The sequence below is a fragment of the Ruditapes philippinarum genome, unplaced genomic scaffold (genome assembly GCF_026571515.1).
Source record: "Ruditapes philippinarum isolate M1 unplaced genomic scaffold, ASM2657151v2 ctg69_1_1_1_1, whole genome shotgun sequence".
Lineage (NCBI taxonomy): Eukaryota > Metazoa > Mollusca > Bivalvia > Venerida > Veneridae > Ruditapes > Ruditapes philippinarum.
The window spans coordinates 8,930-69,877 of NW_026862474.1; the positions used below are offsets into that span (position 1 = coordinate 8,930).

Sequence of the window (60,948 nt, forward strand, 5' to 3'; positions counted from 1 at the left end):
TCAGACTCAAATTTGTATAAATATAAAAAAGATAACTTTTATAGAAGCGCGTACATAGACACATTACCTATATATTTTCCTAGGAATTTTTTTATGTTTTTAACAAGGAACCATCGACTTTCAATTGAAACGGGACGTTGGCAAAACATACCCGTAAACGATCGTAAATGCACTCTTTGTAGAGATATAGGAGATGAATTTCATTACATTTTTAAATGTCCAATATTTGAAAACGAAAGAAGAAAATATATAGATAACTTTTACCGACAAAGACCAAGTATGTTTAAATTCATAGAATTATTAAACTGTAGAAATATGAAGAAATAAGAAAATTTAAGTATCTTTTGTAATAAAATTATGCCAAATTTTGTTTTTTCTTTATTATAATCTATGTTACATATATTGTCTATGTTATGTACACTGTAGATTACGGTTTTGGTAGATGAAACATGTCAACATACTAATATACCATGTATATGTATTAGATCTTAATGATTTCTGTTTAAAAGTATATTCTATGATTTATATTCACGTAGTTCAGATAGGAGGTTTATGAAAGGCTCAGTGAAACTTATATGTCACATTGTGAAACATTAAAATACTACATTTCTAGAAATTTTAGAATATTTACTATTCTTCTGAAATAACATTACTGACAAAAATGCTCTTTATGCTGCACATATATTGCATTATTTTCCTTTTCTTCTGTTTCATGAAAGAGTTAAATATTGTTAAATATACAAATCATTATATTTTGAGTAAAGCATATAAATATTTTTTTTTTTTTTTTTTGACATTTGAATTATTTAAGAGAAAATTTGTTTCTTTGTTATACGTACTTAATATAAGTCTCTCTTTCATAAAAATGATGAAATTATGCAACATGTAATCACCTTTGTTGAAATTTGAAAAGTAGAATATCTTAAGATATTTGAAATACTATGTCTTTTCGGCTATATGTACTTATATATAATTTCACATTATTAGAATAAGTATTAAATTATGATCCTTAAGTACGTTGCGCACCTTTTTTTCTCATACATGCAAATCTAAGATTCACATTTTTTGTTGTATTATAAACAATTGATACTGAAATGAATGTTAAATTGTTAGAACCTGTATATATCCTGGATATCTTTCGTGCTTTTTTTCGATACGCGTTCGTTTCGCTTTGTTCAGGTTATTATGAAAGGTGTAAACATTCTATTTGATCCACTAATCATACTAAATATGTTAACTTAATACATATTTCTTCTCACCAAATTGTAACTACATGTATATATTACTATTATCCTAAGAATGTAATATAGCCGTTTTCCATTATGTATTTGTATATGTTTATGTATGTATACTACTGATGTTTTCCGCTATTGTGGGACTTGTGCATTTTGTAAATAAATTGAATTTAAAAAAAACAACAACAAGTGTTTGTTCTGTCTGCTCATTCATCACACAACCTTTGATTGTCTCAATGTTTGGCCCACTTAATAATAATTATTACTCAGAGTGTTCATCATTTATGTATCAACACCTGAGTCAAAAAATCACCAAGTATGAAATATGTTTCAATGCTTGAAGTCATACTTAAAAGCCATAACACCTCTGAATATCCAGGGGGGTCAGAAAAGCAGGCATTGGGCCACTATACATAAAGAGGTCATTTCACCAAACAAGCTAATCCCCAGCGAGCGTTTCAGAGAAAAGAAAATAATAGACAAGGTAAATGCAATGAAAAATTTCTTCGTGTAGAAAAGAATACCAAAAGCAGGAAGTGATTCCATCAAGCCCATGTCTCAATAAACGCTTGTTGTATCGAAACCAAATACTGGAGCACGGTAATCACTGGACTGGAGACAAGTACGCTGTGGTTTTAATGTTGTTTTAATATAGTTATTGAAAGTTTATGAACTATAGAATATTGAATTTATTTAACAAATGCACAAATCATATTGCTTGTACGTATAGTATTTGATGCGCATGCGCAATTTATCAAAATAATATTTACGAATCGACGAGAGAAAAGCATATATTTGCAATCCGAGTAAATGTGTAACTAATCGGGTTGTTTAAACAGTTAGAGTATTGATTATGGTCGGGCACTATAATGGCCTGAAAAATTGACAACATAGGTTAAACTAAACAGTTTGGGAATCGAGACATGGCCACAATTCTGTTGGATGTTAGAAGGGCCCTTTTTAAAAAATAAGGAACCTTTATATTATCTACAATATCATCCTTATGATTTTTTCCCTTTGGTAAGAAACAAATAGTACCATTCAGCTAAAAATCCCCATAAGCAAAATGATTGTTTCTACTAAACATTTATGAAATATGTATAAAAATGTTACAATTCTCAACCCATTTTTAACACTTGTTTGATCACTTTCATATACTTAGAGAGCCTAATTTAAAAAAAATCCCTGTAATTTATCAAAATGAGCGCCTATTTTCAAAATTTCCTTAATTTTTTTCAGAAGTATATTGGTTGATCTTGTAAAATATTTAATACCTTTACCGAGTAGTTTTGATTGTATTACACTTTGAAAACATCATGTGCCATATTTGTTGTTAGATTTAGCATTATTTAGCTGATGAATACCGATATTAATTAAATAAATAAGATTCAACATCTTGTTCTTCCCAAAAGGGATATGAGTCAGAGAGATACATAAACTAAAACTGCCACTGCCATGGCGTGAATACCCCCGCATACCACTTTTTCAGAATCAACAGTGGCCATTTAGAGCTCAAGGACAACCTCCCTGCCAAATCTGAGGTTACTAAGCCAGGGCATTGCTAAGTTATGTATTCTACATGCTTCAAATGTGAAAATGATAAAATCAATACACTGCGGACAGGCATTCTTACGCATTTGAGCAGACAAGCTTATTATATTAAAATCCCTGTGACCTTGATTTTTGACAAAGTCACCTTAAAATCAAAAGAGGTCATCTACTAGTCATAAATAACCTCAATACTAAATATGAAGACTGTTGACCAAAGCATTCTTAAGCAATTGAGCGGACAAGCTTTTTAGTCAAACTTTTGACCTGGTGACCTCAAAATCATTACGGATCATCTACTAACCATGATCAATCTAAATACCAAATATCAAGACTGTGGGTCAAAGGAATCTTAAGTTATTGGGCGGACAAGCTTTTAGAAGTCAAGGCCCCTGTGACCTTGACCTTTGACCCAGTGACCTCAAGATCAATAAGAATCATCTACTAACAATGATCAATCTAAATACCAAATATCAAGACTGTGGGTTAATTATTGGGCGGACAAGCTTTTAAAAGTCAAGGTCCCTGTAACCTTGACCTTTGACCAAGTGACCTCAAAATCAATAGGGATCATCTACTAACCATGACCAATCTAAATACCAAATATAAAGACTGTGTGTCAAAGGAATTTTAAGTTATTGGGCGGACAAGCTTTTTGAATTCAAGGCCCCTGTGACCTTTGACCCAGTGACCTCAAAATCAAAAGGGATCATTTACTAACCATGACCAATCTAAATACCAAATATGAACACTGTGGGTCAAAGGAGTCCTAAGTTATTGGGCGGACAAGGTTTTAGAAGTCAAGGTCCCTGTGACCTTGACCTTTGACCCAGTAACCTCAAAATCAATAGGGATCATCTACTAACCATGACCAATCTAAATACCAAATATGAAGACTGCGGGTCAAAGGAATCTTAAGTTATTGGGTGGATAAGCTTTTAAAAGTCAAGATCGTTTTGTCGTCCCCTCTACTCAACCCCGACGAACGAGGAACAGGTCAAGGAAGATTCAGCTTTAAAACGCACCGCTGATGTGGGCTCTACGATCGGACCAGCAAGTGCGCATATGAGCTAGCTCAGGCGGCCAGTATAAATAAACTTATCTATACACACATCTTATAATTGAATAGCCGCCCGGTTAGGCTTAGCTCAATAGGCAGAGCGTTGAACTGTAATTCGGGTGACCCGGGTTCGATTCCCGGACGGTGTGAGTCCCTTTCTTTATGATTGGTCATTACATCCTTCAACGGTCATTCGCACTGTACCTCTGCTCTGGCATGTCCGGAAGTTACCAGTTCCTTACGAAAATGAAGGCAACAAGTACTGGTAAACAGCGGAACAACGGTAGCTGAACAATGATCTGGTTAATTCAATGTGGCTAACTGCCGTTATTGGTCAGAGGGGAAACATTGCCTATACAAAAAAAGCACAATATCTCATGGCATCATGGCGTAGCACAATTATTTTATAGTTGGATAACGTTATAAAAGATTGAATAATGAAAATAGAGACTTATTCGTGGTGTCACTGTCTTATCAGTGTTATTTACGCAGGTTTTTGGGCTTCCTAAAAAAATTCACAATTATTTGTTCAGCGAAAACATTGAAAATGTAGTCTGACACAATTTTAAATGAATTAAAACATGAAAACAGAGGTATTTAACTATTAAACATTGTTTAATAAGGTGTTGATCATGAATCAATGCATTACAACTTTAATTTTAAACTTCCGACACATGATTAAAACATTTTCAACAAATAGCTAAATTTTAAGTCAAGATTCGCATTACGGTGCTTATTTTCACAATTCAAAGAGCCACAAACCCATTCACAAAAGACTCGAAAATAAATATCTGTTGAATAAAGGAATAGAGAATCCTTTATGTACACAGTAATTTAAACCTTGTCAATATTGACATATACTCTAATTTGCCTTGTAAGTAATTTCAATAAAAGTTTGTTGACATATTTAAACAAAGTATTTCAAATTTTAAAATTCTTGAAAAAAGAAGATTCCTCGAACAACAAAAGTGTATCGAAAATGCAAACAATTCGATTCTATATCTACATTAATTTATAAAAAAAATCTAATATAAAAATTATTGGATTGATAAAGAAAATACAATATTGCTTTGGCGTAACAAATCTTCCTGTGTATAAAGTAAAACTGATATTAATGAGTACAATTACTACGGAAGACCGAAGGGCAAATTTGGCAATTTTAAACTTCATAAATCCCTAAATTTAACTTTACAAATTCAACTTCACGAATCTATTATTTCAACTTTACGAATTTAGCTTCATGAATTCACCATTTAACCTGGCGAATTCGTAAATTTAAAATCCTGAATTCAAATAATTAACATAAATTCATAAATAAATGATATGATCAACGTATTTATTAACGATTTCACCTCTAATTAAGAAGACATGTTATTGACTATTAAAATTTCATTTGCACACGAGATTTACAATTTCTAAAATTTATTGATCAATAAAAAATGGGTATTTTTCGTTATGCAATTCTGTTTGTAGCAACTGGTAAAGAGCATAATAAATATTTAACATGTTAACTCCAACCAGAGGTGCGCAGTGGGGAAAACGTACAATCAGATCCGAAAAAAACTTCCGTTTACAAAATGGAATGTATTTTGCACAGGGCATAATTAGTGAATTTACGTTATGAATTCACGATTACAACTTCTTGAATTCTTAAATTTACAATTACAAAATAATAAATACATATTTTTCTTTTCTATAGATGAAAAAGAAAACTATTCACTTCTGAGCCATGACCACTGCAAATTACTTTAAACAAGAAAATTCAAAAACTTCACTTTTTTTTCTTTCTTTTTTTGGACACACATTCATCTGGAATCAATATAAAGTTGACTTTGACTGAGATTTGAACATTGTTTTAGAATTAAAATCAATGTGCAGAGTACAGATCGGCTGGCTATCTGTCACTTTATGCTTCTTCCAAAACAATGAATAACATTTTTTTATATCAAACCCAATATTTTCTCTAAGTCAATCAATATTAAAATATTTAGCACATATTTTCGATCAAGCCAATAACTTGACGCAGTACTTAGTCAACTTAAGGCCGCCATCACCCCTAATGCATTACCTCCACTTTGACTTCCGGTAGCCATTTTGAACAGTTAGAAAAAAACGTGGTTTATACATTTTATTAAAATTTATATATAAATCTCTCTATAGTAACTAATCAAGCCTATGCTACTAACACAGCAACGTTTATTTAACCTACTCTTGGTCATTTTTTGTTTGAAGACCGTCGCAGTTTATGGAAAAATGTCTCGTAAACCGAAGGATGTCGAGCAAACCGCCCAGTTAACAGTTTCTCTATTGACGCCTCAGTTAGAGGAACTGAAGGACATGGTTAGAGCATGTGCCAAACAAGAAGACCTCCAAACTTTAAAAGCTAACTTACTTGTCACTCAGTATAAGGTAGACAGTGGGGAACAATATTCGAGGCGAGAAAACATACGTATTAACAATTTCTCCCCAACCGGGGATCTCATCAATGCTGTCGTCGACCTAATGAATGTCATGATTAATCTAGATCCAGAGTTTCAAAATTGTGCAACAGGTGTCGGGCACGTCGAGTCTGATGACGAATCTCTCCAGTCTCAATCTATTCTTGTGGACAATGTAAAGAATCCAACTTCAAAAGTTTTGATCCCTCAATTCAACAGGTCTGACATAAGTGACTGCCATTACACCACCCCAAGAAGTGCTAAGAAGAAACAAATCATCGTAAGATTTGTATCTCGCCAGTCAGTTAAATTGGTGTACAAGTACAAAAAGAATCTGAAGTTATCATCCGATCCTGTAATTAAAGGGGTATACATCACAGATGACATCACACCGTTTAGACTACGTTTGAAGTCCGTCGTTGCTAAAATACCCGGAGTTGAGAAGACGTATTTCCGTGATGGAAATATTCACTGTCGCTTTAAAGACAATAACTTTGTTTTAACATCTCCTGATGATATCTTTAATAAGCTAAAGGTAAATGTATCCGAAGATATGCTCCGAGAACTCGGCCTGGAGAACTATCTATAGGATGTCGTGGGGAATGGGTCAAATTTCGACCAGAATAGTGTAGAGGAAGCGAACTTTAATGTCGATTCACAGAACTGTACCTCAAGTGTTCTTCACGAATGTATTTTTGATAGTATTTCTCCTCACAATGTATTATTTGATCATGCTTATCATATTTCTAGTGAAAATTCAGTACTAAAACTAGTTTATGTAAATGTATGTGGTATTACTTCAAAGTTGCGTAATCCAGACTTTATTTCTTTTATTCATGAGTATGATATTGTTCACTTTGCTGAAACAAAATTAGATTGTTTTGATGACCCTATTGTTGATGGGTATGCTTTTATGGGAAAGACCCGAGATATTTATACAAATAGATCTGGTGGTGTTGGTATCTTTGTTAAAAATTCTCTTGTGAATAATTTACAAATCTTGGATTTAAGTAATGAAAATTGTTTTTGGTACAAACTAAAAGATTCTAATAATATATTTGCTGTAATATACATACCTCCCGAGGGTTCTAGATATAGCTCTTTAGAATTATTTGATAAATTAGAAAGTGATATTTTAGATTTAAATGTACAATTTGATAATCCCCCTTTTACTTTATTTGGGGACTTTAATGCTAAGACTAGCAAATTGTCTGATTATGTTATATTTGATAAATATGTTGCTGAACAGAACTTTGATAATAATATAGATCAGTGTATGTCTATAGGTAATTTAAGTGATTTTGGTATTCCATTGGAACGTTTTTCTGAAGATTGTAACAATGTCAATAATTATGGTCATCGTTTGTTAGAATTATGTAAGACTACAGGTCTTTTAATTGCCAATGGTAGATGTGGTAAGGACACCTGTATTGGTAAAAATACTTGTAATGATAAGAGTTTGTTAGACTATTTGCTATTATCACCATGTAATTTTCCAAATATTAAATTCTTTGAGGTCTCTGACTTTGATCCTATATTTTCAGATGTTCACAATTGTATAATTGTAGATTTTAGTGTTTGTCAAGTTTTGCTTGAAAACCAAATTATTATGGATGATGTTGTTGTTGATAACAATGATAATTGCTATATACGTCCTGTATGGGATAACTCTGTTAGACAACAATTTGTAGATAGTTTAGATCCTGTTAGTATATTAGAGCTTAACAATGAGCTTGTTGATATATATAGTGTTAAAAACTATAGTGATGCTTGTATTAATAATATAACTGAAAAAGTCTCACAAATATTATATAAAGCTGCTGATAAATGCAATTTATTATTGGAAGTTAGGAATAAGCAATCAAAGAGTGTTAATAATTAAAATCATGGTAAGAAGAAATGGTTTGATGATGAATGTTCAAGGGCAAGAAAAAATTATCTGTCAAACAAGAAGTATCATAGAAGGGTTCGAACCCAAAATAGTTTTGTTACTATGGTAGCAAGTAGTAAATCCTACAAAAAGACTCTTAATAAGAAGTTTAGAGATTATAAAAATGATATCAATAAAAAATTGTGTAATCTAAGGTCCTCTGATCCCAAGGCCTATTGGAGTCTATTGAATAAATATAGCAATGATGGCAAAGATGCTGTTTCTAAGATATCTAAGGAAACTTTCTATGAGCATTTTATGAAATTAAACGAGGCAAACATTGTTGAAGATGACAATTTGCATACCAGTATAGATTTTGACAATTTAAACTGTAATAATACTGCATTGAATGCACCCTTTACTGTGAGTGAAATTCAAAAGATTATTGTGAAACTAAAAAATAATAAAAGCCCTTCGTCTTTTGATAGTGTTCTTAATGAGTATTTAAAGTATGCTAAAGACGAATCTTTTCTACTTTTGCTGTGTCATTTGTTTAATGTTATTCTTGATGCTGGTATATTTCCAGATATTTGGAGTCAGGGTATTATCTTTCCTATATATAAAAATAAAGGGGATGTATGCGATCCCAATAACTATAGAGGTATTACTATACTTAGTTGCTTAGGAAAGCTATTTACTAATATTTTAAATGAGCGACTCAATGCTTACTTAGAAAGTCACGATCTACTTAATGAGGAACAAGCAGGCTTTCGTAAACAATATGGAACTATTGACCATGTATTTTCTTTGAAACTATTGATTGATTATTACTTGAATTCTAAGAAGAAACTGTATTGTGCTTTTGTTGACTATAAAAAAGCGTTTGCTCTATAAATAGAACACAGCTATGGCACAAACTATTGTCGCATAATATTGACGGTAAATGTTTAAAGATTATCTATAATATATATGATAAAGCAAAGTCATGTGTTAAAGTTAATAATGAATTGTCAGATTTTTTTAGTAGTAACACTGGTGTACGCCAAGGAGAAAATTTGTCTCCAATATTGTTTTCTTTATACTTAAATGACTTAACCCAGTTTTTGTCTCCCAGTATGCAAGGGTTGTCTACTATATCTAGTGCAACTGTTAATTGTCTTAGTGATGATACTGTTGATGTTTACATTAAATTATACCTGCTATTGTATGCTGATGATACCATTTTATTAGCTGAAAACAAATTAGATCTACAGAATGGTCTTAATGCCATGTATGATTACTGTTAATTATGGGATCTGAATGTGAATGAAGATAAGACGAAAGTTCACGTAAGCCTAGAAACTTGAATCTTAACTTTACGTACAATGGTAAACAGTTAGAAACTGTAGAAAGTTTCGCATACTTCAATGGCAAATTTGGTAAAGCCAAGAAAAAACTTGTTGACCAGGCTAGAAGAGCTATGTTTTCTGTTATTAAAAAAGCTAGAAAACTGTTTTTACCCATATCTGTTCAATTGCATTTGTTTAACACTATGGTTGTACCTATTTTATTATATGGTTGTGAGGTTTGGGGTATAGAGAATGTACAAATTATTGAGCAACTACAGTTACGCTTCTGTAAACTCATACTTAATTTAAAAAGGTCTACGCCCAATTGTATGATATATGGGGAAACAGGACTTTGTCCCCTAGTACTGCAGGTTAAAACAAGAATATTGTGTTATTGGAGTAAGCTGATAACCTCAAAAAATGATAAAATATGTAAAATATTGTAAAATACAGTTCTTTCTTTACATGTTAATAATGTCATGACTTCTCCTGGGATCTCATTTGTTAAAAATACTCTTGATGAGCTTGGCTTATCAAACTATTTTTGTGATCAATATGTTGGTAACTTGAATAGTTTTAAAACTATTGTGAAACATAGATTGATAGAACCGTAAATGAATCTTCTAAATGTTTAATTTATCGTGTGTATAAGAAAGATTTTTGTTTTGAGAAATACTTAGATATATTACCTTTCAATCTTTGTAGAATACTTTGTAAATTCAGAACTATGAACCACCTTTTACCTATAGAGAAAGGTAGACATTTACATATTGAAAGAAATCAAAGAATATGTCATTTATGTCCAAAACAATCTCTTGGGGATGAATTCCATTACTTATTTGAACGTCACTTTTTAACTCTCTTCGTAAAAAGTTTATTGATTCGAAATTCTCAAATTATCCTAATATTTATAAATTAGAATCTTTAATGAATAGCTTTGACCATTCAAATTTATTAAAACTTGCATTATTCTGCAAAATTATTATTTCAAAATTTAAATAACTCATTCTCCCGTAAGTCATGAATTTTTCAACTTTATGAATGTATTTACATAGAAACAATTTAAATAACTTCTGTATAAGACAAATCATGTCCAAAAAGTAGAGTCTAGTCATATGTTATATGTTAGTCAAATTGATTTCCTTATTATATAATTTTATGTTTACATGTTTTGTTAATTACTTTTGAATAACTGTTCATTATATTGTTGATATATCATAACCTTATGCATATTATATGCCTTGGTTTTGAATAAATCTTGAATCTTGAATCTTGACGAGTATGTAAATTTCTTTCTTTCTTTCTTTCTTTTTACATTATTTGTGTATCTTTCATATCCTTTATGGAAAGAAAAAAAGTCTTTGATTTCAATTATATAATTATTGTAGGTATTTATTTGCTAAATTATTCCAAATTTATAGCAAATATGATACCAGATATTTTCAAAGTTTAATAAAATAAAAACTACTATAAAAGTTTTTTTTTTTGATTTTAAAAGATCAACCAATATACTTTTAAAACAATTAAGGCAAATTTTGAAAACAGCCCCTCATTGTGATAAATTTTAGGGATATTTTGAATAAGGATTTTTACATTGGGAATTGCTGATTCATGATGACGATGATGATGTATCATTGATGATGATGATGATAATGATGATGATGATGTTGTTGTTGTTGATGATGATGATGGTGGTGGTGATGGTGGTGGTGATGATGATGATGATGATGATGATGATGATGACGACGACGACGACGATGATGATGATGATGATGATGTATCAATAACGTTAATGAAGATAGGTTAAAACGGCGATGATAATGTTAGTTTACTGTGTAAAATGTGTGACATATACGGTCAGGCATTTACTACCAAATTGCAGAAACGTATAGCACATAAAGACATCTGTGTTTAATTCGGCTTACTATGTCCCACAAGTATGACATATACGTTCCGTGACATATACGGACGGTCCGGCAGTGCTTCTATACGCTAACATACTTCTTTTCTGTTCAGGCACAATAAAAACGTTAAATCACCTTAAATCGGGTACATTTACACAAAAGACCAGCAAGGTGAAATTTTACATTTCTCAAGTGTTTCGTTATTAGTAAAACGCATATATACATTGAAAAGATTTAGTAGATTTTTTTTTCGCTTGAAGTCTTTTGAATATCTTTCAAAATATCCAGGGACATTGTCCATCAAAATTCAATGTATGATTCGGAGTAGACACACTAATCCGATATTCAAATACACTATAATTTTCCTTGTTTTAAAAGGTCAAACAGTTTCCAAAATTAAATATAGACTAGATTTTTAAGTATATCCCCAAATGCTTGTGACATATACGGTCCAGGCTTCAGAAATTTTTTCACTGATAAAATTACCCAAATCGTACACCTGCAAAACGTATAGCACATAAAGACATCTGTGTTTAATTCGGCTTAACCAGTGGTTAGTCATCATCATTAAAACAGTAAAAATCATTAAAACTTGTTTAAAACAAGATTTTTGTTGCAAATATATGTTTATTTTTCTTAACTAGAACATTTCATATAAACTGCATAGGATTAAATTGAAACATTTCTGAAAAAGTGCTTTTAGAACCCTTTTTCAATCTAAATTTGTTGTTGTTGTAGTTCAGAAAATTCAGTTAAACAGTCATAACTTTCTTATTCTTTAATAAAACATACAAGTGTCAGTACTCATTTTCTTAGTTAGACCATTACTCATCTAATGGAAGTAATTTCAATTCAAAATTTGAAAAAAAGTTGTTTTTGATTTTTTTCTTATGTGTGTCTAAGGGAAAAATAAATCTATCAATACTTTAAGGCCTCTTATATACTTTTTGTTTAATTCCAAAAACAAGAAAGCACAAAACATGCAAAATTATTTTTTCGGAGCTTTTTGATTCTAATAAATTTATTATTCATCAAAAAATCAGCCATTTTGTTTCCAGAATCACTAACCAACCCTGTTGCATTGTGGTACTTAACCAGTGGATAAATACGCTATCCACTGGTTAGGTAGCCAGTGTACTATCCAACTATTGAACAATGAAATTTTATCCACTGGATAGCTGGCCACTGGTTAAGGATTTAGCCAGTGGATAAGCTATCCATTGGTTAATTTTAACCAATGTTTTGAACAACCCGGTCCAGATTGGTTAGTTAACCGAAGTTGGTTAAATTTAACCCATGGTTAGCGTTTAACCCAGGGTAAATTAACCAATTCTTATACAATTGGGTGCAGAAGAAGTATTTCTATAAAAAGAATATTCTAATAATGTTTTTTGAAGGTCCTGAAAGGATCAGGGTATTATAGAATGCACACTACCAATATACTTTGGAGAAGCTTTCGGCTTGACCTTTGTATTCTTAGGCCTTGCTCTCGCGTTTAATAACAGATCGTACAAAAACAAGCCTTGGAATAATATTACTGAAAATATATGTTCGATAAAATACAAAGTTAAATGTTTTCGTAAATTTCATGTGTCATGTTGATTCATATAAAATTGTAAGGGAGACAAACGTGCATGTCATTACTTAAGAGCTATAGAGTTTTTACCCTTTTCCAAACAGTTGCTTTGTTCATTTAATTTTTTATAACTAAAAGACTTCTTCTACAAGTAAGATATAAAAATAGCATTTGCAGAAATATTTTCCCCTGCGTATGGTAAGTATTTCTCGAAGTTTAGATAGATGTAGATGCTTTACATACAAAATGCATATTATTTCGACGAAATGCTGAAGTTACAATCTCTTAAATAGAGTAAAATGTAAAATATAGAAATTTGGTTCCCGTTCTGAACAGTGAAAGATATAGTTACAAAGTAGCACTTAGAAGGGATTGCAAAAAGATATTCATGACGTCAAATTTAAACCATATAATCTAGCGGGATTTTTTACATTCTTCTTTTCACTCGTGCCACGCATTCTTGATAATATTTAAATCGTTCCACTCTTTATGGAGATACATTCGTATTCGCTCAAAACAAATAAATGTCCAAAATATATTTTGTAGTGTGCAATAAACCTATTTTGGCATTCGTTGTTGTTTTATATTAGGAAATTTATTATTTCTGGTCCAGCTCAAAAGTTTTATCAAATTCTTGCTAAATTCCAATGTTCCTGAACAAAATTTCATAAATATTTCTATAAAATATCTACTCCTGGATGATGTATGTAATAATGGCAATTGCAATAAAATTGCCAATTCGTTTAGCTTTTCCTAGGAAATAATGACTTCTGAATAATATATAGACTTGATGATATCTGGAAAATTATATGTTATTTTGATAAATAAAATGCTTATACAATAAAATACAATTGCGCAATTACTTGTTTCCATATCAAGAATGTTTCATTTAGTACTTGACTCAAGATGCAAATTCTGATTATTATACAATGAATTGGACAGTTATTGACTCTTTTTAGTGATATATGTATCGCAGACGAAAATTATAAGATTTAGATCTGAGTAGAATAAATTCTTGTTTGATAAGTAAAAATTATTTGTTCCACTGAATTCATAAATATATACTTGCAATTGAATAAAAAAGATATTTCTTTGTTTTCAAAGATCTGTCCAAGATATTGGAAAATATGGCATCATTATAAAAGAGATGACGTCATAGAAAATGTTGTTAAGCACATAATTGGAAAAGAATAAATCCCTTTGTCTACTTGATAATATTTTATTGGAATCGAGTACTCAAGTTCACATATATTTATCATTTTCATTAATGCGTCATGAAAACAATTCCCCATGAAAAGGGTAAACAGTTTACATATTCCTACAGAAAAAATGCCAACAACATTTAGGTGGTCATTTTGCCTTGTTAAGATATGAAGGAAGTACTGGTAATATAAATGTGGAACAGGGGTTGAACATTTTGAATATAATAGAAGTCGCGTTTAAATTAAAAAAAAAAAAACAAGCAATTGTAATGCAACAGTTAGTTGTAAACCATGCCCACACTCTTCCCGAACTCAACCAAATTTTTTTTTGAAAAGGGCGGGAATAGCGAGACATTTACACAGCATGAAACTCCAACAATAGATGATGATTTATGCAATAAGTTCGTGCATAAGCATGAGCAAAAACTTAAGGGCGCATTTAATAAGTCCGGTGGGGCTTCTGCAGATGCTGGCGCATTAAGCGCTAAGAAACCGCATTTTCCTTAGAAGTCATTTAACAGTGAAACTACCGTGATTGCAATAAGTTATTTCCGTCGCGTGCAACAATGACACGTGCTTGCGTGATTTTATCCGTTCATGCATCTTTTTTTTTTTTTAATGTATATCTGCATACGCAGTTCTTATCCTAGAATAGATTACAATTCCTGCGTCAGTAGAATAATTTGCTGTTATACCTTGAATAGATCTTTTTACAGATTGTTATTATTTTCATCAATTTTCCACATATTAAAGTAAAAGGTATAACATATTATTATGTTTCTCAGATGTACACATTGTAGTCATGTTCGAAAAGCATGAAAGACACGAGATTTATGAGCTAAGATTTGGAACAAGGTACATAACTATTATTTGAATAGGTCTTTTAAATAGATAATGGTCGAAAGATAATCAAGGATTAAAACCAGTGACACAATATAGAAAATACCTGATTAACTTTGTCATTTCATGAAATGTTATATCAACAGAGTCAAGGAAAGCGATATAAAACGGTTCTGTGGCAAATGTTGCGATATTATCTGTAAAGACTCAAATGTAAGTCGAAATGAAATGCAAACAAAACAACCTTGTGAACACCAAAAGTTCATATTTCAAATATACCTTTTGGTGCTCACTCGGTGAAATATATTCCGATCTTACACTGAACTAAACAAATATCCTCTATATAAAACGGTTCTGTGGCAAATGTTTCGATATTATCTGTAAAGACTCAAATGTAAGTCGAAATGAAATGCAAACAAAACAAAATTGATTAGTTTTCATTAATATTGCTATATATAAAAAATGTCGAACACCTCTACATAGAAAACACTCTTGAAAATATTTATTTTCATACCACACGATGAAAATAAATCCTGTATTTATAGAAAAAAAACCCTGAATTTCCTCTATATATTCAGAAATTTCATAGTCGTTCAGTACAGGTATCTTGTGATAAGGTTCACCATTTACAATTACTGTTGTCTAAATATTTTGTTTCGAGATAATAGACGGCTTCTTCTGTTTCGTCTTGGAACATTATTTTCGGTAGAATATCGTCTTTCTTAAATACACTTTTCGGAAAAGACGTATCTGTCGCTAAATTAGAAACTGATCGAGAATTATCAAAAATTGGTAGAGACATATTAAGATGATTGACAGTACGGATTGAACTTTGAAAGTATTCGCGATCTGGAATAGTAGCGCATTTTCTAACTGGAGAAACATATACTAAACTGCGTCGGACATTGTGTGGCGTAGGTTGTCCACGGGCAAATGAGCGAGTGCGACATAAAGGTGAAAGTCCGTGAACAAACCTATTTCCCGACGGTAATGAAAACGAATCTGAGTGTGAATGTGTCTTCCTTATTGGTGAGTCTTTCTCTTTAGGATCCGGGGTTGAAGTTCTGAATTGACTTTTAGCTAGGTAGTCGATATCATGTTGAAATTCTGCAATACACGAATTAGAATCGTCACTTCGGAAATCACTAAATTCACGTTTTGAAGAAGATAGTTCCGTGCCAAAAGGAGATTCTATTTCATCCATTTCACTTGTACATGAAGACTGTTCGGAATACGATCTGAATCGGGAATCGGATCTGTTCAGGTGTCTGAAAAATGATGACGTGTTTTGAAGAGATGATGATGATAATGATGACGTTGATGTGGAAGAATCGTATCGTATTTTCACCGGTCCGTGGTCGCTCTCTTCACTACAACAACTGAGATTTGAAGAATTAAACGATAGAATACTTTCACTGTCACACATCATACGAACTATTTCCGGATTACTCAAAGACATAGACACGTCTCGTGAGTGAGTTGTCGCGCATGACGAATTATTTGTCGAATTTAACGGATGTGACGTCGAAAAAGAATGATTTGCATTGGGGTAGTAATTAAAATAATGATTAAGAAAACTACCCTTTAGTCCAAGATCTTCTTCCAACTCGTTCGGTCTAAATTTGTTCAACAGATACAATTGAAAGTTCGTAGACAAATCTGATGATTCAAGTCTTACATCTGAATGTTGTAATTCGTTCAATGTCTTGCTTATCAAGTTGCTCTTTGGATAATTTAGATGGCTGGTTCTTGATGTTATTCTCTTGCAGGAAATATCGTCATACCTGGTATCATTGTCTATCTGACTTTCTATAATTGTTTCTAAGTTTGATTTGTTTTCAAATCTGAACCCTTCTCCACCAAAGTCAACTTCGGATACATGCCCATTGCACAATTCATTGACCCTTTCTTTACCTTCAATTATGACTGCATCTTTATTAAACTCCAAGGCAATTTCTTCCTCTCTTGAGTTCTCGTCCCGTCTTGTCTTTATTGACAATCTTTCAAAGTCCGCCATAACGTTTCCTGTGCGGTCATCTTTGTCTTAAACAATATATGAGACCAAATGGATATGTTTACATAATTTAAAACATAAACTATTAACTATCTTAATATTCAAAGTAAATAATCCTCTGGTAACCATGATTCGTTACCCTTAACAATATAGTTTAACTAATTCGAACTTTTATTGTGACGAAAATATACTGAACTATACAATTTAGAACTGAACAAATAGAGATTTACCACGGTCTGCTAGAGTAACGGACACGTCATGAGACGTTAGGGTATAGTAAAATTGTATCAAATCAAAATCAAGACGGAATTGGGGCACCCGACGATAAAATTTGTTGTACGTCAAATGCTACATATTTAGCCATAAGGTGTCATACAAATACAATTACTTTATAGTAATTACTAGCACTGATATTAGAGTCTTGATAATTCGTAAATGCAACTCAGTTACCTTCCATGCTCGAAATTTAATCCATTCTTTATTTCTTCTATAAAAAATTGGTCGAATTATTATGATTATTATGGTTACGCTATGTAAAATGTCCAATGACGTCATGACGTCGAGCAGACGGATTCCCGCCATTATCATTAAATAATAAAATTTAATAATATCTTTATTTAAAGAATGTAACATGTAGATAAAGCACCATACAAAATTACATGCTCACGCTCAAAACATAATATGCCTACATGTGCATTGCATCACTGTTTAATCGAACTTCAAATCTTTAAAACTAAAAATCTGAACTTGATACAACTTAAAATATGAATTTGAGGTTGTCATTAGAAGTTTAAGAAAAAAGTACTTTAATATTTTATCGTAATTGTCCTAGTTTTCTAAGAAGCACGCAACTTACGTTCCATTCCTTTAATTTAATTACATTTTCTTTGGATCTATTTACAGGGAAAAACGACATGTCCTTCATGTATATGGCATTTTCTTTCTGAAATAAGTTTTGAATGCATAACAAAATAATTAGAGTTTCTTCATAACAATGCGTCTCAGCAACTGATAGCCGAGTGTTTTAACACAAGACATGCTGTTCTTTTAATCAAAGAGTTCTAAATTGGAAAACTGAGACAAGATATCTGCCTCAAAACTTTTAACTGTGACGTTTGACGTGTGGATTCTACGCATCGTCCCAAATGAAATAAACGGTTGACCAAAGTAATCATGATTATTCAGGTTGTTTTTTTTTAACCGGAAATGAAAATCTTGTACATGGACTCTGCATGTCGTTCAATTAAAACTACGTTACCTTGTACGAGTACATGGACTCGGCATGTCGTCCCAATGACAACTATATAACCTTGTACATGGGTTCGGCATGTCGTCCCAATGACAACTATGTAACCTTGTTCACGAACTCGGCATTTTGTCCCAATAACAACTACGTTCCCTTGTGCATGGACTCGGCATGTTGTCCCAATGACAACTACGTAACATTGTACATGGACTCTGCATGTCGTCCCAATGACATCTTCGTTACATTGCACATGGACTCGGCATGTCGTCCCAATGACAACTATATAACCTTGTACATGGCCCTTTCATGTCATCCCAATGACAACTCTATAACCTTGTACATGGACTCTACATGATGTCCTAATGACAACTACGTTACCTTGTACATGGACTCTGCATGTCGTCCCAATTGGGACATGTAGTCCCAATGACAGCTATATAACCTTGTACATGGACTCTGCATGTCGTCCCAATGATAACTACGTAACCTTGTACATGGACTCGGCATGTTGTCCAATAACAACTACGTTACCTTGTGCATGGACTCGGCATGTTGTCCCAATGACAACTTCGTTACATTGTACATGGACTCTGCATTTCGTTCCAATGAAAACTACGTAACCTTGCACATGGACTCTACATGTCGTTCAAATGATAACTATAACCTTGTACATGGACTTTGCATGTCGTCCCAATGACAACTCTATAACCTTGTACATGGCCCTTTCATGTCGTTCCAATGACAACTCTGTAACCTTGAACATGGACTCTGCATATTGTCCCAATGATAACTATGTAACCTTGTACATGGACTCTGCATGTCGTGCCAATGACAACTTCGTAACCTTGAACATGGACTTTGCATGTCGTCCCAATGATAACTTCGTAACCTTGTACATGTACTTTGCATGTCGTCCCAATGACAACTATGTAACCTTGTACATGGAATCGGCATATGTCGTCCCAATGAAAACTTCGAAACCTTGTACATGGACTCAGCATGTCGTCTCAATGACAACTACGTTACCTTGTACATGGACTTGGCATGTCGTCCCATAACAACTATATAACCTTGTACATGGACTCTGCATGTCTTCCCAATGACAACTATATAACGTTGTACATAGACTCGGCATGTTGTCCCTTTGACAACTATATAACCTTGTACATGGACTCTACATGTCGTCCCTATTACAACTATCTATCCTTATACATGGACACTGAATGTCGTGCCAATGATAACTATGTAACTTTGTACATGGACTCTGCATGTCGTCCCAATAACAACTATGCAACCTTGTACATTGACTCTGCATGTCGACCCAATGACAACTACGTTAACTCGTACATGGACACTGCATGTCGTCCCAAAGACAACTATGAAACCTTGTACATGGACTCGGCATGTTGTCCCTATGACAACTATATAACCTTGTACATGGACTCTAAATGTTGTCCTTATTACAACTATGTATCCTTGTACATGGACACTGCATGTCGTGCCAATGATAACTATGTAACCTTGTATATGGACTCTGCATGTCGTCCCAATAACAACTATGCAACTTTGTACATGGACTCTGCATGTCGTCCCAATGACAACTTTATAACCTTGTACATGGACCCCGCATGTCGTGCCAATGATAACTATGTAACCTTGTATATGGACTCTGCATGTCGTCCCAATAACAACTATGCAACTTTGTACATGGACTCTGCATGTCGTCCCAATGACAACTTTATAACCTTGTACATTGACCCCGCATGTCGTCCCAATGACAACAACTTAAACTTGTACAAGGACTCTAAATGTCGTCCCAAAGACAACTACGTAACCTTGTACAAGGACTCTAAATGTCGTCCCAAAGACAACTACGTAACCTTGTACATGGACTCGGCATGTCGTCCCAATGACAACTATGTGACCTTGTACATGGACTCTTCATGTCGTCCCAATGATAACTATGTAACCTTTTACAAAGACACTGCATGCCGTCCCCATGACAACTACGTTACCTTGTTCATGGACTCGGCAAATCGTCCCTATGACAACTATATAACCTTGTACATGGATTCCACATGTCGTCCCTATTACAACTATGTATCCTTGTACATGGACACTGCATGTCGTGCCAATGATAACTATGTAACCTTGTACATGGACTCTGTATGTCGTCCCATTGACAACTATGTAACCTTGTGCATGGACTTTACATGTTGTCACAATCACAACTATTTAACCTTGTACATTGCCTCTGCATGTCGTCCCAATGACAAATGGACTCTGCATGTCGTCCCAATGACAACTATATAAACCTTGTACATGGACTTTACATGTTGTCACAATGGCAACTATGTAACCTTGTATATGGACTCTACATGTCGTCCCAATGACAACTACGTAGCCTTGTACATGCACTCTTTATGTCATCCCAATGACAACCTAGTTACCATGTACATGCTGATGCACTCTGCATGTCGTCCCAATGACAAATGTATAAACCTTGTACATGGACTTTACATGTTGTCACAATGACAACTATGTTACCTTGTACATGGACTCTGCATGTCGTCCCAGTGACAACTACGTAACCTTGTACATAAACCCTGCATGTCGTCCCAATGACAACTATATAACCCTTGTACATGGACTCTGCATGTCGTCCCAATGACAACTATGTAACCTTGTACATGGACTCTGCATGACGTCCCAATGACAACCTTGTAACCTTGTACATGGACTTTACATGTCGTCACAATGACAACTATGTAACCTTTTACAAGGACTCTGCCTGTCGTCCAATTTACAATTACGTTACCTTGTACATGGACTCTGCATGTCGTCCCATTGACAACTATGTAACCTTGTACATGGATATACATGTCGTCCCAATGACAACTATGTTACTTTGTACATGGACTCTGCATGTCGTCCCATTGACAACTACGTTACCTTGTACGTGGACTCTACATGCTGTCCCAATGACAACTACATAACCTTGTACATGGACTCGGCATGTCGTCCCAATGACAACTATGTAACCTTGTACATAGACTTAACATGTCGTCACAATGACAACTATATAACCTTGTACGCTGAATCTACATGCTGTCCCAATGACAACTACGTAACCTTGTACATGGTCTCGGCATGTCGTCTCAATAACAACAACGTTACCTTGTACATGGACTCTGCATGTCGTCCCAATGACAAATATGTAACCTTGTACATGGACTTTACATGTCGTCACAATGACAACTATGTAACATTGTATATGGACTCTACATGTTGTCCCAATGACAACTGTATACCCTTGTACATGGACTTTACATGTGGTCCCAATGACAACTATATAACCTTGTACACGAACTCGGCATGTTGTCCCAATAACAACTACGTTACCTTGTGCATGGACTCGGCATGTTGTCCCAATGACAACTACGTAACATTGTACATGGACTCTGCATGTCGTCCCAATGACAACTTCGTTACATTGTACATGGACTCGGCATGTCGTCCCAATGACAACTATATAACCTTGTACATGGACTTTACATGTTGTTACAATGACAACTATATAACCTTGTACATGGCCCTTTCATGTCATCCAAATGACAACTCTATAACCTTGTACATAGACTTTACATGTTGTCCTAATGACAACTACGTTACCTTGTACATGGACTCTGCATGTCGTCCCAATTGGGACATGTAGTCTCAATGACAGCTATATAAACTTGTACATGGACTCTGCATGTCGTCCCAATGATAACTACGTAACCTTGTACATGGACTCGGCATGTTGTCCAATAACAACTACGTTACCTTGTGCATGGACTCGGCATGTTGTCCCAATGACAACTTCGTTACATTGTACATGGACTCTGCATTTCGGCCCAATGACAACTACATAACCTTGTACATGGACTCGGCATGTTGTCCCAATAACAACTATGTAACCTTGTGCATGGACTTTACATGTTGTCACAATCACAACTATGTAACCTTGTACATTGACTCTGCATGTCGTCCCAGTGACAACTAAGTTACCTTGTATATGGACTCTGCATGTCGTCCCAATGACAACTATATAAACCTTGTACATGGACTTTACATGTTGTTACAATGGCAACTATGTAACCTTGTATATTGACTCGACATGTCGTCCCAATGACAACTACGTAGCCTTGTCCATACACTCTGCATGTCATCCCAATCACAACCTAGTTAGCATGTACATGCTGATGCACTCTGCATGTCGTCCCAATGACAACTGTATAAACCTTGTTCATGGATGTAACCTTGTACATGGACTCTGCATGTCGTCCCAGTGACAACTACTTTACCTTGTACATGGACCCAGCATGTTGTCCCAATGACAACTATGTAACCTTGTACATGGACTCTGCATGTTGTCCAATAAAAACTACATGTATATAACCTTGTTCATGGACTCTGCATGTCGTCCAAATGACAACTACGTAGCCTTGTACATGCGCTCTTCATGTCATCCCAATCACAACCTAGTTAGCATGTACATGCTGATGCACTCTGCATGTCGTCCCAATGACAACTGTATAAACCTTGTACATGGCTGTAACCTTGTACATGGACTCTGCATGTCGTCCCAGTGACAACTACGTAACCTTGTACATGGACCCTGCATGTCGTTCCTATGACAACTAAGTATCCTTGTACATGGACTCTGAATGTCGTCCCAATGACAACTACGTTACCTTGTTCATGGACTCGGCAAATCGTCTCTTTGACAACTATATAACCTTGTACATGGATTCCACATGTCGTCCCTATTACAACTATGTATCCTTGTACGTGGACACTGCATGTCATGCAAATGATAACTATGTAACCTTGTACATGGACTTTACATGTTGTCACAATCACAACTATTTAATTTTGTACATTGACTTTGCATGTCGTCCCAATGACAAATGGACTCTGCATGTCGTCCCAAAGACAACTATATAAACCTTGTACATGGACTTTACATGTTGTCACAATGGCAACTATGTAACCTTGTATATGGACTCTACATGTCGTCCCAATGACAACTACGTAGCCTTGTACATGCACTCTGCATGTCATCCCAATGACAACCTAGTTACCATGTACATGCTGATGCACTCTGCATGTCGTCCCAATGACAACTGTATAAACCTTGTACATGGACTTTACATGTTGTCACAATGACAACTATGTTACCTTGTACATGGACTCTGCATGTCGTCCCAGTGACAACTACGTAACCTTGTACATAAACCCTGCATGTCGTCCCAATGACAACTATATAAACCTTGTACATGGACTCTGCATGTCGTCCAAATGACAACTATGTAACCTTGTACATGGACTCTGCATGTCGTCCCAATGACAACTATGTAACCTTGTACATGGACTTTACATGTCGTCACAATGACAACTATGTAACCTTTACAAAGACTCTGCATGTCGTCCCATTGACAATTACGTTACCTTGTACATGGACTCTGCATGTCCCATTGACAACTATGTAACCTTGTACATGGATTAACATGTCGTCCAATGACAACTATGTTACCTTGTACATGGACTCTGCATGTCGTCCATTGACAACTACGTTACCTTGTACGTGGACTCTACATGCTGTCCCAATGACAACTACATAACCTTGTACATGGACTCGGCATGTCGTCCCGATGACAACTATGTAACCTTGTACATGGACTTAACATGTCGTCACAATGACAACTATATAACCTTGTAAGCTGACTCTACATGCTGTCCCAATGACAACTACGTAACCTTGTACATGGTCTCGGCATGTCGTCTCAATAACAACTACGTTACCTTGTACATGGACTCTGCATGTCGTCCCAATGACAACTATGTAACCTTGTACATGGACTTTACATGTCGTCACAATGACAACTATGTAACCTTGTATATGGACTCTACATGTTGTCCCAATGACAACTATATAACCTTTTACATGGACTTTACATGTCGTCCCAATGACAACTATATAACCTTGTACACGAACTCGGCATGTTGTCCCAATAACAACTACGTAACATTGTACATGGACTCTGCATGTCGTCCCAATGACAACTTCGTTACATTGTATATGGACTCGGCATGTCGTCCCAATGACAACTATATAACCTTGTACATGGACTTTACATGTTGTTACAATGACAACTATATAACCTTGTACATGGCCCTTTCATGTCATCCAAATGACAACTCTATAACCTTGTACATGGACTTTACATGTTGTCCTAATGACAACTACGTTACCTTGTACATGGACTCTGCATGTTGTCCCAATTGGGACATGTAGTCTCAATGACAGCTATATAAACTTGTACATGGACTCTGCATGTCGTCCCAATGATAACTACGTGACCTTGTACATGGACTCGGCATGTTGTCCAATAACAACTACTTACCTTGTGCATGGACTCGGCATGTTGTCCCAATGACAACTTCGTTACATTGTACATGGACTCTGCATTTCGTCCCAATGACAACTACATAACCTTGTACATGGACTCGGCATGTTGTCCCAATAACAACTATGTAACCTTGTGCATGGACTTTACATGTTGTCACAATCACAACTACGTAACCTTGTACATGGACTCGGCATGTTGTCCAATAACAACTACGTTACCTTGTGCATGGACTCGGCATGTTGTCCCAATGACAACTATGTTACCTTGTGCATGGACTTTACATGTTGTCACAATCACAACTATGTAACCTTGTATATGGACTCGACATGTCGTCCCAATGACAACTACGTAGCCTTGTACATGCAATCTGCATGTCATCCCAATCACAACCTAGTTAGCATGTACATGCTGATGCACTCTGCATGTCGTCCCAATGACAACTGTATAAACCTTGTACATGGATGTAACCTTGTACATGGACTCTGCATGCCGTCCCAGTGACAACTACGTAACCTTGTACATGGACCCTGCATGTCATCCCAATGACAACTATATAAACCTTGTACATGGACTTTACATGTTGTCCAATAACAACTACATGTATATAACCTTGTTCATGGACTCTGCATGTCGTCCAAATGACAACAATGTAATCTTGTACATGGACTCGGCATGTTGTCCCAATGACAACTACGTTACCTTGTACGTGGACTCTTCATGCTGTCCCAATGACAACTAGGTAACCTTGTTCATGGACTCGGCATGACGTCTCAATGACAACTATGTAACCTTGTACATGGACTCTCCATGTCCTCCCAATGACAACTATGTAACCTTGTACATGGACTCTGCATGTCCTCCTTATGACAACTATGTAACCTTGTACATGGACTTTACATGTTGTCACAATGACAATTATGTGACATTGTATGTGAACTCAGCATATCATTCCAATGACATCAGTTGAACTATCATAAATTTTCTCTATACATTGCAATAGAAAAAGAGCCGACATGCCATTGCTTTTAGACAGACGAACGATGAAATGCATCAAAGGGTCATCGGGTATAAAAAGATAAATGGATTAAATGAAAAGAAAACACAGTGATGTTTTGGCCTTTGTTTATTTTGTTGCATGTTGAAAAAGTGTTTCACTTGCAAAGTTTCAATGCACAATATTTCTATGTTAACATAAATATAGATCTATCATGTTTACTTGTTTACAACTTAAGTTCAGTTAATATATATACTCTAACATGTGCTTTATACATGATAATATTAAGATCTTTCTTATTATTATTAAGTACAGATATATAATTAACTTTCACGTGCATTTAGTGAAAACTGTGTAATTTACATTTCAAAACCTCTGAAATAATTTTTGGAGCTAGATTTTACCTCACAATGACACTGCCAAGGTCATATGCTGACTTTTTCAACATTAACAGGTGGGCGAAGACATACCTCATGCTTGTTTTATACTCATCTTTTATCCAAACATAAGGTGTCCTCCCCCACTTTGAACACAATATATCATGATGTACCACTTTCATTGTTATCATAAACAGTACTGAATTTCATATATATAAAGTATATGAGCCGCGTCACGACAAAACCAACATAGTGCTTTTGCGACCAGCATGGATCCAGACCAGACTGCGCATACGCGCAGTCTGATCAGGATCCATGCTGTTCACTTACAAAGTCTATAACAAGTAGTGAAACTAATAGCGAACTGCATGGATCCTGATTAGACTGCGTGGATGCGCAGGCTGGTCTGGATCCATGCTGGTCGCAAAGCCACTCTGTTGGTTTTGTCATGACACGGCTCATATTTTTTCATTTGACTGCTTACCTGTACTGGTACTGAAAATACTTATAATTACATCAAAATGCAAGCATAGTATCAGTTTTCAACAAAAATCAGATCTGAAGGTTCATCAGTAAAATGAATTTATCATTCACCATTCACTCACAAAAAAATATTCTTTCACTCTCACATTCTAGTTCAGCAATCACACCACGATTTTATTTTTTTATTTTTTCAAATACTTTTTTTTACTGTATTTTTTTTTAGCACTTTTTTCACTTTTTTTACTTATTTCATTATTTTTTTCAGATTTTTTAGGACAATTTTTTTCTATGTAATAATAACAATAAATACAACATATTTGTGAATCAGTTTTTCAGATATATAGTTTTAATATCAAAACTGATCGTACTTACAAGTCAGGGTTGACAGGTTTAAAATTTACCAGATTTAATGCCATTTTAACAAGACTGTTGTTTGTTTTACACGTTTTGACAATATGGATTTCTTCAAATTTGTGAAAACAAATCTGTCTTCTTATAATGTCTCTAATTAACAAGAAAGAATAGTTTCTAAGTCTTGTACAAATATATATCAGTAACTGAGTAATGATTATTTATCAAAATCACATAAAGATTTCAATCAGCTCTTAACTGCATGGGATTCTTATGTAACTTTTTGTATTTTTCAAATTAGATGATTAATTTTGATGAACAAAAAAAATGTAAAAAACATGAATAATAATTCAATGGTTTGTAGTTAAATTGTTATATCTCCTATATAATTCCATACAAGTTACAACTGTTTAACACCAAACCCCTTGATTTGTTCAACTTTTGTAAAACATGTGATGAAAACATACTTGAAAGACTTGCTAAAGATTACCAACCAATGAGGAAAAAAAAAAAAAAAACCTAAGGGAACTTATTGGTTCTCGCACTATTATGTGCTTGGTAGATAGCTTATAGGGACTATACATGAATAAAACAGACCTCCTGCTTTTTGCATCACAGCTTTTTTACAAGCTCACACACAGTAAACAACCTGCATCAAGTCATAAAATAGTCACAAAAGTTTATCTCTCACTATTGCACTAGCTTAAAGGCATTCTATGCCTCAGAAATCCATATATTTTTTATTCTTTAGATATGTCAAACACGAGTTTAACAATGTTTTAATAATGCATGGGTGCAACTTGTAACGATGATAATGGATTTAGAGCAAGTTAAATGTTAAACAGATGAGGAAAGTAGCGTTAAATGTGCAATAAAGGTAACAAAATGTAAACATAGTTGTATTTTGACTTCCAAAATAATCATTTCTATAATCATACCCATCGCAAATAGATCTAAAAGAGCAAAAGACAATTAATGTTTATGACAAGTTAATATTATTTTGAAATTGTAATAAGGTACCAAAAATAAAAAGTTTTTGAGAAACAAAAATGATAGCGTTTCTGAGGCATAATGGGCTTTTAAATGAAAACATTTCAAATTCTTCGTAAAACAAGTTTAAAATCTTTAGCACATTTAAGTCAAGCAACTTTTCGAGGTAAGTAACAAAGAGCTATACTCTTCAATCAAATAACAGAAAAAATACTTAATTTCAAAGCGTTGAAGCAAAGTTCAAAATATTAGAAATATTTTTTTTTACATCAATGCAAAAAATGACATCTAATACTCGATATTCAACAAACATTGGGTTCAAGATTACAAAACTTGAGAACGTCAACCAGTCTAAGTCTCTAGCATCTGATTGGCTGAATTAGAAAACAAATTTGAAATCAACCAATGAGAAAGTTCAAATACCTAGCCTTGGACCCAAAGTTAGAAAACCTGTTTAAGTAATTTTCAGCATGATGAGATCACATAAAGTTGAGATTCCGTTCCAGTTTAACCCATATATTGTATATTGTTGAACTCGAAAGAAAGTCACATATTTAAATTTGAACTATCATTAAAGAACAGTTCAGATATTAATAAATAAAAATCTACCAGTAGCATCATAAATAATATCATAAACTGGTCTCCACTAAAGATGTATAATTTATACTTAAAATCGGAGAAAGAGCCACAATTCAACTAGCATGTGATAGTTTTTACTTTTGTAGAGTTGCTGCCCTTAGTACAGGACTTTTTTTTTTGCAACAGTAGTACTTTAGATTGATATGACAAAAGAGAAATTTTGAAAAAGCAATTACAGGGTTCTTTTCACATGTTACATTGAAGACTAAACTCATTATTTGTCGTGAAATGTGAATGTCAGGCAAGTATTGTGTGAAAAGTTGGTGATTTATAAGCAGCATTTATTAAAAGAATCACACCTTTAACCTGTAACCTGCTTTCCCACCAGAATAAAGCCATGCCATCCTGCACATTGTAGCAGTCTGACCAGGCTCTTTACTGTTGGTATCTCATTTCTTTTTCACTTTGGGCAATAATTTGGTTGTGTTATGGCAAGGCGCTTGTTTTATTTCATCATGGAAATCCTTCAAACTTTAAATGGACTGTTCCAAATTCAAAGCAAGTCCAAGCCATTACACAAATTCAGCGGGTTTACAGTTAAACTGCTAGTTAAGAAAATTACAAAACAAAAAGTACTATATGCTACAAAAAAAAAAAAATTCCTTGACATATGTTTATGACTAGATAACATGTTGTAATTCTAAAAAAGGGATATTCATAGAACAGCACAAAAAAGCCAAATTACAGCCCACATAAAAAACTTTATACTGGATTTTGCCAATCATAGATACTTTATATCAGGTTACAAAAACACCATCAGGATTTATTGGGGGAGGGGGAAACTGCATTTTAAGAAAAGTAGACTAAATAAATAATAAATTGCACAGCATTAACAAAAAAGTTTAAAGTATAAATATAGTTTCTGTAAAACTAAATATTTCTGGTTTTGAAGAAAAATGTATACAAGGCATCGTATAAGTTTGGCATACCACGTAACATTATAAAAAGAAAAATCTGAAATTAAATATTACTACTACCTCGTACATGTACATACAATATCAACAATGTACAACTCAGGATTATTATTTGTTTTTATCTTAATTCAGAAAAACTTAAAAAACTTTTGATTCTGCTACAATGGTTGCATATGTAACCAATAAGTTAAAAAGAAAAACCCACCAAAAAACGTGAAAAAGAAAAATCTGAATCTGAATCTAAAAATAGAACAACCCTTATGATCTCAATGTGAAAGGCTTTATGTATGACATTGAATAAACCAATCGCTGTCCTGTTTGACTAAGTTATCACAGTGAAGAAAAGTTCTGATTTTTTTGTTATATCTGTTAATCAAACTACTGGCGTCCATGGCACCCTTGGTTGTGAAAATCCTTTTGTTCCATCAGGTCCTTTTGGTGGGCGTGTTACGACGACACGTGGACCAACCATCTCCTCATTCATGCTCTTCAACCGGCTCAACAATCTTTCTGGTCGACGTTTTTCACTGTAACAATTATAGATAATTTTACACATAGAAATAATTCTACAAATCAGAAGTAAGATTTTCAACACTGTGATATTGTAATAACACTGTGATACAGAAATCATATTATCTTAACTGATATTTTTAAATGGGAACTTTTCAAATATTGATGGGCATCACTGTTTTTACAAAGCAAATGTAAATGGGTGAAATGAAAATAATCTTACAAAATTCAAACAAACTACTGGACACAAAATTTCCATGCATACAGTCTGGTTATTTTTTATTCATTCAACAAAGTCAAACTTACACATATAAAGGACACAGTCTGACATATGGTCTTAGATTTATAGCAAATGTGCTATTCTCTTCAATTTTATCTTATATTTAAAGTAACATTAAATAAATATGTAAAAATATTTTGCTATCGGCCTAAAAACCAGGCATTTTACAGTTTCATAAATCTTTTTAACAGCAGTGTTGTAAATCTCATCAAATATTGTTCATAAATTACAATTTTTAACGGATAACTCCACGGTAACACTGCATATGAATTTTGTATATGAATTTTAACATGCAAATGAAGACTGTTATCAACTTGTGTATGTGCTATGTCACAGTGTTAAAGCTGCTATACGGACACAGCAAATATGAGATTTTCTTGTGCAAACACACTTTAACCGTTTTAGCTTCACGATGCACTAAGTCTGGCGTTCAGAAAAAAGGAATCATCTCATTTAAAAGATTAAATTTGTATGAAAACATCCGTTACAATGAGGAAATATACCGTTAAATCAGGACTGCTACTTATAGTCATGTTTGTTGATTTAATATTGATGTACGGATGATCCGATGGCGGGGTTTCCCAGGCAAATAGAAATTGTACTTCCGATTTTGACACAATGAGGCTTACAAAACTCATTTTGTTTGGACACCAAAATAAGATCAGGAGTCGATGTGAAACCCAATTTATTAAAGAAATGTCGCTATTTCTGTTTTTATGAAATTTATTAAATGTAACTTTAACACTTCATGTACAAAACGCATAACATAAATCCTCCATCAATACATTAAGATTCAATTTTATAATGAGCCGAATACCATATTATTTTTCTAAATAAATCTTCTTACGTTATTTTCCTCAGACTACAGGCAGAGTATTTTCCATTACGTTGATTCTGAACAACGACAAATTCTACTTCATCCCCCGGTCCGACCTCAATACCTCCGTGCACCTCTGTCATATGGAAAAATAACTTCTTCCCTTCTTCCACCTCGTATGTGAGGAAACCATACTGCAAATAAATAACATACCATTGATTATGTCAACTATCAGGAGCTGTTGTTTATGTATTTGTCATTTTTATGTCAGTTCGACACAAATTTAGTCTTATCATGCTAGTTGGTACACATAAATCGTTTTATCACACACCCGTGCCGATTTTGCGACTCGGTAAATATGGTATTGCACGGCCGTGCATATATTTTGACGTGACGTCATGAGCGTTATACAAACATAGTGTAAAGACGCGCTAAATGTTAACGTTATACTATAGGCGCGTCAATGTGAAATTACTCTTATTTCACTTTAAACGGTCTTTATTTTTGGTATGTGATAAATAACAACAAATTCTTAAGTTCATTCCCCCCTGACTAATATTGCACTCGTTATGAAAATATTCCTCTTCACCCAGAGGCTCTGCATAAATAAAAATTTTATTCAACTTTGGGCTTAATATTCAGTATTGAATTTTACAGTTCCAATTTCAATATCATCTATTGTTCTTGGATAACTGACCAGTCATTACCAATTTCTCTCCAAGTGACTGACTACTAATCTACATTTCTGAATCGGCAGAAAGTGGTAAGAGACAAATGAACATTAGACTCAATGTCTCAGACCAATTGTCATATATCAGGAGCCATTTGCCTCCACTCAATATTACTTTTTTAAAAACATATTTCAAGAGAAATTGAAGAAAAACACAAAAGAACTTTTCCTCAGTTTTAAGTAGTAGGTACCGCGTCCTTGCCCATTCCGGTGCAATCAGAAAATGTGTTTCTTTACGCACTGAACGCGACCAATCGAATGTTTCCACCATTAAAGTGAAAGTGGATGTGCTGCTTTTTTGAATTTGGATAAAAAATGTTCGAAACATTTTCATTTTAAATAAATTTCTGTCATTGATAGGAAAATCCAAAGCTGCCCGAGTGTGTTGGAAATACTTTTTTTATTTTATCCCATATTTACCGGTTAAACTGAAAATTTCATGTTCTGACAAATAAAGGTCGTCTGCTGAAACTGCAGTGATGTCATATTCTGTTGAAAAAATTCTACTGAAGCCAAAATGGGCCATCAATTTACATACCACGGTACCATAGTGCTCTCCGTTTAAGCTCCCATTCAAAACATGACTAAATGACCATAGATGTTTCTAATTTAAATAATTGAATTATTCTATGAATGACATGTGTATTGCCACAGTTAAACATAATTTAATAAAATAGTAAATACAAGTTCTTTTTATGTGTAAAATTTGCTGGAAATAATAAGATTAGAACAGTGGTACCATAGGGGACCATCCTATGCCTCTAGATTTGTTAAATATAGTGTAGTTTGTTAGCTTGACTTTTGGAAAAGTTTCCAGTCCATTTCCTAGAAATAACAACAATCCTGTTGTCATATGATATAACAAGGTTGTGACAAGACTTATCTTTGAACCAACAATCTCTAGCCTTAGAAGCATAATCTCACAATAAAGTCGCAGCTCCTGTTAACCATTTAGCGTTAAAAATAACCTTTTAGGAAGGATATAACAATAAATATCACCATAAATACCTTATCTTTTACAGACTCCACTTTAGCTCTAATGAACTGTCTCACTGCTGCAACATGTATAGCTCTTCTCTCATGAGAGATTGAGTTTTCAGCTACCCGGAACTTTACAGCATCTCCTTTCTGCAGGAAGTCACGTTTGTCTGCTAGACTGGTAATACTGTATGGGTATGTCTGATTCTCCGGGTCATCTGTAAATGTAAGACTGTTTTTTGTTAAATATTTAAACCTTACTTTGCTAAATCTATTTCATAGAGAAGCCCTGCCTTGAATTCTAAACTGCCAATTGTATACATTAAGAAATTCCAGCTTTATTTTTACCTAAAGGCTTATAATTATTTTGTTTTTTTCTTAATGCATTATCCTACCTAAGGATTAAAAAGAGGGCCATGATGGCCCTGAGGTCGCTCACCTGTATAAAGGCACCCGGAGCGGGGCCAGTTTGAACCCCAGGGCTTTTTATTTGAACAAACTTGGAAGATACCCATAAGAAGATTGTTTCACGATGTTTAAAGTTTTTACTACACACATATAATGAAAAACAACGATCAACCCCCCCCCCCACCCGCAGGCCAATTTTAACCAAGGGCTTTTATTTGAACAACTTGGTAGACACGCATAAGAAAGATGTTTCAATGCTAAATATCTAAGCTCTAGCTCATTGGGATTTTTTAAAAGAAGATTTTTTAACTTTTTACTATACACATATAGTTAAAACCAATGACACCCCTGGGGCGGGGCCAATTTTGACTCCAGGGCTTTTATTTGAACAAACTTTGTAGACACTCACTAGAAGATGTTTTATGCTAAATATCTAAACACCAGCTATTTGGGTTTTTTCAAAGAACATTTTATAAGTTTTTGCTATATACATATAAGAAAAATCAATGACCCCCGGGGCGGGGCCAATTTTGACCCAAGGGTATTTATTTGAACAAACTTGGTAGACACCAATTATAACATGTTTCATGCTAAAGATCTTAGCTCAAGCTCTTTGAGTTCTTTAAAAGAAGATTTTTTAAGTTTTTACTATATGCATATCCAGGGAAAATCAATGACCTCCTGGGGGGCCAATTTTGACCCCAGGGCTTTTATTTGAACAAACTTGGTAGACACTCATTAGAAGATGTTTCATGCTAAATATCTAAGCTCTAGCTCTTAGGGTTTTTTAAAAGAAGATATTTAAAGTTTTTTCTTTCGGTTGCCATGGCAACCAGAGTTCTGCATGGAATTAAATTCTTTGAACAAATTTTAAAGGTGACCACCAAAGGAACATTCATGTGAAGTTTGGATGAAATTGGCTTAGTGGTTTATGAGGAGATATCATTTAAAGTAAAAGTTTACGGACGGATGCCGGACGGACGCCGGACGAAAAGCGATCACAAAAGCTCACCCTGTCACTTTGTGACAGGTGAGCTAAAAAACCCAATAAATACCAATAATATTATAAAATATATAGAAATAGACCTTAGTCTGATAGTAACCTTATAGAAATATGGATATAATTTTTTAAAATTCTGTCATATTTGTATAAGGTGTGCAAATTATAACTTTGATTATAGACATTTATACCATTGCATTTCTCTAAATTTGTTTCTTTTAAAAATTTGAGCAATTAAACTAAAAATTTTGACAACTCAACTTTGCATCTTAAAATGTTGAGCCAATTAGATAAGAAGGTGGACATCTAACCATGAAGCAAAGAGACTTGGATTCTGTGTATATTTAGCATTCTATACAACAAAAGAAAATATCAGAAGAAAAGCCCTTTAGACTTGGAATTGAGAATATTTTGTATTTTCCCAGCTTTTCCGGGGTATTAACAAACTTTAACAGTTACAACTTCCAAACAACCCACATCTGCTGATCCAGATAACATCTATTTCAGTCATGTGCCAATTTTTTTATTTGAGACATTTATAAATGTCAACTTTACTTACCGTCAGCACCAATTTGAATGAGGCCACAATATTCCTCCTGTTCCGGATTAACAATCCTCATAGGTCTTACAATCTTTCCCTGTAGTATTCCAATATCATCTACCAATTCCTGGGTAATTGAGAAAAAACAAAGAGTATAAAGAATGTAAATAGACTGTATGTTTAATACTGAATTTATCGAACAAGTTGAATAAAATCTTTGTATGCAAGCCTCTGACGAGTATTGAATCTACAAAAATATAATATTCTATTCATTACATATTCAAAATAAGAACAGTTTACAACTAAAAATTTTACCTGCATATAGTGTAATGCCAACATTAGCACCCTTTAACACAATATTTTTATATAATGCAAATGATGTCATGCCAGTGTTATCTCACTTGTGTAATATCGTTTTTATTAAAAGGCTGTATAACACACCTGCACAATTGTCTATGTGATCAATATAATTCATTATACATCTGATTTTATTTTTTGTAAATGTTTTTTTAAAGCATGCATGGCTGAAGATTCATACAAATTTCATGAGATTTTTAGAATGTGTTCAAGGAAGTTTTAATATTGTGTTAAAGTAATTAATTAAACCCAAAGAGCCAGTTATCCACAGGATATGTATTTTACAGTTAATACCTCGTTTATTGGGACAGTTCCAGAAGGTAGTTTCTTGATGTTTTCAGCACTAAGTTTGGCACTTTTCCTGGTTAACATATACTCTACCTCATCCCCAAGTTCAAGGTCATTGGTAGAGCCCTCAAATGCACTGAAATGAAGGGAAAATCAAAGTCATTGTTACAGACTTTTAACATGTGGACACATCAAGAAATAGCAATACTGTTTAACAAACAATTTGGTATCAGTTCCATAGAATTTGATGTAACTTTGTAAAATAATCAAAAGAACATTTTAAGTAATGACATCAAATATGGATGAAGTTCAAATTTTTGAAAATTGTTAAAAATACTATTCCAATGAAAATATTGCACAAACAAAACTAATTGAGCATTATTAAATAATTATTGAGGCTTTTTGAGTTTTTGAAACCAGTATCAAATCGAGCCATCCTAAATTTTTGTGTAGTCTGACAAAGCTCGATCTTGTTGGCTGCTAAATTAAAAAATTTTATACTAAAAACTCTCAGTGTCTAAGGCTGCTGTTGACAACAGATTCTATCTCTTTAACCAGTGCAGACCAAAATCAGCGGTCTGCAGTGTTCGCTATTAAGCAAGTACATAATTTTTGAAGTTTTCCCTATAAATCATGAATGGTTCTGTCCAGATTGAAAGACTGTCAGGTCCATTTATGATATTAAGCATAGTTAGGGTTAAACTACCAATGGACTGCTCCAAATTCAAAATTAGGGCAAGTTCATTATATAAATCTAGCAAGAAAAGTATAAAATATATTAATGATAAATGATATTACCTAAAGTGGAAGAAGACTTCTTTGTCATGATCTACATTCTCAATAAAACCATAATTGTCCTTTAACGTTGCTATAAAACCTTGACATCGACCAGTCAGATTACGTAGCACCAAACGTACATTCACAGCCATACGCACAGGACCACCAGGCCTTCTCTGCTCCCCGATGTTAAAATCTACCTTATCACCAAACCTGAAGGAACAAAAATATATGTATGAAACAGATATGATTTTTGATTGTATTGTTATATGATATTGTACCAAGTTCTGATTTGCAGTAACATTATCACAAACACCATTGTCCTTTGCATGGCTGAGTGGTTAATTCAATGAACAAGTAATCTAAGGATACTCGAATGTGGTTTCAAACCCCTCCATTGGCAAGACACTGTCTCCTTGAGCAAATAATTTAACACTAAGTACTGGTTGGTTTCAGTAACAAAATGGCCAATGTGTCTGTAAGCTTATAGCTTCTTACAAAATAAAGCTGAAATAAATTCTCTACAAACTAAACAAATAGAACAATATACTGTGCAATACTATTGGATATTATAAGAAAGATTAGTGATAATGTATTTTCAAATGTCAGTGATTATGTATTTTCTTTTTAGAATGCTCATAAAATAGCATCAATGGAAATTTGTTGAAGTTGATATCATGCATCAAGTTCCTTTCTAATTTCTATATATCTTATACAATAGCTTAGTCATTGTTGATAACCAAACCTATCATGCAGAATGAAATATTTTGCTTGATAACAAAAAGTTAAAACCACTAGCTTTATATTCTTAAGTCAACACACATATATGATATTACCTTGGTATACTCCTGAGATCAGTGACATCTTTGATATAGTAGAGAATTTTATGTATAGCACCGTCCATGTCAAATATAATGCTACCTGTATCTTCCTTACCATTCTTATCTGAAATATACAAGTTGTTTATATGTTTATATAGTGTTTATGTATATTTGTTTGTATACTATTTATAAAAATTTTAACATTTTTTTGGTCATATCTCAGTGGCCAGTCCATTTTACCGGCTTTCCTGGGTAACTAACTAATTAGTACCAATTTCTTCGCAAGTAACATACCACTTATCCCCATTGATTTCTGAATCAGCAGTACTAGACAAATGGCCATTAGACTCAACAGAGATGGAAAATTTCACTCGTCTGCTTGTAATTACAAGTAGAATTTAAGAGAACTCGAGGCAGGACGAGTAGTAAAATTTTATCTGCACATTGGATTTAGAAGCTACTTGTCCTGCAGGATGAGTGACTCTGAAAATATTTTTCAATGCTTGCTTAATAAAAATCAACTGTCATGCAGAAAATTTCTAGTCACACAAGGACTGAACTAGTGACCCCTGAATTACATTACTACTTTGCTTTCCCTATTAAGCTAAGCAGGAAATACACAATTTTGTTATTCATCACACTTTTATGTTTTTTGAAGATTGACTTACTTGGGCTTTTGGAGTTACAAGGTTCCTTCTCTATTGTACCAATATATTTCTCTGGTTTGACTACAACCGAACCAATAGAACCCTTAGGAATACCTCTAATTCTACATGCTACTTGTCGGCTAGGAGTTGTGGGGTCCTGAAATCAGTTTAAAAATGTAATTTTACTGGTCACATCATTTATTTTGTTGGTTTTACCAGTTAAGGTTATATCTTGTATTTTTTAACTTTAGTGGTAGGAAATAGCAAATACAGTCAATTTTTCAGCTTCTCAGGAATCAGACAACTCTAGGAACTCATCTGTGCATTATTTCAGGCACAAGTCTGTGCATCTCTAGAATCATTGACCAAATGTTAGCCGGCAACTTCCTTTTCTAATCTTGAAAATATTTATTCATCTAGAAATCATACAAAACTTAACTCCTCAATTTCTTATAAATTCATGTCTTCCATATATAACACACTTATAAATTACTGGTATTTGAAATGGATTATCATTTTTATATTTCAAAACGTTTAATTTGCTACTACTTTTCAGGTTATTCACCATATTTTAACACTAGTAAGTAACCTACTTGGGTAACAGTAAATTCTACTTCGTCCTGACATTTTGGCTCTGATTTAGGATCAAGGATTTCACTGAAGTGGAAGAACATGCGAGCATCACGCTCTGCACACTGTATAAATCCATATCCCTCCTTCAAACTTACAATTGTTCCCTGAAGTAAATAACAATTCATATACATGTATTAATCATTACTTCTAATGCTTTTAATAACATTTTATTTTTCATTGACATGCAGAAAAGCAAGCACAGCTTAATTTTTTATTTCAGCAAGCACAGATAAAATGACTATCTGTTTGCAACCAACTACTTTTTCCAATTCAACCCTTTAAAAAGCATTCCTTTTAATGTTTTCTCAAAGTAATCTAGATATTTTCCTTTTAATCACTTAGAAAAATATAAAATTTTGAATCGAGACATGCAGACATGGTGAAATCAATCTCTCTGTTTCTATGTGTCCATGCATGTAAAAGATATGCTCTGGATAAAAATGAATGTAATCATCTCTGTTGACCTTAATTTGCATAAATTAAACCTTGATTACGCTGGCAAGACTCAAGTCTCATGATTGTAAACATTTTGGATATAATTTCTAAATTCAATACTACAAAATTGTCCGCACACCTTTTTTGGTATTTTTATCCAACTTTTGACCTTTAAATGTGATCTTGACCCTTGTTCAAGGGACCTGAATTTTGTCCATGACACATAATTGTAAACATTTGTGCCAAGTTACATTAAAATCTCTCAATGCATGTACAAATTTTGCCTTTGATAAGCATTTTATCACCTTGACCTTTAACAAATAAATGTATCAGCGCTGAAATTTCACTGTAGCCTAATAACAAAAAAAGCTGAAAGTAAAAATCTTACAGTTTCTCTTCTCTCTGTTGTTTTTTCGAAAGTTTCATCGAGCATTTTAATTCTGGTAGCTCTCTGTAGTTTGTCTCTACGATCTGTGGCCACACTAAACTCTACAATATCTCCTTGCAACAATGTATACTCCCCATCCTGATCCTTGTCACCATATGGTATATCTGTATGTCTGTAAAAATATATGTATATGGTTTGAATACCTAATGATTATTTCAAAAAAAATTTTACCAATCCATGACTTTTAAATTGGGATATCTTATTTTTACTCTTGACATAAACTTTACATTTTTTTACTTTACACCTTTTGTGACCTTGACCTTAAAAATATTGACCTGCACTATGCTGACTACACTCAGTTTTATGATTGTAACCATTTGTGAAACAATCCCTCAATTCAAGACTACAAAATTGTCTATACATACATTTTTCTCTAACCTTTGACCTGTATGTCTGACATTAATCTTTGTGACAAGGGCCTGCATTTTGTTTGAGACACCCTGGCTCACACTGCAAAAACATTTGTACCAAGTTACAGTCTAACTTGTTGATGGTGGTCAGCAGAGGAATTGAACTAAAATGTCTATTAAAGATAGGTGACCACATTATCCACATACTTGCCATCTGATCATGGTCTGCATTGTATATTATTCAGTCAGTTTATATTTTGATATTTACCCTAAAAATGATAAATAGCTTTGTCCAGATTAAATGGTAGGCAAGTTTATTTAAAGTGTTTAGCATGGTAAAGGATAAACACATTAATATCTGCTTGCAGATTTCAACACATACCCTTTAGGTGTTTCATACTGGATCCTACCACCTAGTGGATCACTTGCTCTTTTGTTTGATTTCAATGTTTTCACAATCTTTCCTCGTTTGGTTTCAATGGATATATCTTCAAATATCACAGTTCCTGAAGGCAGTGGTATAATATTCACTGCTACCTCTTTACCCTGGAAGTAATATGTCAACAAATGAAAAACATATCTCATTACAAAGAAGTCTTCACCATAGTGCATTAATGAGTTAACTTCTATTTAATTTCAATGGGAGTTTAACTGTACTGTACAGTGGAGATGAGATAGATAAAATTTCAGTCTTACAGTTCAGAGAACAATTTATTTCAGTCTGAAACTTCAAATAGGAATCTGTTGTAGATGTCTTGGAAACATTAATAATTTTTCAAATTAATGTAACAAAGAATAGAGTTATTGCACTACTCTAGGCTTTAAGCCTTACTTTATTTGACAAAGACTGCTTTACACTAGTTACAATCATTAAGTTCGGATCCAGGACTTTTTACCGAAGAGGTGGTCAAAGTTTCAACAATGGGTAATGCATATTCCAAAGGAGAGTTAGTTTTCCGGTAGGAGTCACGAGTAAAAATTTTGCAGATTTTCACTAGCTTTTGCATGATTTTGCTAAAAAATCTCAAATTGATATCTAAATATAAAGGGGTTCAATATACCAAATCACATGTGCAGTCATGACCTCTTAAACCCAACCCACCTGCAGATATGCCAATGATTATCAAACTAAACCAGTATAGTAAACAATGATCTTTACTTAAAAGGTCAAGGTTGTACTTACATTTCTTGTCTGTATCTCAAACTCTATATCATCACCTAGCAACAGTTCATTAATGTTGCCCATGTATTCACTGTAGTGAAAGAAGATCTCCTTCACAACGTCTGCACGCTCAATGAAACCAAATGAGTCTTTCATAGAACATACTACACCCTGGTACTTCTTTAGCTTTTGTTCAACTAGTTCCAACTTGCGTGCATGCAAGTTACCATTTCTACAATACAAATTTATCAGTCTTTAGATGACATTCTATCTTTTATATATAAAACTAATTCAGATTGATCAATAGTTTTATATAGTAATATAATATAGTTCAACGGAAATATGATATACATGTAGTTCTACAGACAGTAATGAATATATATATACAAGAGCTGTCACAAGACAGCCTACTCGACTATTCTCAGTGAGGAACAGAAAGAAAAGGGCCATAACTCTGTAAAAAAGTAACTCATGAGTAATAGTACCTGTGCAACAAGTGTGTGAAGTTTCAACCCATCCTCTTAATGAGTTTTGGAGATACCAAGTTGCATGCAAAAACTGAACTTAACCAAAGTGTGACTGCAATGCTGAGAAAGTACATAAGCTCTCCCTATTTCTAAAATAGACCAGTTTGAAATAGTTTTCCAGTCACAAATATACAAGAAGGCAATCATCTTAAGATTTGCATATAATCATTATGATATATCATACCTTTTATCTGTTGCAATGAAGAAGGTCACTTGATCGCCGGGCTTTATCTGCGTACTTCCAGTGCTATCAACAATGTCATCCAATCCATAAGGCAGGAAAAACCATTCCCCATTGTGTTCATAAGTTACACGGCCTAGGCCATCAGTTGAGCCTACTGTCGATCCCTGAATATACAGAAACAAAGAAATCTACAAACAGCTGCCTTAGCCTGGTTGCTTAGGTGTTTAGGAGCAGATTTGAAAAAGATTAATTTAAATTGCAAGAACATGCTAATATAAATATGTTAAAACTAATAGTTCTTTGTTTATTGGTATTTTAATAGCTTTATTATCTATAACTATTCTAATATTATCTTTTTAACTTAAGTTCAAATATATATGTATTTATCAAAGCTTTTTTTATTGTTGCAAAGGTCATATTGAGACTTTCCAGCTTTACTGGTTGAGGAAGACCGCTGTGCATTATTTCAGAGGCAAATGGGCACCTAAATAACACCAACAACAGCCTATAAGCTAGCTTTCTCACAAAGAAATATCCAAATTCTCTTTCGGGATTCAAACCCACAATAATGAGAAGCAAGTTGATTGAAAAGGAATTTTTTTTTTTATTACTGCATTCTCTACATTACAATCCAGAGTTTTCTAAACTGTGTCCATAATGTAAGGTTTGTAATATCATAAATAATAATGTTGAAAGTATATAATATCATATATGACAACAAGCCATGAAAGTACATACACTCACATTTTTTGGCTTTGCTGGTTTGGCTTCCTGTACAACACTTCCAATGTATCGCTCTTGACTGAATACTTCACACGAAACAAGACTTGGATCAACTTTCACCATGTGACATGCTACTGGACGTCCACTACGACGATCATATGACATCTGAAACTCTACTGCATCTGAAACATTATAATTATCCTTTCATATCACAACAACTTTTTTATTATCAATGATGTTAATGACAGAGTCAAACTTAAGGTAAAATGTTGAACCATCGCTTGATAAAGATCAAGTCTTTTTTATTGTGTTCTAAAACACTGACAAGGTCATATGACAACTTTCAAACTTTTCTAGTGGGAGAAGACTCTTATGTGTCATTCTATGCATTATTTCAGGTATGCACCAGCATCGAAAAAAATAATCTGACTTCCTGTTGTAAACTAGCTGTATAGCTTCCTCACTTCAAATACTCCAAAGCCCATGGAGGCCTCCACAAGGCAAATTTAAAAACAAAATTGTCCTTCAAGATTTGAAAATTAACTATATACATGTACATGTATAATGATGGTGAGCTTAAGAGTTTACAAGTCAAAATAGATAAAAATCAAGGATAAGTAAAATGCTTATAAATATTAATGCAACCACCAAATATAGGTGTATAAAACTAGTCAAAACATTACCTCCAATTTTCAAGGTATCAACATCTCCCTGGAATTCACTGTAGTGAAAAAACAGCCTTGCTTCTCTATCACAACACTGCACAAACCCGTACGAGTGCTGTAATATAAACAGTGTAAAGTATAATCTTTTTAAATTTTTTGCATTATATTTGACTCAGTATAGAAATAATATATGTAAGATCAGTTCAAAATACAGAATCATAGGAAAGACACAGCTTGATACACAATTACAAGTTACAACTTATAAAAATAATTCATGATTGATGAGGATTCTAGAAATTACATATAATGCTAGTAATTTGCTGCAAAAAGGAAAAAAAGTTATAATAACTAGAAATGTGTCCATAGGACACGGATGCCCCCACAAGCCACTGTTCTGTCAATCTTATGACTCTAGGTCAAATATTTTTTGGACTACATGTGCCACAAGTTGAAAACTAAAAATCAACAAAGGGCCATAATTCTGTTAAATTTGGTCGCAGCAAAAATTCCTTCCTTTACTACCATCTACACCTTAAGGTTGTTCATCCCTGTAAGTTTAAGCAAAATCTGCCATCCGGTTTAAGAGGAGTTGCGTTCACAAAATTTCTACATAGTATATAGTGAAAAAATCAACAAAGGGCCATAATTCTATTAAATTTGGTTGCAGCAAAAATTCCTTCCTTTCCTACCATCTACACATTAAGGTTGTTCATCCCTGTAAGTTTAAGCAAAATCTGCCATCCGGTTTAAGAGGAGTTGCGTTCACAAAATTTCTACATAGTATCTAGTGAAAAAATCAACAAAGGGCCATAATTCACAAAATTTCTACATAGTATATAGTGAAAAAATCAACAAAGGGCCATAATTCTGTTAAATTTGGTCGCAGCGAAAATTCCTTCCTTTACTACCATCTACATATTAAGGTTGTTCATCCCTATAAGCAAAATCTGCCATCCGGTTTAAGAGGAGTTGCGTTCACAAGATTTCGGGACAGACGGACTGACTGACGGACATACCAACTTTTGATGTTTATGAGGCAAATCAGCTCATAAACACCACCTGGACCAACGTCCATAAGCAAAATAAGCTCATAACAACAAAAAAAATAGCTCTTAATTTGAATTTTATGAGTACTGTTTTTGTTCTTTATTTAACTACAGAATGAAGCTCATAATAATTAAATGTTTGCTCGGACTGACGGACGGACGGACAAGTGCAACGCTATATGCTCCCACATTGTGGGGGCATAATAAACGAATGTTTCTTAACATCTTAAAATTAGAAATATGAGTCTGAAAACAGGAATCAAAGATCCTGATGCCAAACAAAATTTTTTAAAATGAAAGAAAAAACTACAAATGTGTCAGATAGGACACAGATACCCCCAATGTGACACAGATGGACAACATTAAATCTATATGCCGCTTCATAAGTAGTTGGGGCATAAAAATGAACTATTTACTTCAATTTAAATTAATTTCTTTCGTTCAGTTTATATAAGACATTTCCTTACCAGGAGTTTCTCTATCAGACCAGTTTCCCTGGCAACCTGGTTGTTGTTGTTCTGTGAAGTTGGTGACGAAGACAACACAGAGTTGATCAGGTTTGGTCCACGCTGATACGATACAATGGCCGGATCTTGTACAGCTGGCGGCTGGAAATTCTGCAGAGAAAAATAAAGATATACGGTAATAAATAATGCTATTAAAAACACAACATGAGCTGTCAGTGTCAGTAGGACAGCATGCTTTACTTTTATCAGTATTTGATTGTAAAACTAACAAGGAGAATTGTCTAAGTTTAAAGTGCCAAAATTCCATATCAGACAACAAGAAACCATGAAATAATTAAATATGGTTGTTGATGGCAAGTGTGAAGTATATGATCCCATGTAATATGAGCCGCCTTATGACAAAACCATCATAATGGGTTTGCAACCAGCATGGATCCAGACCCAGGGCTTGAGCTAGGTCAAAATTTTAGGGAGAAGTCTTCACTTCCAGCTGATTTAGGGAGAAGTGAGGAGACTTTAGGGAGAAGTTGGGGACAAATTAGGCGTCATGTGGAGAATTATAAGCTAGGAAACTTTACACACCAATAAAGAAATAAGAAACACTTCTCAAATAAACAATTCTACTATAAATCTACTTTACATAAATGTATACCAATAGCAAACACAATATTACATGAGTGAAAGTTGAAAATTTGGAAAAGCCTGAAAACCTTTATTCATGATCATTTTCCTACATTATCTAATAGTCATGCCTGAAAACTTGCACCCATGCATATCCTGTATACATGTTGTGAGTATGTTTAGTTGGTAACAATATTCAGGGCAGAGCAGTGCCACTTGCCATTGGCAATGAGTCAGACTGGTCATCATCTACTTAATTGATTTGCCCACAAGCCAGAATGTTAGAGACATTTAATTTTGTATAATCAGCGTATTAACTTCACGGAGTTCAGTGTACTAATAAAATATTAGATACAAATCTTCACATAATTTCAACAGATTAGTGCTCCGAAAAGTTTTTAACAATCGAGTTTTCGAACATATTCTCACCTTTAAGATGTTGAGCAGTGTTTATCTTTACTCGTCAAAACACCGCAACAATTATCAACAATTATGTATATGCAGGTGTCTTTAATCATGCAATCGGCGAAAATTGATTGAATCTGTCACCATTTTGTGTAAATGTCAACAATTAGCCGAGGTATGTAATTGTTTGTGTGTCGCTGATTGGTCAATGCAAACTGTCTCAGATACAACGCGCGTTCTAATTCGTGAACTCTTGCCTTGCGGCGTGTATTAGACTTTGTTGATGTTGACACGCGTTTTTAACTAGCGGATTAAAGGTAATTGGTTGTAATTGAGAAGTAAATAAATTGTTAACAGATCTAGCATCGTAAAAAAGTATGACAGATCACAAAAAAATCGGGCGACTTCAAAATCGCTTTGAAGTTTGTTTTAGGCGACTTCTTCGCCCAAGTCCCCCCTAGCTCAAGCCCTGCTGAGACCAGCCTGTGCATCCGCGCAGTCTGATCAGGATCCATGCTGTTCGCTTACAAACCCTATTACAAGTAGAGAAACTGATAGCGAACATCATGGATCCTGATCAGATTGCGCAAATGCGCAGGCTGGTCTGCATCCATGCTGGTCGCAAAACCACTATGTTGGTTTTGTCATGACACGGCTCATATATCTTTATATACATGTAGCAGATAATAAAATATTCTAGAACAAAATATTACTCATGTTACATATGTTCATTCTAAATGATAATCACTTAGAACTTCATCAACATTTTTTTTATAAGAATATCCAAATGATAAATTTCAATTATTTTATATTTGAAGTTCTTACTGAAAAATGCCCATTGTAGACAGATCCAGTTTAAGCATAGTTTAAAGATTTCATCACAATCAAGCTGAAATAATTTAATAAATATATTCAAACTAAAACTTTAAAATGAAAACAAATTTCACATTCCTATTGAGGATTTAGAAAAATAGCCATGATACTGAAATGACCACTTACCTTCCACTGAGGACTGCTCACTTTGCGGCTAACAGTTGACATCGCTTTATTTATTGTTTGTGTGCATTCGCTTATGTATTTATAGTTTGTCTTGTCCTCAGATGCTGAAAGTGTGCACTGGGTTGATGAGGGCGCTCCTGTAATGTTTTGTATCTTCAGTTCCTTATAAGATTTGTTGTTCTTGTATGAAGTTCCGTGTGTAACAGGTTTGTTGCTTATTTCAAACCATACGCTGAAAATGGATAAACATCAAATTTGATTAATTTTACTAGCTTTTAAGTAACAAAAAATACAGAATAGGGTTTGTAACAATGTACTAATATTCATAGAGACGATCAAGAAAGTAAAACATTATCAAGGATGATTAAGTATAGGGGCTTGTCATTACGATTTCTCCGAGATTATTTTGTTTGTTTTGAATTTGAAACAGTCAGTCAGGGCTCCCATTAAGTCCTAAAATTTCAAAGTCAGAGACTGCAAAATGTTGGACTGTAGAAGTCACATTATATAGGTAAAGAAGGAAAAGCTTTACATATTTGATAAACTATATACCTTTAAAATCCTGTTAATTTAAAGTGACATTATGCACCTTTTGTGTTAATTTCATTGTCAAATTGACTGTAAATTTCAATAAACTGGTTGTTATAATGGTGACTGACCAACACATGATATTTAGAAATGTTTAGGGTAAAAAGTAAATCTACTTAAATATATAAAATGACTGCCCCACTCTTTTTATAAATTGAAAGTTACAGATACATTCCGACAAATAATAACACACATTTCACAGGGTTTAGTGAGTTATTTATCGTCATGTGAAGTAAATTAATATGAAATTAGGAAAAGCCTATGAACGGGGAAGTTGTTAAAAATTCCTTTCATTTTTCCATTTTAAAGGTGTCATACAGTGTAACATACACCGCTTCCGTTTTCACTTGGAACACTCGACGATAATTATAAATCTGAAAAGTTGAGATTTGTTCCGTTATCAGAATACACCTTTTATCATTGAGTTACATTGTAAATGGCGGCGCCTAACTAGAACTGAGTCAACTGACACTGAAAATTTCATTGATAGGTATAGAATTCTATATATTTTTTTTTTATTTTTTTCATTTGATTTTCTTTTAAATATACACATGTAGTCTATAGCCGGCAAGCCAAAGCCCTGGCCTGCGATGTGGGCTTGGAATTTAACTTCCCTGTATAAAATTGAAAGGAATTATGAGAAAATGTTAACTTATTTTGACTTTCACCTGGTCCACTCTATATCTACCCATGGATAGGCATAATGTCACTTTAAATATCTTTGGTATTATGTTATAATAATTATACGCGGAAAGTCCAACGGGTCGAAGGCCCCGCGAGGGCTGTAGCGCTCTTAGATAACATGTATGACGCGTATCAATTCAAATGAAATCAAATTAAAAGTAAATGAAAATTTCAAAAAATATATATATCCTATACCTAATGAGCTGTGAAAAAATCCTTAGTTAAATGGGCGCCGCCATTTTGAAATCCTTTTGAGCTAAATATAGATATCACAGCGCTTTTTAATGAGCGTCTACATAATTCAGACTATTGCTAGCAGACGCATGCTTAATAGCACTTCCAGTGAAAGAATGATGTACAAAATCAGAAAAAATAAACACTCATTTCATTCATAAGAACTATAGTAACGATGATAAATGTAAAAAAGTTACTTTTAAATCCATTTTGATAAATTAGCACATTAAAAATATCGTAAAAACAACAGATGTGATAAGAGATTAACAGAAAATGGCGGACGGGATTTTCCAAACGCCGACGCATGCGCAGTGGTCCCTCTTCCGATGATAGGTTGAACACCACCAATTTATTCGTTTCTGTTTACGGTACAAAATACCTGCATTTACTTATTAACGAATTGCATGATAGATCTGGTTAACAAGTACACTAAACATGATATGCTTAAATCATAAGAGCTTTCCGCGCCATAGGTAGCACCTAATTTCATATTATCAAAATTTGCTAGAATTTTATCACATGCTACCTAAAAGGAAAACTGAAAACAAACAAACCAATTGAAAGTTTATTTTCTTTGTTAAAAAAATAAAGGATGATGAAGTGTCCTACGACATTTTTTTATTTCAAAATATGAGGGGTGAAGTGTCTTGTTAAAATACTGACTGATAATGTTTACCAACCAAATAAATAAATTAGTCATGAGTTGAACTTAAAGAGCTTAAGGCTGTTTATAAAAGAGGTTAGACATCAACTTATCAAATTATGGGAGAAAAATATTGTAAAATTAAAAAAAAAACTGCTTAGCATAACTTTATTAAATTATCAAGTGTGCCATTTTAACATTTATCATCCATGTAATGGAATAAATAATGAAATTTTAAATTTTTTTGTTTCTATGGGGCTTTCATTGTTATATCAATATTATCTTTTGTTCCAGATGTCTGACAAATGAAGTCATCACTTTTAACCCAGTTACAATTTCTAATTAATGGTACTTTTTAAAAACATAATGGGTTAAATCATTAAAAAAAAAAATTTTTGAATAAATACAATTAGAATTATGACATGAAAAGTGTTTACTACGAAGAACTAGATAATTTTATTCACCCCTTTTGCACAGTTTTCCAGCAAAGCCGCCATTCAAGTCTTGTGTTATAGTAATTTGTACCATGGAAAATTAGTCCTAGGAGTTAACAGTAAGTGTGAAGTAATGTGGCTTAAAAGGGTATAAGATTAAATGAATTACGCAAATTTTGAATCATTTTAACAGAAATAATTATTTAGTTTGTTACATCTTGGTAAATTAAGAATTTTCTAATAGGACTGTTTGCAATGATTATAATTTACTAAAACACCGTTTAGAAAAGTCTCTAAACTTTTAAGAAAATTGATATATCTATATGAGTTAAATTTTATACATTTGCTTCTTTAAGTAATTTCAAATGTAGTCACAACTTTGTTTGCATTGCAAATTTTCTGGTAGCATTTGTAGCATTGATTTTGTCAGGTTTATGCAATACACTGAAACTGATGACGTAGATCACATCATCAGTCTGGAAAGGAAGCAGAAATTTAGAAAATATTTGTTTTATTACAAAATATTAAGAACATATAGGTGATAAGGGTATGTCAGCTAAATAAGACTCTGAAAGAGAATCTTTTTCTTAAACCACTTATTCTTTGAAGCTTTTCATTTTTTTTTCAATCCTTATTTGACCATAAATTTATTGACAGGTGAATTGTTTACAAATAAACTGTGACTCATTATCATTACCCTCTTGACAAATTTTGAAATTTTCTGTATTTTAAAGAAAAGGATAAGGCACTTGCTTCAAATTTACCAAGTAAGTATAATCTCAGTGACTATTTAAAGAGGCTGATTGGATAAAGTTTATATTTTAAGATTTGGTTACAGGCAGGGTTGTCATTAACATTTTTTGCAGAAGGTTTGTTTTGAGCTTGAGGCAGTCATTTCTGTCTTTATCATGCAAAACAGAGTGTTTTCTTAATTTTGAGGCGGCCCATATTGCATTTGAGACAGGCATTTTGGCCTCCTGCCGCCTCTTAATGACAACCCTGTACAGATGCCCGGGTTACCATAAGGAATTGATCTACTTTATTTATTCTGAAAATTTCAATTGATAGGTATAGAATTCTATATATTCTTTTATTGTTTTTTATTTAATTTCCTTTTAACTTTTTAAGCATACACATGTAGTCTTAGCCGGGCAAGCTTTGCAGTCCCAGCCTTTGACTTCCGTGTATTATATTGAAAATTTCTGTGTGATGATGTTAAATAGGCAATAGCTCAAAACTAAGCTTGATGGCTGCAATCTAAAAATAAAATTAAAAAAAGTTGGCAGAAAAATCGCAATAACAAAGTTCAATATTTCACTATTTTAACAATAATCCCAGACGATTACAGACACGGTCTCATTCGAGATCAAAGAGAAGTCATTTTGCCAAAACAAGCTGTTTCTATCAGTGATTCGGTACCCTTTCAGGTAGAATAAAGAATATCATCAGCCAATCAGAGCGTCCCTTCACATAGAAATCAAATGATTCAATTTTAAACCCATTTCTTCATGTTTTGCAAAAGTATCACTCTACTTTGTGTAAAAGGAAAACTTATATGCACGGAATAAAAAGTTCCTGAACAAAATATAATTCTGCTTTTTTAAGTTTATCAATGATATTGTGCATGAGCAGTTAATTGTGAATGAAATACTTTTGTATACAAAATTCAACAAAAAGCCTGTACATTACAGGCAACAGATTTATGTACATGTATATATTTTTTATACGCTTTAAGAATTGATTTTACCAAAATACTTATAGATAAAAGAAAAAAATCAAGATGCCGCTTGAATTTCTGTTTGGGAAGAAGAAGACACCTGAGGAAATGCTACGTCAAAATCAAAGGGCATTAAATAAAGCTATGAGAGATTTAGACAGGGAAAGAGCAAAGATGGAACAGCAAGAAAAGAAAGTCATCAATGATATAAAGAAAATGGCAAAGCAAGGACAAATGGTATTGAAATTACTACTGGTCTTTAACAATCAATTTTGTAACATTGACATTTAATTGTAATATTAAAGGCCCATTATGTCTCAGAAAAGCTCTAATTTTTATTTCTCAAAGCTTTGTAAATTTGGTATTCTATTATATACATGTATTTAAAAAAAAACAAAAAAAAAACAACTTAATCTCATTGGTCAGTTACCTAAATAATATTTTGCTTAAGTTGCTTAATGAGAATTAGTACAGTTATAGTGATTCAGTATTTTGTATGGAAGTCAACATACTACTTTGTTTACATTTTGCTACTTTTATGACAAATAGTTTCACTTTCATCGCTACTTCCATTAGATAATAAACATCTATCATTCTCTTAAACAATTATTTTAACATTATAAAACTCAAATTTGCCCTTTCTAAAGAATGAAAAAATAAGTTTCTGAGGCATATTGTGCATTTAAAGGTCCTATTTAATGCCTGTACAAAAATATACTTACTACCTTGACTATCTTGAATCCTGTATTATTTCCATTTTAAGTTATGATTCTCTAACTTATAAACTTTACTGATATATTTCTTTAATCAGAGATCTGCCAAGAATTTGAAAGTACTGGGCCCTGGGCCCACTTGATCTGAAAATGATGGGCCATTTTTACCAAAGTATGGGCCTTGGGAAAATAAGTAAACATTGACCAAAATAACTGTTAAAAAGTTTGTAGATAATTAAATTTCCCTGGTAATAAAACTTAAATCATATTTTATGACAAGTGGTTCACTTATAATTCAGTACTTAACCAATAATTAAAAATTATGCCTACATGGTAACTTTCCAACTAATATTAATTGCAGGCAAAATATTTTTTAAATGGCTGCTCTAAAATTTGATATGCAAATTTATTCACATAATTGCTGGTTCTTACTTGTAATGTCTTATATATATTGTGCATTATCCATTTAATTGTTCTTACTTTGCACCAAATGTCCCTTACCACTGTATATTGACGAATTTTATTGCCCCTTGTATGCCTCTGTGTAGACAGCATACATCAAGGACATTTGCCGACAGACCTTTTGATCATGAAAAAAGTCATGCACATTGTTTCTCTGATTGGTTAAACACCCTGTCAAATATTCTGATGACGAAATATACATCTTTTTTGTGTCGCCTCTACGGAGTAGTGGCGACATATAGGGATCACTTCTCCGTCGTCTGTCTGTCCGTCTGTCTGTCCGTCCGTCCGTCACAAAACTTGTCCGGACTACTCCTCATAAACTACTGGTGCAATTTCATCCAAACTTTACAGGAATGATCAGTACCAAGTCTAGTTGTGCATATTGTCAGCATTTTCCGGTTCAATGATTTTTGTCAGAGTTATGGCCCTTTAATAATTTTTAATTTTAAAGTTTGTCCGGAGTACTTCTCTTATACCACTAATGCAATTTCAATGAAACTTTACAGGATTGATCTGTAGCTCAAGTCCTTGGGCATATTGCACGGGTTTTCCGGTTGAATGATTTTTGGCCGAGTTATGGCCCTTTGATAAAAAGGTTTCTTTTTCTGTGTGTTGCCAGATACACAAAAGCTTGTCCGGACTACTCCTCATAAACTACTGGTGCAATTTCATCCAAACTTTACAGGAATGATCTGTACCAAGTCTAGTTGTGCATATTGTCAGCATTTTCCGGTTCAATAATTTTTGTTTGAGTTATGGCCCTTTAATAATTTTTATTTTTAAAGTTTGTCCGGACTACTTCTCTTACACCACTAATGCAATTTCAATGAAACTTTACAGTATTGATCTGTAGCTCAAGTCCTTGCGCATATTGCACGGGTTTTCCGGTTGAATGATTTTTGGCTGAGTTATGGCCCTTTGATAAATTTTTTTTCTGTGTGTTGCCAGATAAGCAAAAGCTTGTCCGGACTACTCCTCATAAACTACTGGTGCAATTTTATCCAAACTTTACAGGAATGATCAGTACCAAGTCTAGTTATGCACCGTCCGTCTGTCTGTCCGTCTGTCACAAAATTTGTCCCAATATGAAATTGGCCATCATGAGGCGACACATGTGATTACTGATCGCTCTTGTTTACACTTCATCAGCCAAAACTTGCGTGAACTTGAGTGACCTTAGGGTTGATCAAGTTGAACACCTGTCAGATTATACTGTAACTTACAGCATTTCTTAAAATAGCAACACTTTTTTTCAGTTACCGATAATCATTTTAAATATTAAGTAGTTGTATAATTTGTTTGTTTGTTTTATTGGATTAAATTTACGGTAGTAGAAATGCTTATCTGTGTGGGATTTAAGGGATAATGAGAAGAAATGCGGTAAGTAGATAACATGGACAAAAGCTATAGGGGAATGGATAAACTCAAGAATATGCGTATTTACAGGAGCATGGGTAACATGTTGCTGTTGGTACCAGTTTTGACTGGATGACTAAATAACCCAGCAGACAGTTTTTTTTTCTTATAAGTCTGGCACAGATTTTAGATGCGCCCATGGCCCTTTGCTGCCGATTTTCCTGCGCCATTCTCATTTTTTTAGCGCCAATGTTGCAAAATCGCGTCCTCGGCAGATCTCTGTTTAATACTTCTTTCGAGTCAAAATTTAAAATAATTGCTATTGAGGTGACAAAAGAAAAGATTTGTTTTGCAGGATGCTGTCAAAATTATGGCTAAAGATTTAGTGAGAACAAGACGCTATGTGAAGAAGTTTATTTTGATGAGAGCAAATATCCAGGCAGTTTCCTTGAAGATTCAGACATTACGATCAAATAATGCCATGGCACAAGCCATGAAAGGGGTCACCAGAGCTATGGGAACTATGAACAGACAGGTTGGATAAGAAACAAATAAAATTATATTTGAGGCACAGCGTTCATTGCCATGTGATAATTTTGTCTGATTTAACGAATGTGCTATGTCAAATATCATAATATAATATAGATCTTACTAAATTTAGTTGTCTTTTACTTTAAAAAATTATATCAAGCTATATGAAGATTGAAGAAGTATCTCAGATACTCTTGTTTTAAGTAAAAGGCTTATATGAACTTTACAGGAATGGATATTCAAGTATTTGAAAGATCTTGATACTTTATAACCAGTATTTGAAAATTAATCTGCTCTAGCTCTAAGGACATACAATATTCACAGCTATTAACAAGATATTGATATGAGTTGATTTAAGCCTTGGTCGAAATTTTGGAAATTTGACTAACTGGTTTACATATTGTAGCTCAAGTTACCACAGATACAGAAGATAATGATGGAGTTTGAGAAGCAGTCTGAGATAATGGATATGAAGGAAGAGATGATGAATGATGCTATTGATGATGCCATGGGAGATGAAGATGATGAAGAAGAATCGTAAGTGAAGATGAAGATTTTTTTATTATTGCTATACAATTATATTCGTATATTTTATTACCAGGTATATATGTTTTATATGGATCAGTTATTTTAACATATTTGAAATATCCTCTCCATAATATACCTCTTTATTTATGGCTTTTAATTCTATTTACTTCTTTATTATACTCAATTAATTTAGGGCTTTAATCAGCACATCTCTTGATATGTTAATGTTTTTGTAAATCTGAAAGATTTTAAAATGACTAAACAGTTTGTTTCAAATAAATCAGTTATTGATATCCTTGGACTCTTTTTAAAAAACAAAAACAAAAAAAGCGGTATAGACTTTATCGAAAATTAATTTCTAATTACCTCCCTTTATTTACATGAATTGTTAAATTTAATAATATCTTTACAAATAATGCTTTTTTAAACTGACAATATTGATAAATCTTCATTTCAGCATAAGATTTATGATATTAAACTATAAAAAAATTTGTGTTACAGGATAAATAAATATATAATAAAATGCTACCATTCAAATCTCCAAATAAAAAAATGTTTCCTTTTTAATTAGATTAGTTTTTGATGCTTTGTAGGAGTGTGTGTTATTTTAAGTTAAGAAATCATGGTATTTCGGTAGCTTCTTTACATTCAGATTCTGTAATTAAATAAGACCATTTGTTATAGATTTGTTAATGAAAATTTTGATGTTTCATCCTTAAAATTCCATTACAAGTGTTTTCATATGTTTTCATTCTCTTCTGAATCATAGTAAAACCTTCTGAGATATAGTGATAATATGTGATTTCAAAAATTCATACAATATACATAAATATAAAATACGAATATGCAATCTCCCGCATAAAAATTGAATTTATTAATGAAATTTCTTATAAAAAATCCCTTTTCAGTGATGCTATTGTTGGACAAGTGTTGGATGAATTAGGACTTCAAATGGCAGATGAATTAACAGGTAAATGTTACTTTTTTCTTCAGTTCTTACTTACTACTGATATGAAATATATGTATGGTGAGGTTAAGTAAAACATGGAAATTTCATATATACTATTCTGAACAAAAAAAAACATGTACATGGTTGATAGCATGCCACTACAGAGTGCGAAACTGAGCTGAAATTTGAGTAAAATATGTTTAATAAAAACTTGATAATATCCAAAATGAAGTTTACCATATCTATCTCAATATGTGAATATTGAAAAATCAGCAGTTTTAAAAACGTTGATATTGTGTATGTTACTGTTATGCAAATGTATTAACATTCTTTTTTGATTAGAAAGAAAGGGGAGGGATGAAGAACAGGTTAAGCACCAGGTAATTCTGAACTTTATTTTAAAAATTTTACAGTTTCAGAATTATTGACCCCTTCTTCATGTTATCACATTCTCTGTTCATTGCAGGGTTACCTTCCACCGGAACATCATTAAAAGCTGGTGGGAGCAAACAGCCGGCAGCTGAGGCAGCGGGGGCTACAGGTGGTGGTGGACCGGACTCAGACGCTGATCTGGAAGCGAGGTTGGAGAATCTACGGCGGCAGTGATCACCTGTGATATAACATACATCATTATCAAAATAATATTAACATTGCTAAAAAATTCAATACCCACGTAACAAAATTAGTTGATCAGTGACATAGCTAGATTTATTAAGCTGCCATATGACAGGGCGTGACCAGTAATTGCCCAATTGTTAAACAGAACTTCGTAAGAAGAGACCTACAAATGTATTTTATATCCTTAGTCCTGCTGAGTTTTTGTAATGGACATAACCTTCTTTGAAACTAGAACTGTACATTGTTATTCAAGGGGATTTCAATATGTAAATGTTAAAACTGGAATGCAACTTTATACATGTGTAGGCTGATCATACTTCACAGATGTACATGCTGGCCTAGATTTGTAGTGTAGGCTTGGGCATATCAGTATCTCTGCAAATATGATAGGATTAACTTACTGAACATAATTTCAGACAAAATTAAACAGAAGTTAGTCAGAAAGGGGTAAAATTGATTGCATGTACAGTTGACAAAACTTTTTAAATGGTAATTGAATTTTCTAGGTAAAATGTTGTTATGTAACTGTTTAATATATTTAGTTCTATGTTTCATGAAATTTTTATATACCAATTTATTCTCATTTAATCCATTATATGAAAGTTTGATTTGAAAACTGTGTGATTTCAGTTATATGTTCATTACTTTATCAGGAATGATTTTCATCACTCCAAGTTGTAATCTTATATTTTCATTCGGTGTACACATTTGGGGAAAAGAATGTCAGCTTTATACACGTCAGTTTTTTAGAGTTCCATCAAAAAACCATTTGTTTGTTGTATAATATATTTTTTTAATTTTATCCATGTGTTAGTACTTAATGATTATAGAGACAAGAGATAGTGATGATGATGTCCATTCTTCCTATATATCAAGGATTATTTATTCTAAAAAAACTAAGATCTGAACGTACATTGTTACCTCCAGTTTTTTTCCTCTTTCTTTTGTTTAAGACCTTAGCAATTTTTTACGGTTCACATGACAAAAACAAGTCTGTTTATAAACATACATGTAAATCTGCTAAAGTAGAAAAAATACTGCTTTAAAGTTGATACATAATGCTTAATGTTATTCCATATGTCATACTAAATTATTCTTTAATATCTCCAGGGACATTTAATTTTTTCGAGTGAGGATATTCAAAGCTTACAAGTTAGGTAATGAAAGGCAGTGGTTCAAGTAAGTTACCTGCTTGTGTATGAAATAATGCTTGGTGGGACACCTGAGGTCTTCTTCCATAAATAAAAGCTTGAAACTGCCATATGACCTTTGTAGTGTCTATATGACTGAAACCCAACACCACAAAAAAGTTTTAAAATCTTTTTAAACTTTATGGTAGTCTACATTTTATAAATAAATTTCAGAATATTTTCATAGCTTAAACATTTCTAATTTCTTAAGATGAAATATTTGATAATTCTATAATTGCCTGATATTTCAGTAAGCTTGAAATTTTAGGAAATAGTTCACACAAGTTGAAATTTTTATTCATCAGTTATTTTACACATTTTTCATGGCACTGTGTACTGAGTTATGTATATATGTGTGTAAGTGCTGTGAATTGAATGGTGTATATGTATATATCAAGTCAGTGTCATGCTGTGTAATTAAGGAGATATATTGACATATTATCTCTCATATGTAGATATTAAAATCTATGTGCAATGCTGGCCAATGCAGTGTGATATCGAGAGTATAATTGTGCACATGTATGTATGTCACCTTAGTGCAGGAACAGCTTAACTCCTTATTTAATATATTAGGAGTTAACCTGTTCATGCACTGTGGTAATGATCATTAATGATTGATATTTTTGGCATGACTGTAAAAATATTAAATGGAGGCCTCCAGATGGAAGGTTTAACATTTTAGCAAGGTTACCGTTTAACAGGAATCATTAACCCTTAGCGTGCTAATGGCAATTAACTCTAACCAAATTATGTGTGCATACCAAGATCAGCTAGCACATTCAGGCTTTTTGGAGATATTCTGCACTGTTTGCTATTCTGTCAATACATATTTTTGAATTTTCACCAAAGAAAGATGAAAGGTTTTGTCATGGTAAAGGGTTAAAATTTGACTGCAGCTCGAATGGTTTGATTTTCTCCTAACTTGGAATTGTTTTTTGTGTGTGGAAGCCTTACTATTGGCCAAATGAAAGTGTATTGATCCATTTATTTTTGTGGAATTATTCATTTCTAGTTTTCTTCTTTTGTAAAATACATTAAACTTCATATTAGATAAATACAAGGACAAATAATTATTATTGGTCTATTCCTAGACTTAAAATACAAATCATAACTCAACATTTTGTAACCGTTCTGATTACATCAGTTTTTGTCTAGTTATTGTTTGATTCTATATTGATGTTCAAAGTCTTAATGTTAAGTTAAAGTATTTGATTTCAGATTTTTTTTAATTATCAATATTTTTTTTTATGCCCCCGCCATATAATGGCAGGGGCATATAGTGTTACCCTGTTCCGTCATTCCGTCATTCCGTCCTTCCGTCCTTCCGTCATCATCAGTTTCCGTTCATTATCTTAATAACCCTTGCACATATTGAACTCAAATTTGACATATGGATATGTCATGAGAAAATACAGGTCAAGTTCGAAATTGGTCATGGTTCGATGATTTTTGGCAGAGTTATGCCCCTTTTACATTGAAAATAATCTGAAATTTTTAGTTTCTGTTCATTATCTCCCAAACGGTTCAAAACATTCAATTCAAAATTGACATATGGATATGTCATGAGAAAATACAGGTCAAGTTCGAAATTGGTCATGGTTCGATGATTTTTGGCAGAGTTATGCCCCTTTTACTTTGAAAATAATATGAAATTTTCAGTTTCCGTTCATTATCTCCCCAACGGTACAACACATTCAACTCAAACTTGACATATTGATATGTCATGAGAAAATACAGGTCAAGTTCAAATTTGGTCATGGTTCGATGATTTTTGGCAGAGTTATGCCCCTTTTACTTTGAAAATAATATGAAATTTTCAGTTTCTGTTTATTATCTCCCCAACAGTATTTAACATTCAACTCAAATTTGACATATTGATACGTCAAAGGAATGCGCAGGTCAATTTCAAATTTGGTCATGGTTCGATGATTTTTGGCAGAGTTATGCCCCTTTCACTTTAAAAATAATATGAAATTTTCAGTTTCCGTTTATTATCTCCCCAACAATATTACACATTCAACTCAAATTTGACATATGGATATGTTTTTGGAATGCGCAGACCAAGTTCGAATCTGGTCATGGTTCAATGATTTTTGGCAGAAGTAATGCCCCTTTCACTTTGAAAATGATATGAAATTTACAGTTTCTGTTCATTATCAACCCAACAGTGTTACATATTCAACTCAAAATTGACATATGGATATGTCAAAGGAATGCGCAGGTCAAGTTGGAATTTGGTCATGGTTCGATGATTTTTTGGCAGAGTTATGTCCCTTTCACTTTGAAAATAATATAGATACATCTTAGGAATAAGCAGTTTAAGTTTGAATTTGGTCGTGGTTCAATGATTTTAGACAAACTTATCTTTCCTGAATGTTGGAAAAATTTTGAACTTTCAGTTTCAGCACTCATACTTTTGTGGAAATGTATATAGCCATTATGTTGGCTACAAATATGCAATATGCTATTTTTAAAAGGTTAAGACTGAATAATTTCAGTGCCTTGAACATTGTATAAAAATGGTTAAGACTGAATAATTTCAGTGCCTTGAACATTGTATAAAAATGGTTTGTGTTAACATTGAAAACTTTTGAGGGCTTTGAACTTAAAATGAAAAAAATAATTTGTGCAAACAAATTTGGAACTAAATATTATAACATTTGAAATTTTGGCTGCATGCGGGGGCATCCGTGGCATGATGACACATTTCTAGTTTTGTTTTTTTTTTGAACGGGTTTTTTTGACTGAGAGATACATGTATGACATGACCCAGATGAAATAACTTAAATAAGATACTAGTAATACATTTTTTACTTTTTACATGTTTTACTTTTGATTTTGTATGATTTTATTTCTCAGGTAGCTTTTAAAGAAGACCAGAAATGCAATCTTTTCAAACAATGATTTAACTGAATTAATGTCAATTACTTATTTTCTTCATCATTGGATTCAGAAATATGGGATAAAGAAAATAAAATTACTTTTTAGAAAGTTGAAATATCAAAATAACTAAATAAACTTTGATTAATGGATGGATGGATGAATGAATAAATGGATGAATGAACGAACAAATGAATGTTGCTTTTAAAACTTTAGATATCATTGTTTGGTGCGAATGTATTATTTTAAATGTAGTCTTCATGTTTTCTTGTTCTAATGAGATAGTATTTTGTTAATTTGATATTTAAGATAAGAAGTTTCTTGTAGATAAACCATTGTAAGATATGAACAAATAAAATCTGTAATATCTTGAAAATTTGCTTCTTTTTGATTTATTTTCCATTAAGATAATTTTACCACCAAAAACGAAGTTTGACGGGGGTATATAGGAGTCACCCGGTGGTCGGTCGGTCGGTCCAGCGGTCTGTTGCATTTTCCTTGTCCAGAGCATAACTTGAAAACTAATGGTTGGAAGTCAATATAACTTCATACAATGGTCAAGCACATTGAGAGGAAGTGCAGTGCACAAGAACCGTAACTCCATCTTGACTAATTACAGAGTTATTGCCCTTTGTTACTTTTCCTTGTCCGGAGCATAACTTGAAAACTACTGGTTTGAATTCAAAATAACTTCATACAATTGTCAAGCACAATAAGGGAAAGTGCAGTGCACAAGAACCATAACTCTATATAAAGTTATTACAGAGTTATTGCCCTTTGTTACTTTTCCATTGCTTTCTTTTGTCCGGACCATAACTTGAAGACTAATGGTTGGAATTCAATATAACATCATACAATGGTCAAGCACATTGAGAGGAAGTGCAGTGCACAATAACCATAACTCCATCTTGACTAATTACAGAGTTACTGCCCTTAGTTCCTTTTCCGGAGCATAACTTGAAAACTACTGGTTGGAATTCAAAACAACTTCATTCAATTGTCAAGCACAATAAGGGGAAGTGCAGTGCACAAGAACCATAACTTCATCTTGACTAATTACAGAGTTATTGCCCTTTGTTACTTTTCCATTGCTTTTTTTGTGCGGAGCATAACTTGAAGACAAATGGTTTGAATT

General features: G+C 33.4%; 3 protein-coding genes across 5 annotated transcripts; 1 reads left to right on the plus strand and 2 right to left on the minus strand.

The window, feature by feature from the left end:
* Positions 1–15,348: 15,348 nt before the first annotated feature.
* LOC132719216 (uncharacterized) lies at positions 15,349–17,592 on the minus strand. Its single transcript, XM_060702968.1, has 2 exons — positions 17,466–17,592; positions 15,349–17,044 (listed from the first exon to the last, which is right to left on the minus strand). The coding sequence occupies exons 1-2, from the start codon at positions 17,470–17,472 to the stop codon at positions 15,621–15,623; spliced, it is 1,431 nt and encodes a 476-aa protein (XP_060558951.1). The 5' UTR covers positions 17,473–17,592; the 3' UTR covers positions 15,349–15,620.
* Positions 17,593–25,823: 8,231 nt separating this feature from the next.
* On the minus strand, positions 25,824–49,051 carry LOC132719217 (cold shock domain-containing protein E1-like). Of its 2 annotated transcripts, none has more exons than XM_060702970.1 (18): positions 48,897–49,051; positions 46,284–46,515; positions 44,259–44,408; positions 42,764–42,860; positions 42,102–42,262; positions 41,358–41,521; positions 40,668–40,878; positions 39,867–40,030; positions 39,075–39,246; positions 38,212–38,355; positions 37,640–37,775; positions 36,987–37,095; positions 36,172–36,363; positions 35,380–35,509; positions 34,747–34,855; positions 32,810–32,997; positions 31,102–31,265; positions 25,824–29,991 (listed from the first exon to the last, which is right to left on the minus strand). In XM_060702970.1, the coding sequence occupies exons 2-18, from the start codon at positions 46,323–46,325 to the stop codon at positions 29,838–29,840; spliced, it is 2,487 nt and encodes an 828-aa protein (XP_060558953.1). In that variant the 5' UTR covers positions 46,326–46,515; positions 48,897–49,051; the 3' UTR covers positions 25,824–29,837. The 2 variants fall into 2 exon arrangements, with proteins under 2 accessions (XP_060558953.1, XP_060558952.1); XM_060702969.1 differs by having other exon boundaries at positions 42,096–42,262.
* Positions 49,052–49,267: 216 nt separating this feature from the next.
* On the plus strand, positions 49,268–60,189 carry LOC132719218 (charged multivesicular body protein 2a-like). Of its 2 annotated transcripts, none has more exons than XM_060702971.1 (6): positions 49,268–49,413; positions 50,628–50,820; positions 53,473–53,652; positions 54,055–54,185; positions 55,085–55,146; positions 55,592–60,189. In XM_060702971.1, exons 2-6 carry the CDS (start codon positions 50,647–50,649, stop codon positions 55,729–55,731), a joined length of 687 nt encoding a protein of 228 aa, XP_060558954.1. In that variant the 5' UTR covers positions 49,268–49,413; positions 50,628–50,646; the 3' UTR covers positions 55,732–60,189. The 2 variants fall into 2 exon arrangements, with proteins under 2 accessions (XP_060558954.1, XP_060558955.1); XM_060702972.1 differs by lacking the exon at positions 49,268–49,413 and adding an exon at positions 49,453–49,633.
* The last annotated feature ends 759 nt before the right edge of the window (positions 60,190–60,948 follow it).

Bases quoted from the DNA above. Each gene is read 5' to 3' on its own strand.
- LOC132719217 (XM_060702969.1), bottom strand. From the start codon at position 46,325: ATGTCAACTGTTAGCCGCAAAGTGAGCAGTCCTCAGTGGAAG. The intron at 42,861-44,258 runs GTAAGGAAATGT...TTTATATTACAG, and splicing joins GTCTGATAGAGAAACTCCTG to CACTCGTACGGGTTTGTGCA. The intron at 41,522-42,095 runs GTATGTACTTTC...CTGTATATTCAG, and splicing joins CAAAGCCAAAAAATGTGAGT to GGATCGACAGTAGGCTCAAC.
- LOC132719218 (XM_060702971.1), top strand. From the start codon at position 50,647: ATGCCGCTTGAATTTCTGTTTGGGAAGAAGAAGACACCTGAGGAAATG. The intron at 50,821-53,472 runs GTATTGAAATTA...TTTGTTTTGCAG, and splicing joins TGGCAAAGCAAGGACAAATG to GATGCTGTCAAAATTATGGC. The intron at 55,147-55,591 runs GTAAATGTTACT...TGTTCATTGCAG, and splicing joins AATGGCAGATGAATTAACAG to GGTTACCTTCCACCGGAACA.